Source organism: Heterodontus francisci, chromosome 17 (assembly GCF_036365525.1).
Source record: "Heterodontus francisci isolate sHetFra1 chromosome 17, sHetFra1.hap1, whole genome shotgun sequence".
NCBI lineage: Eukaryota > Metazoa > Chordata > Chondrichthyes > Heterodontiformes > Heterodontidae > Heterodontus > Heterodontus francisci.
The window spans coordinates 78,482,875-78,554,963 of record NC_090387.1 but is presented as its reverse complement, the minus strand read 5'-3'; the positions used below and the strand labels follow the sequence as shown (position 1 = coordinate 78,554,963).

Genomic DNA, 72,089 nt, shown 5'->3' with positions numbered 1-72,089 from the left:
GGTTATCCATTTTGGTTGGAAGAATAGAAAGGCAAATTACTATCTAAATGGAGACAAACTTCAGAGTGCTTCAGTGCAGAGGGATCTGGGTGTCCTTGTGCATGAATCGCAGAAAACTAGTATGCAGGTACAGCAGGTAATGAGGAAGGCAAATGGAATTTTGGCATTTATTGGTAAAGGAATAGAGTATAAAAGTAGGGAAGTGTTGCTGCAACTGTACAAGGCATTAGTGAGACCGCACCTGGAGTATTGCATACAGTTTTGGTCCCCTTACTTGAGAAAGGATGTAGTTGCATTGGAGGCAGTTCAGAGGAGGTTCACTAGATTGATTCCAGGGATGAGCGGTTTGTCTTATGAAGAGAGATTGGGCAGATTAGGCCTTTATTCTCTGGAGTTTAGAAGAATGAGAGGAGATCTAATTGAGGTATACAAGATGATTAAGGGGATTGACAAAGTAGACGCAGAGAGGATGTTTCCTCTTGTGGGGCAATCTAGAACGAGAGGTCATAGTTTTAGGATAAGGGGTAGCAGATTTAAAATAGAGATGAGGAGAAATTACTTCTCTCAGATTTTTAATTAGTAAAGGGTTGAAGGGTTATGGAGAACGAGCAGGAAAGTGGAATTGAGGCCGAGATGAGATCAGCCATGATCGTGGGGCTGAATTGCCTGCTCCTGCTCCTATCTTTACGTTCAAACAATGCTTGGAAGAAGCTCTGAAAGTAGCAATGGCACATAATTTACTCTGTGCCAATAACTCAATGTCTATCACCAAGAGTGGCTCGGTAGCAACACGACTGACCAAGCTGGCTGAGTCCTGAAGACCATATCTGCCTGACTGGGCCTGCAGCAGGTGGTGAGTGAGTGAACAAGAAGGGAAAAACCTACTTGCCCTCATCCTCATCATTCTACCCGTAGCAGATGCATCTGTCCATGATAGTATTGTTAGGAGTAACCACTTCGCAGTCTTGTGGAGACAAAGTCCTGTATTCACTCTGAGGATACCCTCCATCATGTGTGGCACTGCCACCGTGCTAAATGGGATAGATTCAGAACAGATCAAGCAGCACAAAACTGGGCATCCATGAGGTGCTGTGGGCCATCAGCAGCAGCAGAATTGTATTCAACCACAATCTGTAACCTCATGACCAGGCATATCCCCCACTCTACCATTACCATCAAGCCAGGAGACCAATCCTGGTTCAATGAAGAGTGCGAGAGGACATGGCAGGAGTGGCACCAGGCATACCTAAAAATGAGGTGCAAACCTGGTCGAGCTACAACACAGGACTACATGCATGCTGAACAGCATAAGAAGCATGCGATAGACTGAGCTGAGCGATCCCATAACCAATGGATCAGATCAAAGCTCTGCAGGCCTGCCACATCCAGTCATGAATGGTGGTGGGCAAATAAACAAGAGGCTCCATACACATCCCCATCTTTAATGATGGGGGAGCCCAGCACATCTCAATAATCTTTAGCCAGAAGTGTCGAGTGGATGATCCATCTTGGCCTCTTCCTGAGGTCCCCAGCATCACAGATGCCAGTCTGCAGCCAATTCAATTCACTCCACATAATTCCAAGAAACAGCTGAAGGCACTGGATACAGCAAAGGTTATGGGTCCTCACAACATTGTGACTGCAGTACTGAAGGCTTGTGCTGTAGAACTAGCTGTGCCCCTAGCCAAGCTGCTCCAGTACAGCAACAACACTGGCATCTACCCGACAATGTGGAAAATTGCTCAGTCTGTCCTGTCCACAAAAAGCAGGACAAAATTCAATCCGGCCAATTACTGCCCCATTAGTCTACTCTCAATCATCACCAAAATGATGGAAGGAGTCACTGACAGTACTATCAAGCAGCACTTACTCAGCGATAACCTGCTTACCAATGTTCAGTTTGGGTTCCACCAGGGCCACTCTGCTGTAGACCTCAATGCAGCCTTTGTCCAAACATGGACAAAAGAGCTGAATTCCAGAGGTAAGATGAGAGTGACTGCCCTTGATATCAAGGCAGCATTTGACCGAGTGTGGCATCAAGGCGCCCTAGCAAAACTGACATCAGTGGGAATCAGGTGTGTCACACTCATGAGGAGTGCAGCAATGAAAATGCAGAACCAAACTGAAGAGTTGTAAAAAAAAAAAAAAAATTGGAACAATTTTAAAGAGACTGGTACATGTGCTATCAATAAAATGGAGGACAAGACACATAACCCTCAGCATCTCTTGCACTCAAATCCATATCTGTGTCTACTAAGACTGAAAACCAATTAAGCCCCATCTACATAGAAATGCGCAGAGCAATTGCAGACGTCATCAATGTGTGCGAACATTTGCCAGCTTGCCAGTATGCATGCGCGTGCTGGCGTCACCACACAATGACATCATCGCCGTTTAATAGCCGCGATCACTGGCTCCATCCCCCCCAAATAATACCCCACTCCCTCTTGCCCTCCCGCTTCAATCACCGCTTTCAATTTCCCGCTCCATCCCGCCTTGCCGCTTCCCCCCTCAGCCACTCACTCCACGCCTCACCGCTTCCTCCCTCCCCCGACTTCTTGCTCCCAGCCTCATTGCTTCCTCCTTCAGCTGATCATTCCCCACTATGCCGCCTGAAGAAGGGGCGGGGAACAAGCCACTGAAGCAGCAAGGTGGGGAGCGAGTGGCCGAGGGGGGAGAAGCGGCGAGGGTGGCAGTGAGTGGCTGAGGGAAGGCAGCGGCAAGGCGGGGAGCGAGTGGCCGAGCGGGGAGAAGCGGCAAGCAGACGAGTGCAGAAGGGAGCGGCAAAGAGAAGCTCAGTGGCAGGAATAAGCGGGGTCCTGTTAGGGATGGGATGGAGGCAGCAAACGCAGCCACTGTGGGGATTTGGGTTTAAGACTGTGTTTGCTTTTTGTGACAAATTGGGCAGCGCCATCTTTATTACTGGCAGCTGACAGAGACGTCGCCGACAGTGACGTTTCAGTGGATGAGGCTGCATTTGCGCGTGTGCCAGTACTCCGCATTGTCAGCAAACACAGCCTTTAATAAAATCTGCAATAAATTGCTGAGATCAGTAAAAGTGACGTTGAAGCTGTCAGATTGTTATCAAAGCTCAAATGATTGACTAATGTTCTTTAGGGAAGAAAATCTGCCATCCTTGCATGGTCTTCCCTATATGAGACTCTAGTCTCAGAACCATGTGTTTGTGACTTAACTGCCCACGATGTCACTAGAGAGTCATTTAGCTGTATCAAACTGCTATAGTGGTTCATGTAGGTGGCCCACCACCTTGTTTGGGTAACCAGAGATGGGCAATAAATGCTAGTCTTGCCAGCGATGTGCCCACAATCTTTTTTTCTTTCAAGATCTGTTTTTGCTGGTTCTGGTTAAGGACACAGGGAGTACCCCATACTCTTCATCAAATAGTATCTTGCCATCCTTGACATCAACTGATCAGGCAGTTGGGGGACTGGTATAAGATTTGATGCAAGAGGTGGCACCCCTAACAGTGCAGCACTCCCTGACGACAGCATAGAGCAGGGTAACTTGAGTGGGTCTGGTGGATTGATGCAAGTCTGGCTAATTGGGTGAATAGCCAGAGGAGTATGAACACTTGGTGCTGGAAGAGGGGAAAATATCTACCTGTTGAAAGACCCAACTAATAGTGACTGTGCTTTCTATTCCAGGTTATGCAGGTGGTACGGGAGCAGATCACGCGGACATTGGCCTCCAAACCCACCTCCCTGGAGCTCTTCCGCAACAAGGTGAATGCTCTGAACTACAGTGAGATTCTTAAACTCCGGCAGACAGAGAGGATGCACCAAGAGGAGACCCTGGCGCCACCAGTCCTGTAAGACCTTAGCATATCTGTTGGATGTAATGTGAAGTGGCGTTTAGTAACCAGATTTGAACCGCTTGGGGTTCGGATTGGTCTTCCTCCATCCCAAATGCACAAGGATAAAGAAAACACTTCTCTAAACTTCGTTGGCATTTTCTGGCCTTATAATCCAGTCACGGTTGGGTTTGGGCACTGGTTGGTATCTGTGCGGGTGCAGCTTCACACAAAGGGTCTTTCAAACTGGCATCCTCAAGACTGAATGTCGAACACAATTTTTTTCAGTCACATTAGGAAGAGGAGGAGGCCATTCAGCCCCTTGAGCCTGTTCTATTTTATCTGATCATGGCTGACCTTGACCATCTTTGCCAATATCCCTTAATACCCATTTTTTTCTCTCTTTACACAGATCACATCATCCATGTCCCAGTGCCCATATTCCCTTATGGTCTTGTGGCAAGAACGTTCCTGACCTGTCACCCTCGTGATTTTAAGTCAATATTCCTCATGAGCCATGACAAGTAGCGACTACAGAAGAATCCAGAACATCAGTCAGCCATTTCATTCGACAGCTGTATAGTGAGATAGACAAAGCTTTTGCTACTCTGCAGAGTCCCTCAATTAACATTTGATTTTTTTTTTACATTATTCTGTGCTGATTTAGGGACCCTTAGCCATAGAGAGGAAAAAATTCAGGGTTCCAACTTCCCTTTACCCCTAGTGATCCCTGGTAGAAAATGTTTATATATAGGTGTAGGGTAAGAACAAAATCGAGTTTAACTCACACTTCAAGAATGGCCTCAATGCCTAGGATTATTAGAACAGCAGGCTGAACCCGTCCGAATTCCAAACAGTAGGTGTAAATGGGAATCAATGTGGTCCATTGGAATTCCTTATAGTGGGAGTGAATGGAAAGGGGTTTGGTTTAATGGAATTCCTTACAGTGGATGAATGGGAAGGGGTTTGGTCTATTTGAATTGTTCAAAATGGGAGTGAGTGGGAAGGCATTTGGGGACAAGACATCAATGTGCAATGGAGCAGGAGTTGAAAAGTTATTTCCTCGTACCCACAGCCAGCAGGGCAGGCTCCAGGTCACAGGTTACCACTGATGATAGGATATACACTTAGGGCAGGGTAAGCAAAATGGCTTTGTTAGTCCTTTCACAAGGATTCCAGCAATCCAGCTGCTTGGAATCCTGCACCTATTCACACAGGTGAAAGCAAACTATGAAATCTGGAACCCCAGCCTGTGAGACGTGTTGTAACCCCCACCAATTACTGCACTTAACATGGAGGACCGCTGTGTCCCTATCCCAATCCAAATTTAAATTTCAATTCAACAAAGAAAAACATTGAAGCAGCATTTATAAACAGTGTGAAAGTTAATTTTGTTTCATGGGTTTTGGAGGTAATTTCTGACTGTGTGTACATGCATGCTTGTGTTCATGTGTACATGTCTGTGTGTGCACGTGTGTTTGTGTGTGTTCTTACATGTTCTGATGAAGGGTCACTGACTTGAAACGTTAACTCTGCTTCCCTCTCCACAGATGCTGCCAGACCTGCTGAGTATTTCCAGCATTTCTTGTTTTTATTTCAGATTTCCAGCATCCGCAGCATTTTGCTTTTATTTTAGTTCTTACATGTGTGTTTGTGTGGTAGGGACTATTAACACACGTCTCTTCTGTCACCCAGGGAGTTGAGGGAGAGACTGAAGCCGGAGCTGATGGAACTGATCAAACAGCAACGTCTCAATCGCCTGTGTGACGGGACGCTCTTCCGCAAAATCAGCAGCCGGCGACGCCAAGGTAGATCCTCCAGAACTTTTTAAAATTCTTTCATGGGAATGCAGTGACTGGGGTACAGTTCCGCATGTACTGGAAACAGTTGGGTCCTTAGCGTCTCTGGGTTAGGGAGAGAGCAATTGTCTAAGGTTCCCACTATTGATGGTTGCCCATTGAGTCCTGTTGTCATGCACCTTATGTTGGAATAGCCCACAGGAAGGTACTGCCTACAATCACAAATGAAGAATAGATTCTAGGGTGAGGTGGCATGGAATTATACCAGTAAGAGGCAGTGACTTCTGGTCAGGAAGGGGGAAATTTGTGAGGGAGGAGTTGGACAAACTTAGAATAAAGTCACGCTGTGCTGTAAAGAGGCAGTACACACAGTTAATGTGTTGGAGAGGGGACCAACAACAACTTATTTTGAGATATTCCGAGTCTCACTCACAAACCAGTTTTCCATTTTAGATGCTGGTGCGGACAATAGTTTCTCAGGTGTGTGTAGCAAGAGCCAAGTTCGGGGCAGCATGGGTGGCTCAGCTGCATGGGCAGGAAGGAAGAACAGTAGAAGAAAAATAATGGTAGGGGATTCGATAGTTTGGGGAATAGACAGGTGTTTCTGCGGCCATAGATGTGAGTCCAGGATGGTATGTTGCCTCCCTGGTACTTGCCTCCCGGTCACGGATGTCACAGAATGGCTGCAGGACATTCTTAAGTGGGAGGGTGAACAGCCAAAGGTTGTGGTTCACCTTGGTACCAACGATATAGGTAGGAAGAGGGAGGAGGTCCTGATAGCAGATTTTAGGGAGCTAGATAAGAAGTTAAAAAGCAGGACCTCAGAGGCAATAATCTCCAGATTACGCCCAGTGTCACGCACTAGTGAGCATAGAAATAGGAGGTTAGAGTTGATGAATGCGTGGCTGGAGAGATGGTGCAGGAGGGAGGCCTTTAGATTCCTGGGGCATTGGGACCAGTTCTGGGGGAGGCAAGATCTGTACAAGCTGGACCGTTTGCACCTCAATCAGGCTGGGACCAATATTCTTGCTGGGAGGTTTGCTAGTGCCATTGGGCAGAGTTTTTAAACTAGTTTGGCAGGGGAATGGAGACCTGAGGGTAGACTCAGATGGAGCAAAATCAGAAATGGAAATGGAAGGCAGAAAATTAGTGTGTGAGTCTGGAAGGCAGAGGAAACAAAGGATAGAACATATTTTAAAAAGAGTTTGGCAGTGCTCAAGTATATATACTTCAATGCAAGGAGTATAGCAAATAAAGCAGACAAGCTGAGGGCACAGATAGAAATGTTGCAGTATGATATCATAGCTATTACAGAAACATGGCTTAAAGAGGGACAGGAATGGCAGCTCAATGTTCCTGGTTACAGAGATAGAGAGGGGATAAAGAGGGAGGGGGTGGCAGTTTTGATTAGAAAAACAATTAGAGCTGTGAGGAGGGATATGTTAAAGAATTATCAATTGAGGCCTTATAGATTGAGATAAGGAACAAAAATGGGGTAATCATGCTGTTGGGAGTGTACTATTGACCCCCAAACAGTCAGAGGGAGATAGAAGAGCAGATATGTAGGCAAATCTCTGAGAACTGCAAAAACAAAAGAGCAATAATAGTAGAGGATTTTAACTACCCCAATATTAACTAGGATGGTTTTAGTGTGAAAGGAATGGAGGGAACAGAATTCTTAAAATGCATTCAGGAGAGATTATTTGCCCAGTGAGGGCACGGTTGTGGACTTAGTTTTAGGTAATGAAACTGGGCAGGTAGAAGGAGTGGCAGTGGGAGAGCATTTTGGTGCTAGTGATTATAATTCAGTCAGTTTTAACATAATTATGGAAAAGGGCAGAGATGGAACAGGAGTTAGAGTTTTCAATTGGGGCAAGGCCAATTTTACTAAACTGAGGAATGATTTAGCAAAAATGGACTGGAAACAGCTACTTGAAGGTTAATCAGTGTCAGAGCAGTGGGAGGCATTCAAAGGGGAGATTCAAGAAGTTCAGAGTAAATATGATCTCAGAAAGCGAAAGAGTGGGACAGCCAAATTTAGAGCCCCCAGATGTCAAGGAGCTTACAGAGCAAGAAAAGGAAAGCTTATGTCAGACACCGAGAACTCAGTACTACAGAAAGCCAAGAGGAGTATAGAAAGTGGAGGGGTGAAATCAAAAAGGAAATTAGGAAAGAAAAGAGAGGGCATGAATGATTATTGACGAGCAAAATCAAGGAGAAACCAAAGATGTTTTATCAATACATTGAGAGTAAGAGAGTAACTAAGAAAAGAGTAGGACCCATAAAAGACCAAAAGGTAACCTACGTATGGAGGTGGAAGATGTGGGTATGGTTCTTAATGAATATTTTGTGTCTGTCTTCACAAAAGAGGGGGACAATGGGGACATTGTAGTGAAGGAGAAGGACTGTGAAATCTTGGATGTGATAAACATAGGGAGAGAAGTATTAAAGGGATTAACATTTTTGAAAGTGGATCAATCACCAGGGCCAGATGAAATGTCCCCCAGATGTTAAAAGAAGCCAGGGAGGAAATAGCGGAAGATTTGACTATAATTTTCCAGTCCTCACTGGATACAGGTGTGGTGCCGGAGGATTGGAGGTCTGCGAATGTTGTACCTTTGTTTAAAATAGGAGCGAGGGATAGTCCGAATAATTACAAGCCAGTCAGTCTAACTCAGTACTGGGCAAATTATTGGAATCAATTCTGAGAGACAGGATAAACTTTCACTTAGAAAGGCACAGATTAATCAAGGATAGTCAGCATGGATTTGTTAAGGGGAAGTCGTGTCTGATTAACTTGATTGACGTTTTTTGAGAAAACAACAAAGAAGATTGATGAGGGTAGTGCATTTGATGTGGTGTAAATCGATTTTAGCAAGGCTTTTGACAAGGTCCCACATGGCACACTGGTTAAAAAAATAAAAGCCCATGGGAATGTAGCAAATGATCCAAAATTGGCTCAGTGGCACTAAACAAAGGATAATTGTTGACGGGTGGTTTTGCGACTGCAAGGCTGTTTCCAGTAGGGTTCCGCAGGGCTCAGTACTGGGTCTCCTGCTTTTTGTGGTATATATTAATGATTTGGACGGAAATGTAGGGAGAATGTTCAAGATGTTTGCAGATAACGCAAAAATTGGCAGCATGGTTGATGGCGAGGAGGATATCTGTAGACTGCAGGAAGATGTCAATGGACTGGTTATGTGGGCAGAAAAGTGGCAAATGGAATTTAACCCAGAGAAGTGTGAGTTGATGCATTTGAGGAGGTCAAACACGGAAAAGGAATACACAATAAATAGGATACTGAGAGGTGTGAAGGAAGTGAGGGACCTTGGAGTGTATGTCCACAGATCCCCGAAGGCAGCAGGACAGGTCGATAACATGGTTAAGAAGGTAAATGGAATACTTTCCTGTATTAGCCAAGGTACAGAATGTAAGAGGCTACGCTGGGACTATATAAAACATTAGTTAGGCCACAACTTGAGTACTGTGTGCGGTTCTGTTCACCTCATTACAGAAAGGATGTAATTGCACTAGAGAGGGTACAGAGGAGATTTACGAGGATGTTGCCAGGACTGGAAAATTGCAACTATCAGGAAAGATTAGATAGGCTGGGGTTGTTCTCCTTGGAACAGAGAAGGCTGAGTGGAGATTTCATTGAGACGTATAAAATTGTAAAGGGACTGGTTAGAGTGGATGGGAAAGGCCTTTTTACCTTAGCAGGGGCATCACTGGTGAGGGGGCATAGATTTAGTGATTGGTAAAAAGATTAGAGGGGAGATGAGGAATGCTTTTTTCACCCAGAGGCTGGTGAGGTTCTGGAATTCACTGCCTGAAAGGGTGGTAGAGGCAGAAAACCTCATCTCATTTAAAAGGTGCCTGGATGTGCATCTGAAGTGCCGTAACCTGCAGGGCTACGGACCAAATACTGAAAAGTAGGATTAGGCTGGGTGGCTGTCTTTTTTCGGCCAGCGCCGACACAATGGACCAAGTAGTCTCTTTCTGTGATATAATGTTCTATGATTCTAAGTGAGGTAGAGAAGTGGAGAGGTGTAGGGAAGGATTTCCAGAGTTTAGGGCCTAGGCAGCTGAAGCTACAGCCACCTATGGTGGCACGATTAAAATCAGGGACGATCAAGAGGCCAACATTTGAGAATTGCAGATATCTCTGAGGGTTGTAGGGCTGAAGGAGATTTCAGAGATAGGGAGGGGTAAGGCCATGTAGGGATTTGAAAACAAGGATGAGGACTGAAATAAGCACATGTCACTGGTGATTCAAATGGTAGGTTTTGATGATTATGGTTTAGAATCATAGAAAGTTTAAGGCACAGAAAGAGGCCACTTGACCCATCGTGTCTGTGCTGGCTGTGCTGCCAGCATTTGGTCCGCAGCCCTACAGATTATGGCACTTGAGGTGCATTATCCAGACACCTTTCGAATGAGTTGAGGGTTTCTGTCTCAACTACCCTTTCAGGCAGTGAGTTCCAGACCCCCACCACCCTCTGGGTGAAAAGGTTTTTCTTCATCTCTCCTCTAATTTTTCTACCAATCACTTTAAATCTATGCCCCATCGTCACTGACCTCTCTGCTAAGGTGAATAGACCTTTTACCTCCACTCTATCCAGGCCCCTCAAAATTTTGTACATTTCAATCAGATCTCCCCTCAGCCTTCTCTGTTCCAAGGAGAACAACCCCAGCCTATCCAGTCTTTCCTCATAGCTGCATTTTCCCAGTCCTGGCAACATCCCCATACATCTCCTCTGTACCCTCTCTAGTGCAATTACATCCTTCTGTAATGAGGTGACCAGAACTGCACACACTAAAGTTGTGGCCTAACCAATGAGTTATACAGTTCCAGCATAACCTCCCTGCTCCTATATTCTATACCTCGGCTAATAAAGGAAAGGATTCCATATGCCTCCTTAACCACCTTATCGACCTGTCCTGCTACCTTCAGGGATCTGTGGACATTCAGTCCAAGGTCCGTCACTTCCTCTACACTTCTCAGTATTATCCCGCTTATTGTGTATTCTTTTGCCTTGTTTGACCTCCCCAAATGCATCAACTCGCACTTCTCCAGGTTGAATTCCATTTGCCACTTTTCTGCCCATCTGACCAGACCATCAATATGTTTCTGCAGCCGACAGCTATCCTCCTCGCTATCTACCACACGGCCAATATTTGTGTCATCTGAAAACTTCTTGATCATGCCCCCTACATTTACGTCCAAATCGTTAATATATACCACAAAAAGCAGAGGACCCAGTACTGAGCCCTGCGGAACACCACTGGAAACAGCCTTCCAATCACAAAACCACCCGTCAACAATTACCCTTTGTTTCCTGCCACTGAGCCAATTTTGTATCCACCTTGCTGCATTTCCCTGGATCCCATGGGATTTTATTTTTTTAGCCAGTCTGCCATGTGGGACTTTGTCAAAACTCTTGCTAAAATCCATGTAGACCACATCAACTGCACTACCCTCATCTATCTTCCTTGTTACTTCAAACAATTCGATCAAGTTGGTCAAACAGATCTTCCCTTATCAAATCCATGCTGACTATCCTTCCATTAACTTGTACCTTTCTAAGTGACAGTTTTTCCTGTCAATCAGAATTGATTCCAATAATTTGTCCACTACTGAGGTTAGACTGACTGGCCTGTAATTGTTCGGTCTTTCCTTCGCTCCCTTTTTAAATATTAGCAATTCTCCAATCCTCCGGCACCATACCTGTATCCAGTGAGGACTGTAAAATGATGGTCAGACCTTCTGCTATTTCCTCTCCTGCTTCCTTTAACAGCCTAGGGTACATTTCATCTGGCCTTGGTGATTTATCAACTTTCAAGGATGCTAATCCCATTAATACTTCCTCTTTCCCTATGTTTATCACATATAATACTTCACACGCCTCCTCCTTAACTACAATATCTGCATTCTCGCCCCCTTTTGTGAAGACAGGCGCAAAGTATTCATTAAGAACAATACCACATCTTCCGCCCCTACACATAGGTTACCTTTTTGGTCTTTTATTGGCCCTACTCTCTCCTTAGTTATTCTCTTACTCTTAATGTATTGATAAAACATCTTTGGGTTCACCTTGATTTTGCTTGCCAATATTCTTTCATGCACTCTCTTTGCTTTCCTAATTTCCTTTTTGATTTCACCCCTCCACTTTCTATACTCCTCTCGGCTTTCTGTAGTATTGAGTTCTCGGTGTCTGACATAAGCTTTCCTTTTCTGCCTTATCTTACCCTGTAAGCGCTTTGACATCCATGAGGCTCCAGATTTGGCCGTCTCACCCTTTTTCTTTGTGGGAACATGTTTATTCTGAACCCTTTGAAACTCCCCTTTTGAATGCCTCCCACTGCTCTGACACTGATTTACCCTCAAGTAGCTGTTTCCAGTCCACTTTTGCTAAATCACTCCTCAGTTTAGTAAGATTGGCCTTGTCCCAATTGAGAACTCTAACTCCTGTTCCATCTCTGCCCTTTTCCATAATTATATTTACACTGACTGAATTATGATCACTATCACCAAAATGCTCTTCCACTGCCACTCCTTCCACCTGCCCAGCTTCATTATCTAAAACTAAGTTTAAAACTGCGCCCTCTCTTGTTGGACTTGCTACAGACTGGGCAAAAAAGTTCTCCTGAATGCACCTCAAGAATTCTGCTCCCTCAATTCCTTTCACAATAGAACTATCCCAGTTGATATTGGCGTAGTTAAAATCCCCTATTATTACTGCCCTATTGTTCCTGCATTTCTCAGAGATTTGTCTACATATCTGCTCTTCTATCTCCCTCTGACTGTTTGGGAGTCTATAGTACACTCCCAGCAGTGTGATTGCCCCTTTTTATGTTCCTTAGCTCAAGCCATATGACCTCATTTGATGCACCTTCCAAAATATCATTCCTCCTCACAGCTGTAATAGCTTCCTTGACCAAAATTCCCACTCCCCCTCCTTTCTTATCCCCCTCCCTATTGTGTCTGAAAACCCTGTAACCAGGAAGGCTGAGCTGCCATTCTTGTCCGTCCTTAAGCCATGTTTCTGTAATAGCTATGATATCATACTGCCTCGTGTCTATCTGTGCCCTCAGCTTATCTGCTTTATTTGCTATATTCCTTGCATTGAAATAGATACTCTTGACCACTGCCAATTTCTTTTTTTTTTATTTTCTAACCTTTGTTTCCTCTGTCTTCCAGACTCACCATTAATTTTCTGCCTTCCATTTTCATTTCTGTTTTTGTCCCAGTTGAGTGTACCCTCAGGTCCCCACCCCCCTGCTAAACTAGTTTAAACCTTCCCCAACAGCACTAGCAAAACCCCCCGCAAGGAACTCAATCCCGGCTCTGTTCAGGTGCAACCCGTCCGGCCTGTCCAGGTCCCATCTCTCCCAGAGCCGGTCCCAATGTCCCAGGAATCTGAAGCCCTCCCTCCTGCACCATCTTTCCCGCCACGCATTCATCTGTTTTATCCTTCTATTTCTATACTCACTTGTGCGTGGCACTGGGAGTAATCTGGAGGTTACTACTTTTGAGGTCCTGCTTGCTCATTTCTTACCTCCCTAAATTCTGACTGTAAGACCACATCCCTCTTTCTACCTATGTCGTTGGTTCCGATGTGGACCACGACTGCTGGCTGTTCACCCTCCCCCTTCGGGATGCTCTGCCCGAGAGGTTTTATTTTGAGCGTTGATCCCCTCCCCACGAGGTGACATTTTGCTGTTGCTTGCCTTCAAGCTTTGACATGGCTCATGGTTGGGGTTAAAGGTCAGATGCATGACCTCCTGCAGAGAAGGCATTGTGGTAAAATTGACAGAGCAGTTTAAGCAGAGGAAATCTATTGTCTGCCAGCGCTGGGGGTGGGGAGGGGTACATTTTATAGCTGTTCACTGCTTCCGCTGACAGCATTTTATTGCTGTGAAGTGACTGCAATACAGATTCCTAGAGTACAATTAATATATGGCACTAACCCTCAAGGGGTGTGGGGGAGGGCTGGGGTCAGGGAGAGATCAATATTATTAAATTGAAAATCACAGCCTTGCTGTTTTGAAAGCTGTGGTGCCTCATTGGAAGTGTGTGTCATTGGGCCTTATCTGGAAACTGTTTAATTTCCGTCCTGGTGCCAATACGATCAGATTTAATTGGAATAGGCAGCCCTGTTATAAACAGGCTGTAAATCACCCTCTTTGAATCTCGCCCACAGCAGCTGCCACTGCACGCCAACCTGTATCGGCTTGAGGTGTTTGGCCATGAGGGGCTTTGATCCACAGCTGCCAATTAGTCAAAACACAATGAGCTTGGATGATTCTACATTGGCCTCAATGCCCAAGGCTTGATTGGGAGGGGTCATTCAGTTCAGTCAGGGGCCCTGCTGCACATTGGCTGGGAGCAGGATTGGCCAGAGAGATTTAGGGAGAGAATTGCAGAGCTAAAGTTATAACTAAGTTACACCTATCAGGAAAGGCTTTTTCCTCTCAAAGAGAGGGGTGACCTGCCACAAGTCTTTGGATCATGAAAGGGATTAATAGAGTAGATGTAGTGAAGCTGTTTCCACTCGTGGGTGAGATCAAAATTACAGGCCATGAATATGATAGTCATCAATAAATCCAACAGGAGATTCAGGAGAAACATCTTTACCCAGAGAGTGGTGAGAATGTGGAACTCGCTACCACAGGGAGTAGTTGAGGTGAATAGCATAGATGTATTTAAGGAATCACAGAATTGTTACAGCACAGAAGGAGGCCATTCAGCCCATTGTGTGCCTTCTCCCTGTAAACCTGCACATTCTTTCTTTTCATTTAACAGTCTAATTCTCTTTTGAATGCTTCAATTGAACCTGCCTCCATCACACTCTCAGGCAGCGCATTCCAGACCTTAACCACTCACTGCGTGAAAAAGTTTTTCCTCATGTCACTTTTACTTCTCTTACCAAATACTTTAAATCTGTGCCCTCTCGTTCTCACTCCTTTCATGAGTGGGAACAGATTTTCCCTATCTACTCTGTCCAGACCCCTCATGATTTTGAATACCTCTATCAAATCACCTCTCAGCGTTCTCTTCTTCAACGAAAACAGTCCTGACTTCTCCAATCTATCTTCACAAGTGAAATTCCTCATGCCTGGAACTATTCTCGTGAATGTTTTCTGTACTCTCTCCAATGCCCTCACGTCTTTCCTAAGGTGCAGCGCCGAGAACTGGATGCAATACTCCAGTTGAGGCCGAACTAGTGTCTTACAAAAGTTCAACATAACTTCCTTGCTCTTGCACTCTATGCCCCTATTAATAAAGCCCAGAATACTTTATGCTTTATTAACTGCTCTCTCAACCTGTCCTGCCACCTTCAATGACTTATGCACATAAACGCCCAGGTCCCTCTGCTCCTGCACCCCCTTTAGAATTGTACCCTTTATTTTATATTGTGTCTCCATGTTCTTCCTACCAAAATGAATGATTTCACATTTCTCTGCATTGAACTTCATCTGCCACCTGTCTGCCCATTCCACCAACATGTCTGTGTCTTTTTGAAGTTCTACACTATCCTCCTCACAGTTCACAATACTTCTAAGTTTCATATCATCTGCAAACTTTGAAATTGTGCCCTAGACATCAATCTCTAGGTCATTAATATATATCAGGAAAAGCAAGGGTCCCAGCACTGATCCCTGGGGAACTCCACTACAAACCTTTCTCCAGCACAAAACACATCCATTAACCACTACTCTTTGTTTCCTGTCACTCAGCCAATTTCGTATCCATGTTGCTACCGTCCCCTTTATTCCATGAGCTGTAACTTTGCTCAAATGTCTGTTGTGTGGCATTGTATCAAATGCCTTTTCAAAGTCCATACACACCACATCAACAGCATTGCCCTCATCAATGCTCTCTGTTATCGCCTCAAAAAACTCCAGCAAGTTAGTTAAACATGATTTTCTCTTAAGAAATACATGCTGGTGTTCTTTAATTAACCCACATTTGTCTATGTGACTATTAATTTTGTCCCGAATTATTCTTTCTAGATGTTTCCCCACCACTGAAGTTAAACTGACTGGCCTGTAGTTGCTGGACTCATCTTTACACCCTTTTTTGAACAAGGGTGTAAGGTTTGCAATTCGGCCGTCCTCTGTGTTACGACCAAGGTGGGAGGAGTGCACTGTCTTTTCTAGTCCCACTTCTCTGCATGTCACAACATATATTTGTTAAATGTTTACCCAGTTACCGATGCGATCAATCATATACTCTATTCTTTATCCCAGAATAAAATACACCAACCAGGTTTCTTTAATTATCAACAATATTAAAAGTTTATTATCAAATATGACTTATCCAGTAATGAAGCAAAGCATTAACACACAGATTGAAATATGAAAGTTCCCTTTTTAAATTCCCCACACACACACACACATGCTGAAAAAAAGCAGAAATTCTCTTTGCAGAGATCTGGTACAAAGACAAGACAAAAAAGAATACTTTGGCCAAATAGTTGATCATTCTTGAAGAAAAAAAGAGAAGATATGGAAGGAAGTCAGTTGTCCATTTTGGTCTGGAATCCTGGTATATGGAGATGGGTTACTGGGATCTTTTCAGAAGTAATTCGTTCTGGAGATGTTGAGAAATTGTCTGGTAGGCTTTCCAGGAGACACATAGCATTAGGAGTTTCAGCTGAAACATGCTTGAATCTCACAGGGTTTTTCCAAAGACTGGTGGAAAGTAGTATATCTGGACTTCCAGAAGGCATTTGATAAGGTGCCACACAAAAGGTTAATACACAAGGTAAGATCACATGGGGTTAGGGGCAGTTTATTAACTTGGATAGAGGATTGGCTAACCAACAGAAAACAGAGTCAGGATAAATGGGTCCTTTTCTGGTTGGCAAGAGCTAACTAGTGGGGTGCCACAAGGTTCAGTCCTCAGGCCCCAACTATTTACAATCTATATAAATGATTTGGATGCAGGGATAGAAGGCACTATAGCCAAATTTGCAGATGACACTAAAATAGGTGGGATAGCAAGTTGCAATAAAGAAATAAATTTACAAATGGATTTGGATAGATTAGGTGAATGGGCCAAAATCTGGCAGATGGAGTTTAACATGGATAAGTGTGAAGTTATCCATTTTGATCAGAAGAATAGAAAGGCAAAGTATTATCTAAATGGAGAGAAACATCAGAGTGCTTCGGTGCAGAGGGATCTGGGTGTCCTCGTGCATGAATCGCAGAAAACTAGTTTGCAGGTACAGCAGGTGATAAGGAAGGCAAATGGAATTTTGGCATTTATTGGTAAAGGAATAGAGTATAAAAGTAGGGAAGTGTTGCTGCAACTGTACAAGGCATTAGTGAGACCGCACCTGGAGTATAGTGTACAGTTTTGGTCCCCTTACTTGAGGAGGGATGTAGAACAAGAGGTCATAATTTTAGGATAAGGGGTAGCAAATTTAAAACAGAGATGAGGAGAAATTACTTCTCTCAAAGGGTCTGTGGAATTCACTACCCCATAGTGCAGTGGATGCCGGGACATTGAGTAAATTTAAGGAGGAGATAGACAGATTTTTAATTAGAAATGGGTTGAAGGGTTATGAAGAACGGGCAGGAAAGTGGAGTTGAGGTGAGAGGAGATCAGCCATGATCATATTGAATGGCGGAGCAGGCTCGAGGGGCTGAATTGCCTACTCCTGCTCCCTAGTACTTATGAAAGAGGAGCTGACACACTGGCCTTCACAGGGTCTCTTAGTGAGGTGCAGGCAAAATGAGCTGGGGTTTCTTTTTTCTTGACAGGCAAAACACCAACTGTCTTCAAAACAGTTCACACCCCAACTGAACCAGAACAATATCTCAGAAGTGAAACCACAACTAGAACGTTAACCTCCTGACCTCCATTAACCTTTATATATGGCTTCTCTATAAACATCTTCCCTAGGTCACCAAGGTTTCTATTGTTTATTGAGCTTAAAGCACATTTCCAGCAAAGGTAATTTTCAAACAACATCTCAGTGTCCTTTCAGTGAACTGTCAACAACAACAACAAAGTCCAGCATTTATAAAATCTTCAGCCTTCTAATGAGTCCATCTCCACAATTTAAATATGAGTCCCCACCAAAAAATAACAAAAAATAAAGAAGCACCTTCATAGCATCTGGCACCACCCCCGAGTCTAAGGAAGACTGAAAAATTATGGCCAGTGCCTCTGCGATTTCCACCCTCACTTCCCTCAGTATCCTTGGATGCATCTCATCCAGTCCTGGTGCTTTATCCACTTTAAGTTCAGACAGTCTATCTAATACGTTCTCCTTATCAATTTTAAACCCTTATAGTGTTTGAATTACCTCCGTTTTCACCATTGCCTGGGTTGCATCTTCTTCCTTGGTAAAGACAGATGCAAAGCATTCATTTAATACCGCAGCTATGCCCTCTGCCTCCATGCGTAAATCCCCTTTACGTTCCCTAATCGGCCTAACTCCTCCTTTTACCACCCTTTTATTATTTATATGTCTATAGAAAACTTTGGGAGTTCCTTTAATGCTAGCTGCCAGTCTCTTTTCATACTCTCTCTTTGCTTCTCTTATCTGCTTCTTCACTTCCCCTCTGGACCTTCTATATTCAGCCTGTTTCTCAATAGTATTGTCTACCTCGCATCCTAATCTCTACCTCTTTTGTCATCCAGGGATCTCTGCATTTGTTTACCCTACCTTTCCCCTTCGAGAGAACATACCTTGACTATGCCCATACTATCTATTCTTTGAAGCTTCATCTGCCATTTTCCTGCCAACATTCGACTCCAATTTATTTGCCCCAGCTCCATTCTTACCCCATTGAAGTTGGCTTTCCCCCAGTTAATTATTCTTACTCTGGATTGCTCTTTGTCCTTTTCCATAGTCAGCCTAAACCTTATGGTACAATGATTACTATCCCCTAAATGCTCTCCTACTGATACTTGATCAGCTTGGCCCACCTCATTCCCAAGAACCAGGTCGAGCAGTGCCTCCTTTCTCGTTGGACTAAAAACATCCTGCTGTAGAAAATTTTCCTGAACACACTAGGAACTCTTGCCTCTCGCTGCCCTTTACACTGCTATTATCTCAGTCTGTGTTTGGATGATTGAAGTCCCCCATTATAACTACCCTATCATTTTTGTACCTCTCTATAATTTCCTTTCAAATTTGTTCCTCCACGTCCTTCCCACCAGCTGGGGGCCTATAGACAACACCAAGCAATGTAACTGCACTTTGTTTTGTTCCTTGGCTCTAGCCAAATTGTTTCTGTCCTTGACCCCTCTGGGACATCCTTTTTCTCCAACACTGCAATGATCTCCTTAATCAATACAGCCACCCCTCCCCCTTTTCTTCCCTTTCCTATCGTTCTTGAACACCTTGTATCCAGGAATATTCAATACCCAGTCCTGCCCTTCTTTGAGCCAGGTCTCTGTTATAGCCACAACATCATATTTTCACATGGAAATCTGCGCCTATAACTCACCAATCTTACTAACAACACTCCGTGCATTCAAAACATGTACATAATCCTGATTTAGACTCTATTACTTACTCCCTTACTCTGACCCCACCTAAAAACTTGCTATTCTCTATTCTAGTGCTATCTATGTCTCCCAGTATTCTGTGCACCTTGGTATTCCTTTCTAATATTTCATCCTGGTCCCCACACGCCTGACAAATTAGTTTAAACCCTCCCCAATAGTACTAGCAAATCTCCCCACAAATCTGTCCCATCTCTGTTCAGGTGCAACCCGTCCGGCCTGTACAGGTCCCACCTGCTCCAGAATTGGTCCCAGTGTCCCAGGAATCTAAAGCCCTCCTTCCTGCACAATCTTTCCTGCCACACATTCATCTGCTTTATCCTCCTATTTCGATACTCACTTGTGCGTGGTACTGGGAGTAATCCGGAGATTACTATCTCTGAGGTCCTGTTTGCTAATTTCTTACCTAGCTCACTAAACTCTTTCTCTAGAACGACATCCCTCTTCCTTCCTATGTCATTGGTACCAATGTGGACCACGACTGGCTGTTCACCCTCTCCCCTCCTCCACTACCCCCCTCCCCTCTCCACCCCTCAGAGTGCTCTGTAGACTTTCAGTGACATCCTTGACCCTGGCACCAGACAGGCAACACACCATCCTGGATTCATGTCTGCAGCCAGAGAAACGCCTGTCTGTTCCCCTGACTATCGAATCTCCTATCACTATCGCTCTTCCAGTCTTGCTTGTCTCCCCCTGTGCAGATGAGCCACCCGTGGTGCCATGGCCTTGGCTCTGGCTGTACTCCCCAGATGAACCATCACTTTCCTCAGTATTCAGAACTGAATACCTGTTGGAGCGTGAGATGCATTCAGGGGTCTCCTGCACTACCTGCCTCTTTCTTCTTGACTGTCTGGCGGTCACCCATTCCTCTCTGCCTGTATACTCTTAAGCTGTGGAGTGACCACATCTATAAACATGCTATTCACAAAGCTCTCACCCTCACGGATGTGCCGCAGTGACGCCAGCTGCTGATCAAGTTCCACAACCCGGCGCTAAAGCTGCTGTAACTGACGATACCTCCTGCATGTATCGTTATCCATGACCTGAGATGCATCCTGGAGTTTCCACCTAGCACAGGATGTGCACTCCAGAGGTTGGAGCAGCCCTGCCATTCCTCTATCTATTAGATAGTAAACCCTGGTAATACAAATAAACCCTGCTGCTCACAATCTCAGCTATTACTAATATTAATAACCCTACCAATAGTAATAAAAACCTTACTACTGCTAATACTAAATTTTACCAATACTAATCTACCTTACCACTCTTAATATAGCCTACCAGTACTAAAGTGCTAACAATAGTAGTACTAACCTCACTAATGGTAATAAACCTTATTTAAAATTAAAAGATAAGACTGACCAGCTACCCGATTGTTACTTGTGATTAATACTTAATATTTTTATCGTTTTTAAACTCTCAGTTGCTTAAACTCTTTCCCTAAGCAGCAAATACTCACCAGCCAATCAACTCCCCGCTTTTCTGTAACGTTATGGTTTGATTTTTTTTTTCATTTTTTCAAACTCTGGCACGTAGAGATAGGTTCCTCACAGGTCCACTACTCCCGACTCTCTCCAGGTAAGTGGAAGGCCCCGAGCCTGGGTCTGGATTTATTCTCTCCCTCCCTAGTAGGTTCCTCGCAGGTCCGCTGCAGCCTCCACCGCTCCCGACTCTCTCCAGGGAAGCTTGATAAGTAGATGAGGGAGAAAGAAGGGTATGTTGATAGGGTGAGATGAAGCAGGGCTGGGAGAAGGTTTGTATGAAGCATTAATACTGGCACAGACTAGTTGGGCCGAATGGCCTGTTTCTATGTGCAGTAAATTCGATGTAGTGCAGGCTGGGCATTAAATGGACACTGAGTGGCAGCCAGTGTGAAATCAGGTCAGGGGTTACCTGCTCCGTTTTGGGTATCAAATGGGATGCTGACATTTCTCCAGCAGCGATCAGTAGCTCAAAGGATTGAAGTGAGGAGTCCAGCAAAGGGTTAACCTTTTACTGTGTTTAATCTGCCAGACAAGCTGTGGTACTGTCGCCTGTCACCCAATCACAAGGTGCTTCACTATGGAGATGTAGAAGAAGGAGGTGACAATCCAGCCATCGAGTGTCTGCAGGAGAAGAGTGCGTATTGCTCCCGGAATATTCCGGAAACTAAATTCAGTCTTTCGCTCTCCATTGACATGAATTGTGAAAAAGTTTATTTTAGTCGAGATGAACGGTTAGAATGTGGAACATGCTATAACACAGAATGGTTGAGGTGAATAGCATGGATTCCTTTAAGGGGAAGTTGATAAGTACATGAGGGAGAAAGGAACAGAAGAATATGCTAATCGGGTGAGATCAAGTAGTGGGTGGGAGGAGGCTTGTGTTGAGCATAAACACCAGCACAAACCAGTTAGGCTAAACAGCCTGTTTGTGCTGTAAAATCGATGCCGTTCTATGACGGTGACATGCTAAACAGTGCGAGACAGTAGTCGCTGCTTTCCAAAGTAATTCACTGAGTGACCTGCTTTGAGGTACTTTGACCAAATCTTTCATCCACTGTTTTTTCAATGATTGGAACAGACAAACGGACCATGCAAAAGTCACCCAGAGATTCAATCAAAGCACTTACATGGTGTTTTATCACCTCCCTCAAATATTTTGAAGCACTTAACATAAAATGAATCACTTTGAAGTGTTAGCGGTGCCTGGGCAGTAGGTAACGACACCATCTGGGCCTAGTCCTGCGTGTGATCCTGCCACCCTGGTGAGGCCTCTGTGAGCTCAAGAACACAAAGCAAGATTCTGGATTGAACCCAAACTGCAATTCAGAAATAGGGTGAATCATAGGGAGTTGAGAGGGCATTGTGCCTCACTTTAATGGTGCACAGGGAAAATTATTTGGCAGATTTTTACTTACAATTGGGTGGGGGCGGGGTGAGCCAGTAATCATTCTCATCAGTGTGACATCAAAGATATATAGGAGTAGGAGTAGGCCATTCAGCCCCTTGGGCCTGATTCAACTAGATCATGGATGATCAACTCCATTTTACCAGCCTTGGTTCCATATCCTTTACCTCACGCAAAGTTATCAATCTTAGTCTTGAAATTTCAAATTGACCCCCAGCCTCAACAGGTCTTTGGGGGAGAGAGTTCCAGATTTCCACTAATCTTTGTGTGAAGAAATGATTCCTCATATCACCCCTGAACAGCCTAGTTCTAATTTTAAGGTTATGCCCCTTTGTTCTGACTCTCCCACCAGAGAAATAGCTTCTCTCTATCTACCCTATCAAATCCTTCAATCGTCTCAATTAGATCACCCTTTAATCTTCTATACTCAAGAGGAATACAAACCTAGTCTATGCAGCCTGTACTCATAATGTAACTTTTTTAGCCCTGGCATCATTCTAGTGAATCTGTGCTGTACCCCCTCTAAGGCCAGTTTATCTTACTAAGGTGTGGTGCCAGAATTGAATGCAGATGTATCTAACCAGAGCTTTATACAGCTGTAACATAGCTTCCACCCTTTTGTATTCCATTAGCCTGTTACATTATTTTTTGCACATGTCCATTAGCTTTTAATGATTTCTGTTCCTGGATCCTTAAATGTCTGGCCGGGATTTTACCCTAGGTGGACGGGAGCCAGCCACCAACTGAAAAGTCGGTGGCGGACCCGCTTCCGCCTCGCCTGGGGATCTGACCCGTATTTTGCAGCTCGCCGGGCTTCGATTGCTCTGAAGTGGGACTTCCACCCGTTTGAGGTAGGAAGTCCCAGCCAATCAGCAGTCCGGCACCTCTTAGTCCCAGCAGTGTCACCGGGAGCGGTGGCCACTGCTGGGACTACAACCCAGCGTGAAGAGAAAATGTCGGGGAGCCTGGAGCACAGGAAAGTTTTGGTTGCCTCGTTGAGGGTAATCGATCAGGCCCCAGCGAGTCAAGGGTGGTCACTTGGAAGGAAGGGGGGCATGTTGGGTGTTGGGGGTGGTTGGGGTAGCGGGGGCGGCCCTCCATTGGGCACAGGGTGCCTGATCATGAGGACCCCTTCGGGACATTCAAGAGCCGCCTGTTTTTGTCAGGCAGCTTCTCTCGGGCCGTTTTTCGCCGCCACCGCCCTGCATAAAGTCGGGTAGGGCTCCTGGAGCCTCCCGCTCCATTTTACACCACCTCCCCTGCCACCATCCCACTCTTGGGGTGGCGTCAAATTCAGCCCTCTGTCTTCCACAGTTCATAGCCTCTCACCATTTAAAAAATACTCTCATCTGTCTTTCTTAGGCTCAAAGTGGATGACCTCACAATTTCCTACACTGAATTCCACACACCACAGTTTCACCCACTCACTTAATCCATCAATGTCCCTTTGTAACTTTCGACTCCTGTTGCCACTACTTTTTTTTGATTCATCCAGGGGATGTGGGCATTGCTGGCTAGGCCAGCATTTATTGCCCATCCCTAATTGCCAGCTAAATTAGTCTCAGCTCTCTATTCCTTCATCTAAATCATTGATATGTACAGTGAAAAGTTAAGACCCCAGTAGAGATCCCTGGGGGACACTACTAGTCACATCCTGCCATCTCCCAACCAATTCCTTACCCATGTCACAGTGGTGACATCACAGGGAGGTGACATCACAGATGCATGGCACTGTGGTAACATCACAGGGAGGTGACATCACAGATGCCTGGCACTGTGGTGACATCACAGGGAGGTGACGTCACAGATGCATGGCACTGTGGTGACATCACAGATGCATGGCACTGTGGTAACATCACAGGGAGGTGACATCACAGATGCATGGCACTGTGGTGACATTACAGGGAGGTGACGTCACAGATGCATGGCACTGTGGTGACATCACAGATGCGTGGCACTGTGGTGACATCACGGAGAGGTGACATCACAGATGCATGGCACTGTGGTGACATCACAGATGCATGGCGCTGTGGTGACATCACAGATGCATGGCACTGTGGTGACATCACAGATGCATGGCACTGTGGTGACATCACAGGGAGGTGACATCACAGATGCATGGCACTATGGTGACATATTTCAGGATTTTGCTGAAGTTGTTTTTGTGAAGATAGTGTCCTTTTAAATTATGTTCCGCCACCTGAGTAAACAATTTTCTACTCAGCGAGTTGTTGTGATCTGGAATGCACTGCCTGAAAGGGCGGTGGAAGCAGATTCAATAGTAACTTTCAAAAGGATATTAGAGTCATAGAGATTGATATTGGATAAACACTTGAAGGGAAAAAAAAATACAGGGCGGTCGGGAAAGAGCGGGGCAGTGGAATTAATTAGATAGCTCTATCAATGAGTTGGTTCAGGCAAGATGGGCCAAATGGCCAACTTCTGTGTTGTATCGCACTATAATTCTATGATCTGCACTGTTTTCATGCCACGTTCCAGCGAGAGTCCTGTAGCTCAGACACACACGAGATGAAATGTAAATTCACTGGGATAGGTGAACACGTCTAAGGCCTTAGTACATTTTCAGGGTGTTGACTATTGTATAAACGCTGAACTGTGCAGCAACTAATTAAACATTTCTGCCGTGCCTCCCTTACAGTTCCTGTAGCTGATATTAAGGCTCTGGTGACTGGGAAGGACTGTCCCCACATGAAGGAGAAGAGCACGCTGAAACAGAACCGGGTGAGTACAGGAGAGATTGATGCGGGTGGAGGGAACACAGGCATCAGAAAGGCCTGATGAAACATGACCCATCTCCCATCCCCTGGAATTACCACACCAACGGATTGGCAGCCTATGGGCCACCTGAATGTGGCAAACTGCATCAGAATGATGTCTCAAAATGGCTGCAGCCTCTGTGCTATCGGAATAAGTGACTGTGGGGCTCTGCTGTCCATCTAAGAGTTAATAAAATGGTTATGGTCAATTGTTGAATAGAAAGCTGTCGTGTCAGTAAGTAAGGAGCTGCATCGCAGTCTCTGACATCAGACGACACCCCACAAAACTGCTCAAACCGTGCTCCAGTCATCTGAGGTCAGGTGACACCCTCTCTCTCTCAAGGCCGAACCTCAACAATAACTTGCATTTATATAGCACCTCCACATCATAAAATGTCCCAAGGTACTTCACAGGAACCATTATCAAACCGAATCTGACACCAAGCCACACGAGGAAACGTTAGAACAGGAACAACTCAAAGGAGAGAGAGGCGGAGGGGTTTAGGGAGGGAATTGCAGAGCTTAGGGCCCAGGCAGCTGAAGGCACGGCCACCAATGGTGGAGCATTGGAAATTGGAGATGGACAAGAGGCCAGAACTGGAGAAGTGCAGATATCTCGGAGGGTTGCAGAGCTGGAGGAGGTTACAGAGACAGGGAGGGATGAGGTGATGGAGGGATCACAAGAATGTGAATTTTAAAATCAAAGTGGTGCCTCATAAAGCACTCAAACCCACCTGTTCCAATGCATTAATAAGTAGTGTCCCAGCAGCCTGGTAGATTATTGACAATCTGTCCTGTAACTGAAAACCTGAATATGCTGGACATACAGGTGTCAGTCAGCTACTGAAAGAGGAAGAAAAGGGGGTCAGACATGAAGTTTTGTTCTGCTTCATGCCACTAAAGATATCCTGGTTTTATTTTTTAATAAGAAGCATCACTTAGGCTGAGGTACTGTTTCTGTAGGAGTTCCTCAGGGTAGTGTCCTAGGCCCCAACCATCTTCAGCTGCTTCATCAATGACCTTCCTTCAATCATAATGTCAGTAGTGCGGATGTTCGTTGACGATTGCACAATGTTTAGTTCCATTCACAATTCCTCAGATACTGAAGCAGTCTGTGCCCACGTGAAGCAAGACCTGGACAACATTCAGGTTTGGGCTGATAAGGGGCAAGTCACATTCGTGCCACACAAGTGCCAGGCAATGAATATCTTCAACAAGAGAGAATCAATCTAGCCATCTGCCTTTGACATGTGTGAGTGTGATGGAATACTCTCCACTTGCCTGGATGGGTGCAGCTCCAACAACACTCAAGAAGCTCAACACCATCCAGGATAAAGCAGCCCACTTGATCAGCACCCCATTCACAAATATTCACTCTCTCCACCACCGACGCACAGTGGCAGCAGTGTGGACCATCTGCAAGGTACACTGCAGCAACGCACCAAACCTGCAAACTGGACTGCCTAGAAGGACAAGAGTAGCAGGCGCATGGGAACACCACCACCTGGAAGTTGCCTCCAAGTTACACACCATCCTGATCTGGAACTATATCGCCATTCCTTCACTGTCGCTGGGACAAAATCCTGGAACTCCCTTCCTAACAGCACTGTGGGAGCACCTTGACTACACGGTCTGCAGTGGTTCAAAAAGGAGACTCACCACAACCACCTCAAGGGCAATTAGGGATGGGCATCAAATGCCAGCTTTGCCAGCAATGCCCACATCCTCTGAAGATTTTTTAAAAATTGTGATAGGGAGACTTTCATTTATATAGCACCTTTCACGACTTCAGGACGTCCAAAAGTGCTTTACAGTCAATGGGGTACAATTTTTATAAGTTGATTGTTGTAATGTAGAAATGCAGCAGCCGATTTCTACACAAACAGCAAACGCGACAATGATGAAATTATCTATTTTTAGTGATATTGATTGAGGAGATAAATATTGGCCAGGACATGGGGGAGATCTTCCCTGGTCATCTTTGAAATAGGGTCATGGGATCACTTAAATCCAACAGTGCAGCACTCCCTTGGTACTGCAGAAGTGTCAACCTGGATTATGTGTTCAGGTCTCTGGAGTGGGATTTGAACCCACAACCTCCTGACTCAGAGGCAAGAAATCACCAGATCATCTGTTTTAGGTGCTGATTGAAGGATAAATATTGGCCAGGACACCGGGGAGAATCCCCCTGTTCCTTTTTGAATAGTGCCGTAAGATCACAGTCGAATATTTGGATTCCATGTCCAGCACTCCATACAATTGTATCTTGTGACTTACCAGATCAGCCCACTGATGGGATGTATGTGGGTGTTTGTTAGTGGGGATGTCAGGAAAGAAGGGCAGGGATGGGCATCATGGCTGGAGTCCAGATGTTTGTGTCACTGCTGATGAAAGTCAGTCAAACTGCTTAATTACACCTTCACACCATAGGACTAAGAAACTGGACTTAGATTTTTTTTTAAAACAGATTGCTCACATGCATTTTGAAGTTGGGAAATTAGCCTAGAAGCTCCATCACAAACTGATTCAAAAGTGGACGACCCTCAACATGGGCCTTATCAAATTCCTGGCCTATGGAGGCAGGCTTTTGCTGCTGCAGATCCTGAGCTGGCCACTAGAGTGAGGCAGAGAGCTGCACAATCTGCCTGACATTCCAGCTGAGGGAGCTTGCAACATTTGATATCTTCAGTGCAGACTTTCCCTGTATGTCTCACTGTTTTGATTCACCATCGCCTCAGATACACAGTCCCTATATCAGTTGATTTACGTCTGCCTCTTTATCCTGTCCCAAGTTTAATTTCTTGCCTTGTTTGTGACTCAATTTGCCAAAGCCTGTTTCACTCTGATTGGATGTTTGGCATAGGAATTGTTAGATGAAAAAAGACCACAGTCCATTTAGTTCTTCTTCCACCATCCTGATTATTGCATCTTCTTTGGCTTTTGCATTGTTGTCAGTGATTCACATCTACTGCTCATCTGTTGTAAGTCTTCAGGTGGGAATACAGTCCAATTCGAGCAAGGTATTGCCAGTTGCGATGGGGGCTGCGTAGGTCATCATTCACTGATGCAGGGGCTACTGCCACATGCTCCTTCCTGCAATGGTGCTTTACTGTGGCAATCTGAAGATGTAGTTCTTCGAATTTCTGTGCTCAGTGTGCCAAGTGCTTCAGTCATGTGCAGACTGTTCTCGGCTCTTTGTCAATCTGGCATGAAATGATGTCTCGCTTGCATGAGTCCTTGTGTCTTAGCTTTGGCCACCCAACAGGTCTACTGGTACCATCAAGCTCTCCATACACGGCACCTTTTGGTAGGCGACCATCAGCCATTCTAATGACATGGCCTAGCCATCATCATAGTCAATGTCACTTGAGCATAGCTATGATACTTTTTAAATTAGAAAGCTGCAGTACTTGTGTGTTGGGGACTCTATTGCTGCCAATCGATCCCAAGATCTTTCTCAAGCAACGCATATGAAATGAATTCAATCTGCACTCTTACTTCTGATATGTAGTTCAAGTTACAGCACCATACAGCAGCTTACTTAATATGCAGGCATTATAGATTCTTCGTCATGTGGCAATTGTGAGATTTGGGTTTTTCCAGGCTCTTGTCTGAAGCTGATATCTCCTCGTCAAACAGTCCTCCCTATACAAGCTGATATCTCCTTGTCAAACAGCCCTACCCATACAAGCTGATATCTCCTCGTCAAACAGCCCTACCCATACAAGCTGATATCTCCTCGTCAAACAGTCCTCCCCATACAAGCTGATATCTCCTCGTCAAACAGTCCTCCCCATACAAGCTGATATCTCCTTGTCAAACAGCCCTACCCATACAAGCTGATATCTCCTTGTCAAACAGCCCTACCCATACAAGCTGAAATCTCCTCGTCAAACAGTCCTCCCCATACAAGCTGATATCTCCTCGTCAAACAGCCCTCCCTATACAAGCTGATATCTCCTCGTCAAACAGCCCTCCCCATACAAGCTGATATCTCCTTGTCAAACAGCCCTCCACATACAAGCTGATATCTCCTCGTCAAACAGCCCTCCCTATACAAGCTGATATCTCCTTGTCAAACAGCCCTTCACATACAAGCTGATATCTCCTCGTCAAACAGCCCTACCCATACAAGCTGATATCTCCTCGTCAAACAGCCCTCCCCATACAAGCTGATATCTCCTCGTCAAACAGTCCTCCCTATACAAGCTGATATCTCCTCGTCAAACAGCCCTCCACATACAAGCTGATATCTCCTCGTCAAACAGTCCTCCCCATACAAGCTGATATCTCCTCGTCAAACAGTCCTCCCCATACAAGCTGATATCTCCTCGTCAAACAGCCCTCCACATACAAGCTGATATCTCCTTGTCAAACAGCCCTCCCCATACAAGCTGATATCTCCTCGTCAAACAGCCCTCCACATACAAGCTGATATCTCCTTGTCAAACAGCCCTCCACATACAAGCTGATATCTCCTCGTCAAACAGCCCTCCACATACAAGCTGATATCTCCTTGTCAAACAGCCCTTCACATACAAGCTGATATCTCCTCGTCAAACAGCCCTACCCATACAAGCTGATATCTCCTCGTCAAACAGCCCTCCACATACAAGCTGATATCTCCTCGTCAAACAGTCCTCCCTATACAAGCTGATATCTCCTCGTCAAACAGCCCTCCCTATACAAGCTGATATCTCCTTGTCAAACAGCCCTACCCATACACGCTGATATCTCCTCATTGAGCTTCATTTCACTTCAGCCGTTGAGCCCAGGTAGCAGAATATGTCCACTTTGTTCAATTCAGTGTTGTTTAGTTGTAATGCTGCTTCAGACTGACCACCTTGAGTCATTGTCACTGTCTTTTCTAGGCTGACCATGAATCCGAATTCCTCTACGGCATTGAGAAGCCACATCGAATTGGTTGCAGGCCGTCAGTCAATAAAAAAAAATAGAGTTGTTGACTAACCACAGCAATCATTCTCTATCAATTAGTTTAAAACAGACCCAGACCTAACATGAGGAAAACCCCAGTGGTGGAGAGCTTGGGAACCACAGGTCTAAAGCCACCTGTTTCGCCCGAAAATGCTACACTTACCATGTGTCATGTCTCAAATTACTCAGATACTGTATCCCAAAATGTTATTTTCTGAAAGGAATCTATCTAATTTACATTTCAATGAATCAACTCTAGCTGCTTTCACTGTCTCTCTAGGGAGTCTGTTCCATAGATTAACCGCTCACTCGCTGAAATATTGTTTCCACAGATGAGTTTTGAATTTACCCACTTCGAGCACAGGTCATGTCCTCTGGTTCTACTATTCTGGACAAGGTGAAATAGCTTGTCATATTCCACATTATCTAAAGTGCCTTTAGAAGCCTAAAACCAGCAATCATATCACCTCTCAACCTCTCTTCCAGTGAGAACATGCTCAATTTACATCATTGCGTTGCATAAGCCAATCCCTCTATTTCTCTCAAATCAATCTCTTTGTACTCTTCCATATCTTTTCAATAGCTACAACATCCTTTTTGGACAGTGGTGGCCAGGGCTGTACACTGTATTCTGTGACCTTTGACCAATGACCTTTAAACTGTTGTCCCCTCCCCTCTATTTTAGTGATATACCTCCCCAGTTCGTACCATGAGTCTCCACTGGAAAATCAGTGATGTGTCTGTCCCGATGCTGAGACTGCTATGAATTTCTGTCATCTTCTGTTCCTATTTTCCTTTGCCCCTTTTTTCTCGCTGTTTTCCTCTTTGATTTTGAAACTAACCTGAACTCCCTTTCTGTTCCTAGGAGGTGCTGGATCTGGCCTTCTCCGTCCTCTATGACGCAGAGGACTACTCGCTGAACTTTATAGCACCAACCAAATACGACGTGAGTGACAGTGGGAGTGGAAGGTCACCTATGATGTGGGAAGGGGAATCCAGTGACTAGTTGCTCTGACTAGGGCAGCAGTCTGTGACTCGAAAGCGCCAGTGCTTCCAGATTGCCATTGGTTAAAAAAAGACTAAACATATACTGCAGGAAAGATTCAGAAAAATTAAGTAAAGAATGAGGAGGACTGTAACATACTGCAGGAGGACATAGACTGGTAAAATGGGCAAACATATAGCAGATGAAATTTAACACCGAGAAATGTGAAATTCCATTTTGGTAGGAAAAATAGGAAAGGGAATGTAAATTAAATGTTCTTGCACCATCTTTCAAATTGTACCAGACTGACCTGTGGGTTCACATACACAAATTTTTGAAGTAGGCACGATAAAATTGTTGAAAAGCTTATGGGATCGTTGGCTTTATAAATAGAGACGTGGTGTACAAAAGCAAGGAAATTAGGCCCCAGATAGAGCATTGCACACAAATCTGGGCACCACACTTTAGGAAGGATGTCAAGGCTTTGGAGAGGGCGCAGAAGAGATTCGCTGGTACCAGGGATGAGGGACTTCGGTCACGTGGAGAGACTGGAGAAACTGGGATTAGAGCAGAGAAGATTAAGGGAAGATTTAGTAGAGGTATTCCAAATGATCTGGGGTTCTGATGGACGATATGAAAGAAAAGAAATGAAAGAACTTGCATTCATATAGCACCTTTCATGACCTCAGGACACCCCAAAGCACTTTACAATCAATGAAGGTATTTTGAAGTGTAGTCACTGTTGTAATGTAGAAAACACTATCGTGTTGTAATGAGGAGAAACTGTTTCCGTTGGCATGAGGGTTGATAACCAGAGGGCACAAATTTAAGATAATCGGCAAAAGGACCGGCGTGGGTGGAGGGTGCGGGGAATGAGGAGAACATTGTTTTTTACGCAGCGAGGTATCATGATCTGCAGGACATAGCCTGAAAGGGTGGTGAAAACAGATTCAAGAATAAATTCCAAAAGCAAATTTACAGGACGTGAGAAAAGAGCAAGGGAGTGGAAACAATTGAATAAGTAAGATGGGCTGAATGGTCTCCTGTGCTATATCATTCTATGAAGTTAGTCAGGTAATTGGTTAATCCCTATTCAGTTCTGAAATGTTCACCTGAACTTTCCTTTTTGGCTGTGTTTTTTTTTAAATGACAGTTTTATTTCTCTCTCTGCCCCAGTTCTGTCTTTGGACGGATGGCCTGAATGTCCTGCTGGGCAAGGAGCTGAATAGCGAGCAGACCAAGAGTGAGCTGGAGATCCTGCTCTCCATGGAGATCAAACTGCGGCTCCTGGACCTGGAGAACATCCCCATCCCGGATGCCGCTCCGCCGATCCCCAGCGCGCCCAGTAACTACAACTTCTGCTACGACTTCAGCCACGCTGAGCACTGACTCTATCAGGGTGGCAACATGGTGGAATCTGCCAGCACTTCCTCGGGTTTGGGTGGTGGTGGTGGGTGGTGTGAATGATGTGGGTTTTTTACAGTGCATATACAAAATAGGTTTTATACACAGGCAGTGACTCAAGTATTTTCATGTGCAATATTGTCAAAGAAAAATGGTACTCATGAGAGGAGGCTGCATTGCACACTTTAGCTGGCAACAGCCATAGCAACGGACAGCCAATGAGATGAGAGCCTGATGCACTGGGGAATTTCTGGGGGGAGGGTCGGCTCACAAGAACTAGTCAAACATCAGAAAATGACAAACGTTCAGAAAGTCAGGCGGCATCAGTGAAGAGAGGGAGTGAAGGTTGACGTCGGATGAGTGACCTTTTGCAGGGCTGGTGACCTTTCATCCACCAAAGGTCATTGACCTGCAATGTTAACCCTACATTTCTCTCTCCACAAATGCTCCAAGAGAGGGAAGGGAGATTGTGAAGCGGAGATCATTTGCTGCAGCATTCTTTAATTCTGGGCCAGTGTTGGGGTGGGGGTATGTGTTAGCAGATTACATTCACAGTGATCCTTGACCATTTATAGACCACCCCCACCCAACACTGCACCTATTTAACCATGGCTATCGACAGGCATTGTACTCCAAGTGTCCCTGGAGCTTTATCTAGGTATAGGTCCAGCTGCAGGCCATTGACTGAGCTGGCGTTCATTGTCTTAACGTCTCAGATTCTGCAGCAACAGAACACTGTAAGGAGGCAGGAGTATCTCCTACAGCAAGTGAAAGGGCCCCCTTTCTAATTTGCCTACCTGCTGGCATTGTGGGTTGGCCATTTGTGCCCTGCATTTTTCCCAGAGTGTGAAGTTGGGAGGTGGGGGTTGGGGAGGGCGGTCAGGTACGACTGTGGCTGAGGTGAAGGCATTGGGGGCCTCCTTCCTGGAACTGGTAGGTTAGGCCTCCGTCAAGCTCATATAGCTGATACACGCACATGGGATGAAATTTCCTGTGGGTGGGGAAGGTGGAAGCGGGAAGTTCCACCCATTTTGCCAGATGTTAATTTAGCAGCCAAAGTTTTCTGTGGATCTCATTAGCATACGGCAGAATGAGCCATGATAACTTTCAGGGGCAAAGCCAACTCACCGCAGTGAAAAGAATATCACGGTACAGACGGTGAGTGATGAACCAAATGTGAAGCCCTGACTTGCTGATGGCTGGATTACTCGGCTAAACAGTGAGGCTGAGGGGCATTATTTTTAGTGAGCTGTTAACTTGATGATTGAATATGGTCTCAAGCAAAGGTCGATGTTGATCTACTTGCTTGCTGCTATGACACTTTTGGTTTTGTGTCGGATGAGGGTCAATGACCGATTTTGAGCCAACCTTCAGCTTCCCCCTTGTGCCTAATGGTAGAGTCTGGGGTAGCAGCAAGCCAAGGAGGACAGAAGGGTCTGTGCTGAGTTAGTTGATCTCAACTGAGGCCTGGATCTGGGCTACAACAATTGGCCTCAATCAACCCTGAGCTATGGGTAGGGTGGGTGTAAAGGGGAACAAAACTAAGCTTCCAGTGAGAGGTGTGCATCCGAGGTACTTCAGTGAGAAAACCAAGTTTAACAGTGCTGTGCACATACTACAATGGTTCAAGAGGAAAACCCACCACCATCTCCTCATGGGAAATTATGGACGGACAATTAATGTCGGGCTTGCCACATCCCGAGAATGAATAACAAAAAAAAAAATTGGACTCAAATGTGATGCCCCACCCGGTCCAATACATTGTAGAACCAGCATGACAAAACCATAATCCCAGTATAAGTCAGCAAGGGAGAGGAAGGGGAAAAATCAGAAAGGAAAAGTATTCTTAAAGTGCACTGAGGAGAGCAGAACTTGGGCAAGTCTGCAAGAAAATATTTCCTTCGAGATTAGTTTTAATCTGCTCCTATATTTGTTAAAATGCACAATATGTTACATATTTAAGGTAGTGCCAACTCTCTAACATTTGTACAGAACTTTATCTTGTGAATTTTACTTAGCACTGTGACAATGGCGTGTAACATTTGTGCCACACAAGTGCCAGGCAATGACCATCTCAAACAAGGGAGAATCTAACCATCTCCCCTTGACATTCACTGGCATTATGATCACTGAATCCTCCACTATCAACATCCTGGGGGTTACCATTGACCAGAAACTGACCTGGAGTAGCCATATAAATACCGTGGCTGCAAGAGCAGGTCAGAGGCTAGGAATCCTGAGGCGAGTAACTCACCTCCTGACTCCCCAAAGCCTGTCCACCATCTACAAGGCACAAGTCAGGAGTGTGATGGAATACTGTCCACTTGCCTGGACGGGTGCAGCTCCAACAACACTCAAGAGGCTCGACACCATCAAGGACAAAGCAGCCCATTTGATTGACACCCCATTCACAAACATTCACTCCCTCCACCACCGATGCACAGTGGCAGCAGTGTGTGCCATCTACAAGATGCACTGCAGCAATGCACCAAGGCTCCTTAGACAGCACCTTCCAAACCCACGACCTCTACCACATAGAAGGACAAGGACAGCAAATGCACGGGAACACCACCACCTGCAATTTCCCCTCCAAGTCACACACCATCCTGACTTGGAACTATATCGTCGTTCCTTCACTGTCGCTGGGTCAAAATCCCGGAACTCCCTTCCTAACAGCACTGTGGGTGCACCTACCTCACATGGACTGCAGCGGTTCAAGAAGGCAGCTCACCACCACCTTCTTAAGGGCAATTAGGCATAGGCAATAAATGCTGGCCTGGCCAGCGACGCCCACATCCCATGAATGGATAAAAAAAAGGTGGGAGAGCAGTGGAAACATCCGAAACTAGCCCATAGCCATGTCTTAGCTGGTCCAGTATCAATACTTGGCCTGTTGCGATGGTGCCAGGGACCGACCATGGGGACGAGTTTCGTCAGCTCTGTCAGACCACTTAGGCTAAGATCGGAAATCTGCAATCTCTATTTCTACAGATCATGTTTGTAAATGAATCGAGCTTTTGATGGATTATTCAGCTGTCCAGGCCAGAAAGGCCCTGCACTCTGTCCCTGTGTCTGTGTTTACTTTGCTGGGTACACTCAGGCAGTGCAAGGGGCCCCAATTGGCCCCATTGTCCACTGAGCTGTGGAGAGGAGGCAGCGTTTAAGCTCCTGAATTGCTGTCTACTGAGAGGTTCATACGTGTGTGTGTGTGTGTGTGGATATTGGATGAAAACAAGATTGCACTCAACTCTGATGCCCTTCACAGTTGAGTAGCTGACTGAAGGGCTCCTTGGATGAGATACCAGCTGAACCGTTAACCCAGCAAGAGACGGTGCCTAAAATTGGAGGAGTAGGGGACCAGGAATTGGGAAGGTATGAACCATTTTGCTCATGGTACTGAAATGGAAGTTTGAGGCAGCTCCAAGGAGAAAGAACACTGTGCATTTTTTAAACAAAGCTGTGTGTAGCTCCCCTTATATTGTGGTTAGCTATTGCTATTGTCGATGGGTGATGACAAACTATTCAAAGACATAGCAAAGCCATGGTGTTCAGCACCCACTGAAACAAGGGGAACATAGGAACAGGAGTAACCCATTCAGTCCCTCGCGCCTGTTCCCAGTTGGAACATGCCTGATCTGTACCTTAACTCCATTTACCTGCCTTTTCTCCATATCCCTTGATACTCTAACCTAATGAGAATCTATGAATCTCAGTCTTGAATGGTCCAATTATCCCTCAGCATCCACAGCTTTTTGGGGTGCAGAGCAGTGAAAAGAGCTCCTGATTGCCACTAGCCTTGTGTGAAAAAGTGTTTCCTGATGTCACTCCTCAGTGGCTTGGCTGTAATGTTGAGATTATATCCCTTGTTCTTCAGAGGAACTAGTTTCTCAGTATCTACCCTATCAAATCCCTTTAATATTTTAAACACCTTGAGCAGATTACCCCTCAATCTTATATATTCATGGCAATATAAGTCAAGTTTATGCAACCTAGCCATGTAATTTAACCCTCTAAGCCCTGTTTTCATTCTGGTGAGCCTGCACTGTCGCACCTAAAGGGCTAATACCTGACTACATAAAATATTATGGGAAGGATCAAGTGTGGACTTATTTGTGGGACATGCTATATGTGCTGAATGGGCACCTGCTCTGAGTGCAAAGTGATGTAAAAAGAAAGACTTGTATTTTTATAGCATCATGCACAGTCTCAGGATGTCCAAAAGTGCTTGTAGCCAATGCAGACGTTTTGTATTGCAATCACTGTTGTAGGAAACGTGGCCCCCGATTTGCACACAGCAAACTCCCACAAACAGCGATGTGATAACTGAACAAATCATCTTTTTTAGTGATATTGGTTGAGAGAGAAATATTGGCCCCATTACCAGGGAGAACTCCCCTGCTCGTCTTCAAAATAGTGAAATAATGCTTTGGGATCTTTCACATCCACCTAAGAGGACTGACTGGGACTCCATTTAATGGTTCAATGGAAAGACAGCACCAAAAGTCCTGCACTGGAGTGTCAGCCTGGATTATGTGTTCAAAAAAGCAGAGAAGTAGGGCTAGCTGAGTAGCTCTTACAGAGTGCGGACATAGATACGATGGGCCAAATGGCCACCTTCTGTGTTGAAACCATGCTATGATTCTATAAGTCTCTGGAATGGGACAATAATCCACTTACCGCTCCTGGTGGGGGGTGGGTGCGTGGAGGGCGCTGCCCTCTGCAGTTGAATAGCCTGCTGACGCTCACTAGCTAAGTTGCCACAGGGAGAAGGGTTCAGTGGTCAAGTGCCCCCGGCAGCCCGTTGGAACTGTATCACAGCACAAGTCAGGGCTTACACTTGAGAGGCATGGAGGGTGAAGGGGGAAAAGGGAACTGTAAGAAAGTGATTGCGTTACCAGAAAAGGTGAGCTGAAAATGAAAAGCATCCCGTGCATATATGTGAGGAGATGTAGTCTCGCAGTGACAAGAGGCTGTTACCGTGGCTGGTCCCCACCATCAGCGAATTGTAACTGGTACAGTCACACTCTACAGCTGCAGACATACACTGGATCAAACTGGAGTAGTCGGTACTGGTTAATTTATTTACAATTACACTACTGCTTTGGGATTTTTGTAGTGCTTTTTTTGTACATATATATATAAAAAAGACTTAACATGTTTTGTAAAAAAAAGGTCTGCTTTTTCTGCTGTGGAAGGAGCAGCTGTCGACAGATTTTACACTGCATTAACCACCCAGCATTTGTTTCAATTCAGAATAAAATGCCGCTCTGCTACTGTGCTGCTTTTGTACGGATTTCACTCAGCATAATGTAGGGCATGGTATAAATCAGGAAATTAGAGGTGCATGTAACAAGGGTAATACACATCCAGATCATCAAGGCACAGCACAAGTTGCCCTGTGTCAGTTTCTGATCCTGGAGGCACCATTATTGGGGTACAGGCACTCTTCCCCAAGTGTGTAAATAAGGGTGTGTTGGCAGGTGAAATATCCAACTAAATATTGGGAAGACTAAAGCTGTTGCTTTCAGTCCCTGCCACCAACTACATCCCTGGCAAATGTGAGGCTGAGCCAGACTGGTCATAACCTTGATGTCTTTGAGCTCCAGATGAGCTTCCAGCAACATGTCTGTACCATCAATAAGACTGCCTACTTCCACCTCAATTACGTCGCCCGACTCCACCCCTGCCTCAGCTCATCTGCTGCTGAAACTCTCATCCAAGCCTTTGTTACCTTGAAACCTGGCAATTCCAATGGACTCCCATCTTCCACGCTCCATAAACCTGAGCTTATGCAAAACTCTGGCCCGTGTCCTAACTTGCACCAAGTCCCATTCACCCATCAGCCCTGTGCTCCTAGTTTAACAATATCTCGATTTTAAAATTCTCATATTTATTTTCCGATCTCTTTATGGCCTTGCCCCTATTTATAACTTCCTGCTACAACCCTCCGAGATAGCCGCACTCCTCCAATTCTGGTCTCTTGCACATCCCTGATTTTAATTGGTCCACTGTGTCATCTGTGCCTTTAGCTAAATCTCTCTGCCTCTCTTTCCTCCTTTGAGATGCTTTGTGAAACTTGCCTCTTTGACCAAGCTTTTAGTCACTTGTCCAGTATCTCCTTATGTGGTTCAGTCAAATTTTGTTCAATAACTGTCCTGTGAAGCTCCTAGGGCTGTTTTATTGGGGATGTTTTACTATGTTAAAGGTACTACTACATAAATGCCTGTTGTTGCTGTTGAACTGTGGAGGGAATCACTGGATATTCATACATGTGCACCTTCTGGTAATGGACAGGGGTTGGAAGCAGAAACCTGGATGTCTCGTTTCCCCCTAACCCAGAGGCCATTTGTAAAGCCCCCATTGTACGATCAACTAACTCAACACAGAGCAGCAGTTTTACAGAGATCTGCCTCTGAATAGTTTAATTACAGGCTTCTTTTAACTCAGCCACCAAGGGAATTGCAGCCCTCTTTCTGCAGTTAGTTTAGTTTTTAAAAATTCATTCATGGGATGTGGGCAAAACTTCATTGCCTAGTCCTAGTTGCTCTTGAGTAGGTGGTGGGTGGTACTCCCACAGTGCTGTTCGGTAGGATTCCAGGATTTTGACTCCGAGACAGAGAAGGAACGGTGATATAGCTCCAAGTCAGGATGGTGTGTGACTTGGAGGGGCACTTGCAGGTTGTGGAGTTCCCATACAACTGCTGCCTTTGTCTTTTGAGGTAGTGGAGGTTGTGGGTTTGGGAAGTGCTGTTAAATTTGTTACAAATACAGATATCAGGAAGGAGCAACAGCTAAGATGTGATATGGTGTTTTACAGCTGCATCTCATCCTTCTTAAGACAAGTCAAGATGCTGTGACAAAACAATGTAGATAATGAGCTTTAATTTAAACAATACATGTTTATTAAATTGTGTGACCCATGGGCAATCGGGGATTTAAAAGCAGCCCAGACTTTGAGTTCATTGCCTGACACAGTCAAGCCTTTTAAAAATAAATTTCAATTTCCCAAATGCGAGCACAAATGAAGCAAACCTTCAGTGGGATTCGAACATTAGATGCAACCCTTTTACAATTTAAATCGCAGGTAAGGTTACAATCTTGCACAGGACTGAACCCTGCCAAACATGGCTAACAGATTTGTAATATAAAGTGAAATATATACAGTAGTGAACCAAAGACACCTAGCAGCAGCAGGAGTTCACTCCCTGATATTAAATAGGATGTAAGTTTTAAACATTATTTTTAAACATTTAAACCAATGGTTGTATTTGGAAAACAGTTGATATTAAACCATTTTTTTCCCAACAGTAACTCCTGTGGGATGTAGTTCCTGGCTGACGATTGTCCTTCAATACTTCCCCATTCTCCCTTTAAGGCTAGTCAATCAGTCTGCTATTTGACAGCTTGTAGCATTACATAAAATCCCTTTCCTCACCCAACACCAAGGAACTGACTGTTTGGCAATCAGAACTCTGCCTAAATATTCCTGGTCTCTATACCCTGGGGTCAACTGTAACATCCAAACCCTGCCACCAGAGATCAAACACTGCAGAGGGCAGAAATTGAATCTTAAGACTATACAATTCAGATGCCCATTTCCTTTATCAACTGGGCAATGGTGGGGAGGGGGCCAAGAAATTAGCTTTAATCTCAAATGCCTTGAAGTGGGCTCGGCTGCTTATAGTTGAAAACTAACAGCAGCTTTTAGTAAGAGCCATCTGTCACAGCACTGAGTGCCTCTGACATATGGTCCAACAGGTCTGACTTCTCAGATACTGCAGTATGGGTAGGGTCAAATAAGACGGATACATACATAGCAATGGGGTTGGGGAGGGAGTGGGGCGCAATTCGGCTTCATGAGGATAATGAGAATCGAGGATCTGTTAAGTTCCTGTTTGGAAACCCAATGCAATATATAAAAGTTCAACAGGACATAGAACTGGTTTTCAAAAAATAAAACTCTATTGCTAAACTTGCTCACCTCTGCTGCAAACAGTGATGTGTATCAGAGTACAATGGTACAGTGCCACTTCTGCTGCAGACAGTGATGTGTGTCAGGGTACCAGGGTACAATGGTACAGTGCCACTTCTGCTGCAGACAGTGATGTGTATCAGAGTACAATGGTACAGTGCCACTTCTGCTGCAGACAGTGATGTGTGTCAGGGTACCAGGGTACAATGGTACAGTGCCACTTCTGCTGCAGACAGTGTTGTGTGTCAGGGTACAATGGTACAGTGCCACTTCTGCTGCAGACAGTGATGTGTGTCAGGGTACCAGGGTACAATGGTACAGTGCCACTTCTGCTGCAGACAGTGTTGTGTGTCAGGGTACAATGGTACAGTGCCACTTCTGCTGCAAACAGTGATGTGTATCAGAGTACAATGGTACAGTGCCACTTCTGCTGCAGACAGTGATGTGTGTCAGGGTACCAGGGTACAATGGTACAGTGCCACTTCTGCTGCAGACAGTGATGTGTATCAGAGTACAATGGTACAGTGCCACTTCTGCTGCAGACAGTGATGTGTGTCAGGGTACCAGGGTACAATGGTACAGTGCCACTTCTGCTGCAGACAGTGTTGTGTGTCAGGGTACAATGGTACAGTGCCACTTCTGCTGCAGACAGTGTTGTGTGTCAGGGTACAATGGTACAGTGCCACTTCTGCTGCAGACAGTGATGTGTGTCAGGGTACCAGGGTACAATGGTACAGTGCCACTTCTGCTGCAGACAGTGTTGTGTGTCAGGGTACAATGGTACAGTGCCACTTCTGCTGCAAACAGTGATGTGTATCAGAGTACAATGGTACAGTGCCACTTCTGCTGCAGACAGTGATGTGTGTCAGGGTACCAGGGTACAATGGTACAGTGCCACTTCTGCTGCAGACAGTGTTGTGTGTCAGGGTACAATGGTACAGTGCCACTTCTGCTGCAGACAGTGATGTGTGTCAGGGTACCAGGGTACAATGGTACAGTGCCACTTCTGCTGCAGACAGTGTTGTGTGTCAGGGTACAATGGTACAGTGCCACTTCTGCTGCAGACAGTGTTGTGTGTCAGGGTACAATGGTACAGTGCCACCTCTGCTGCAGACAGCGATATGTGTCAGGGTACAATGGTACAATGCCACCTCTGCTGCAGACAGTGATGTGTATCAGGGTACAATGGTACAATGCCACCTCTGCTGCAGACAGCGATGTATGTCAGGGTACAATGGTACAATGCCACCTCTGCTGCAGACAGCGATGTGTGTCAGGGTACAATGCCACCTCTGCTGCAGACAGCGATATGTGTCAGGGTACAATGGTACAATGCCACCTCTGCTGCAGACAGTGATGTGTATCAGGGTACAATGGTACAATGCCACCTCTGCTGCAGACAGCGATGTATGTCAGGATACAATGCCACCTCTGCTGCAGACAGCGATGTGTGTCAGGGTACAATGCCACCTCTGCTGCAGACAGCGATATGTGTCAGGGTACAATGCCACCTCTGCTGCAGACAGCGATATGTGTCAGGGTACAATGCCACCTCTGCTGCAGACAGTGATGTATGTCAGGGTACAATGGTACAATGCCACCTCTGCTGCAAACAGTGACATGTGTTAGGGTTGTGGTCCACCAGGAGCTGCAGCCCTCCAGCAGCCAGCGCCATTCTTCCAGCAAGAATTAAAAAAGGACAGAAGGCTATGGGTGAAGGAGTTGTCAGGAGCTGTGAAGTAAAGGATTTGGCAATGATTCTGAGGTCCGGTGTTTTCTATAAAGAATAAAGAGTTCTTGACTAGAGAGGTTGTATAACCCCTGCAGTGGGGAAGGGAACAATAGAGAATAAGGAAGAAAATGAAAAGTTAGGTATCCACCCCCCCGATCATTATCACGTGAATCCTGATGGCAGTGCACGTGCATATGTCAGGCAGCACCAGCATCGGGCTCCGCCAGAATACACTCTACAGTTGAGGAGCCTGCCGACATTCACCGTCAAAGTTGAAACGTGGAACCATATGCTTTACTGTAACCTGGTAAGAAAATCAATATATTCAGGGCGAATGGGAAGAAAATTGGAGAGTAAAGTAAGAAAATGTATCTGGGAGTGATTGCAATCACTTCTTTGTGCAATTAGAGAGATCACAGAGTATCTACACAGTAAAGGCTGGTCACAGTGTACACCTTCAGCACAGAAGAAAACCCCCAAGGTTTTAGTGCAACACACTGATTTCTAACACACTATGCTAGTGTTTATGTTTCACATGAGCCTCCTCCCACCAAATCCAAGTAATGCATGTTAAATTAACTGCAGCAATACATCAGCTGCATCAGAGGTATAAATTAAGAGCTGAATGCTGATCCATGTGTTATTAAATTTAAATTTTGCTCATGAGCCACAGCACTCAGTCAGTGTTTCAAAGCCCGGTTTCAACTGCAAAGGGATTATGTGCTGTGTCCTCCAGGTCCACATTTAACTCGTTATCCAGCCCTCGTTCAAAGAGTGAGAGACACGTCAGCTCTCCCAAGTATCTAGCCTTAATGCTGGTGAGCCTGGGATGAAACTGCTGGATTCGCTCGACGTCTGCGATAGTCAGCCCGCCACACATGGAGACGTCCAGACTCCTCAGCCACTTGCACTCCTGTGTGAGGACATCCAGCATCCTAGGGAAGAGAAACAGCATGATGGAAAAATTACAATCACAGGTATGAAATTACACTGAAATTTACAGCATCGAAACAAGCCTCAACTGGTCCATGCCAGTGTTTATGCTTCACACAAGCCTCCTCCCACCCTACTTCATCCAATTTTCAGCAAATCTAACTTTACTAACTTGATTGAGTTTTTTGAGGAAGTGACAAAGATGATTAATGAAGGGCAGTGGATGTTGTCTATATGGACTTCAGTAAAGCCTTTGACAAGATCCCTCATGGCAGACTGGTACAAAAGGTGAAGTCACACGGGATCAGAAGTGAGCTGGCAAGATGGACACAGAACTGGCTCGGTCATAGAAGACAGAGGGTAGCAGTGGAAGGGTGCTTTTCTGAATGGAGGGCTGTGACTAGTGGTGTTCCACAGGGATCAGTGCTGGGACCTTTGCTGTTTGTAGTATATATAAATGATTTGGTGGAAAATGTAGCTGGTCTGATTAGTAAGTTTGCGGACGACACAAAGGTTGGTGGAGTTGCGGATAGTGATGAGGATTGTCAGAGGATACAGCAGGATATGGATCGGTTGGAGACTTGGGCAGAGAAATGGCAGATGGAGTTTAATCCGGACAAATGTGAGGTAATGCATTTTGGAAGGTCTAATGCAGGTGGGAAGTATACAGTAAATGGCAGAACCCTTAGGAGTATTGACATGCAGAGAGATCTGGGCGTACAGGTCCACAGGTCACTGAAAATGGCAACGCAGGTGGATAAGGTAGTCAAGAAGGCATACGGCATGCTTTCCTTCATCGGTCGGGGCATAGAGTATAAAAATTGGCAAGTCATGCTGCAGCTGTACAGAACTTTAGTTAAGCCACACTTAAGCACAGTGGCGCAGTGCTTAGCACCGCAGCCTCACAGCTCCAGCGACCCGGGTTCAATTCTGGGTACTGCCTGTGTGGAGTTTGCAAGTTCTCCCTGCGTCTGCGTGGGTTTTCGCCGGGTACTCCGGTTTCCTCCCACCACCAAAAGACTTGCAGGTTGATAGGTAAATTGGCCATTATAAATTGCCCCTGGTATAGGTAGGTGGTAGGGGAATATAAGAACAGGTGGGGATGTGGTAAGAATATGGGATTAGTGTAGGATTAGTAGGATTAGGTGGTTGATGGTCGGCACAGACTCGGTGGGCCGAAGGGCCTGTTTCAGTGCTGTATCTCTAAAAAAAAAAAATATTGCGTACAATTCTGGTTGCCACACTACCAGAAGGACGTGGAGGCTTTGGAGAGGGTACAGAAGAGGTTTACCAGGATGTTGCCTGGTCTGGAGGGCATTAGCTATGAGGAGAGGTTGGATAAACTCGGATTGTTTTCACTGGAACGACGGGGGTGGAGGGGTGACATGATAGAGGTTTACAAAGATATGAGCGGCATGGACAGAGTGGATAGTCTGAAGCTTTTTCCCAGGGTGGAAGAGTCAGTTACTAGGGGACATAGGTTTAAGGTGCGAGGCGCAAAGTTTAGAGGGGATGTGCGAGGCAAGTTCTTTACACAGAGGGTGGTGAGTGCCTGGAACTTGCTGCCGGGGGAGGTGGTGGAAGCAGGTACGATAGCGACGTTTAAGAAGCATCTTGACAAATACATGAATAGGATGGGAATAGAGGGATACGGTCCCCGGAAGTGCAGAAGGTTTTAGTTTAGGCAGGCATCAAGATCGGCGCAGACTTGGAGGGCCGAATGGCCTGTTCCTGTGCTGTACTGTTCTTTGTTCTTCTTTAAATCCTTCTATTCCTTTCTCCCTCATATGCTTATCCTGCTTACCCTTAAATGCATCCCTGCCTGCCTCAACTACTCCACATAGTAGCAAGTTCTACAGTCTCCTCATTCTCAGTAGAGAAGTTTCTCCTGAATTCCTTACCTGATTTATTAGGCACTAACTTATATTTATGACCCGTAGTTTTGGACTGACCCACAAAGTGGAAACAGACAGATAAAAAACAATTTTGATTTCCACCTCCCCCCACACCGCCAAAAGGACAGACTCTCTCTGGTATTTAGTCCTAGCACCCTCCAATACCTCACCTGTGATCACTGCTTGTGCAGGAGCTTTCACTCACATTACAGATTATTTGGCCCATGGGTGAGAGGGAATAGAGTGAGACATCACAGCTGAGAACAATCCTGTCCTCATACGAGAAAGAGAGTTGCTGGTTTGGGATCAGTAGCAGGTACCAAGGATGATTTTTGCCTCCTTGACTTAATGACGCTGAGGCCAACTGTAGCACCCTCACCGCCACTGCAGCTGTTATCAGCGAACTTTGCACAGACTGGGAACGAACATGTGTCTTTCCTGAGTGGCAAGGAAGCCCTGCTCCGAAAGACATAGAAATTACAACTTTGAAGAAACAGACTGTTTTAATGAAAGAATAAAATACTTACATTTATATAGCACCTTTCACAGTCTCAGGATATCCCAAAGCACTTCACAGCCAATGATATGCATTACTGTTGCAATGTAGGAAGCACAGCAGCCAAACTGCACACAGCAAGCTCCCACAGAAAATGAGATAATGAGCAGATAATCTTTTTTAGTGATGAAGTTTGAGGGATAAAAGTGGATCAGAACACCTGGGAGAACCCCCCAGCTCCGCCTGCATCCGAGAGGTTTAACGTCTCATCCCAACAGCAGCACCTCCGACACTGCAGCACTCCCTCAATACTGTATTGGAAGTGTCAGCCTAGATTTTGTGTACAAGTCTCTGAAGTTGGACTTGAACCCACAACCTTCTGACTCAGAGGCGAGTATGCTAATCACTAGGCCACAGCTGCTCACTTTGTCCTATAAGCCCCATGGCCTTTGTACACTAGGTCATCTAGAATTCAGCATAACTGGAATCAAATCTCACTTTGGACAGGGCTGATTAACATACTTTTTTGTTGCTTTAAAGCAAGGTACTTACTGGTTGGTGATCTTATCGCAGCAAGAGATGTCGAGATGTGTCAGTCTCTTCATGTGGCTCGAAGCTGCAATCATCCCTTGGTCAGTCAATTGGCCACAGTGGCTGAGGGAAAGTCGCTCCAGGCTGCGGCAGTGCGCTGCGATGGAGACAACGCTCGCGTCTGTTATCTCGCGGACCATACTCAGCGATAAGGTCGTTAGCTCCTGAAAGCGGATTACCTATAGAAGCAATTCAAAAACAGCTCATGCCAGGCCAGATTAAATTCTTTCTTTTGGTTGAGGTTACACATCCTTCCACAAGTTATTCGCTCCCAACCTTTCACAGTGCATGCACTAACTGCAGGAGAGATGTATGTCCAGGTGCCTGCTTATGCCACTCTTGAGCTACTTGCTAAGTGCACAAAGGTTGCCTGGCAATTGTGATAAAATAGAAGTATTTTTGTATTTAGTGCAGGTCATGGTATGCATGTTAATCCGTCACTCTGTTCACCACACTACCCCAAAGCACTGCAACCTGCTTCTGCCAGAAATAAAAGGATCTGCACTCATTAAATAAATAAACTAAGGAATGCCAGCTGGTTTTGGATGAGATTAAGTGTAAAATAATGCATATTGAAAGCAAAAACAAAGAAGGCATTTACACAATAAAGCAAAGGTTTAAAGGAAAAGATCATTCTGAGACTGTATCAGGTTAATGTGAAGACATTAACACAAATCAAACCAAATATGGGGTGGATTTTAAAGGAATCGGGTTCTAAATCAATGGATTATGAGGATAGTGTGGGCAAAAAGGCAGTGAAGTGGATGATCAGCCATGATCATATTGAATGGTGGAGCAGGCTCAATGGACTGAATGGCCTACTCCTGCTCCTATGTTCCTAATCATATACAGGACAGCCACATTTAGAATACAGGCCACCTTACCCAACAACTGGTACAATGGACAAGGATCAGAGAAGAACAGGGGCGATTCTGACATTTCGCTCCAAATTACCAGAAAAGACTCTATAGGCTGATGGGACACACTAAAGCTTGGGGCAGCCACCACAAATGCTCAATGGGGAAGGCCACTGTGTAAGGCCCTCCCACTATAGTATACCAAGGGGATGGAAACCCTTGGTCTGTTTGCACCAGAGAATGTTTAATTTGGAATGTAAATGTTAATATAACCTGCAATGTTGTGAGGCACCCCATGTACCATATTGTAAGAAACTGATCTGTATTGCACTTTATGTAATGTCAAATTTGTACAGTTATGTAATGTATTTTTACAAATTTTATGAATAAAGTATATTTGTGGGAAAAAATTTTGGGACTCAGAACTGATATCAGTTTGGAGTTACGGGGAAATGCTGAGCTTTGATCTCTATAGTCCCTGTGGCACAGAAATCATATGTCATTCAGTCTTGTCTGTCTGTATCCTATGATTTAAAGGGCATGTACCAAATACTGTACAATAGTAAAACTCAAGACAGACTACAAATTATTTTATCCCACAGAATAGTGGGCTCATCGAATCGACTTGTAGCAAAATCAATGACTATTCTGCCAACTTGACTCCATCAAGAATGAGCTGGCCCTGCACCTGATTAGAATTAGGACATAAAATAGTAGAGAGCAGTCTAAATATTTAAAGGAACACAATGATGTAAGTGCTACTTGCACTATGGAAACATCTGGAAGGAGCTGAATAGCCAGAGAAAGTGCAAATGGATATTGGGGAGCTTTGTCAAACCCAAGCCAGGACTGTGCAGGCACCTTTCTGCAGATCAAGCAGGCAGGGTAGTATACAAGATAGGTCCCACTGCAAATGCTCTGAAAATATGCTAATTTGGAACCCTCCAAGTACTCAGTTTACTCGGTGAGCAGCCAAACCATTTTCACCACAAAATTCCCAAATTTTCTGTCCATGCTGACCTCATCCACAAGTTTACAACTGGCTTCTGCATAAAGAGTTTGAAAAAAAGAGGGGGTGAGGGTGGGGAAGGGAGAGGAAAAAAAAAAAAAATCAGGCATGTTTCCCAACCCTGGTAGCTATCCAGTTACTCAGTCAGGATTAGATACAGTAGCCTAGAGGTATGGATCAGCAACCCAGAGGTCAGTGATTCAAATCCCACTATTGCAGGTTGGGAAGTGGAATTCACAAAATCTGGTAACTTCCAGGCTTCCAGCAGAAAAATACTCTGAAAGCTTCCGGATCATCATTCAGGGAATATCCTTCAGCGAAGGGAATTTACCACCCCAACCCGGTCCGGCCCACATTTGACCCCAGTCTCCGACTATGTGGCTGTCTTGTAATGCCCCTTCAAGTGGCCTAGGAAACTATGCAGCAGTAAAAATGGTTTTTAAAAATTCTTTCGTGGAATGTGGGCGTTGCTGGCAAGGCCAGCATTTTGCCCCATCCCTCATTGCCCTTGAACTGAGTGGCTTGCTAGGACATTTCAGAAGGCAGTTAAGAGTCAACCACATTGCTGTGGGTCTGGAGCCACATGTAGGCCAGGTAAAGACAACAGATTTCCTTCCCTAAATGACATTAATGAACCAGATGGGTTTTTTAAAACAATCGATGATAGTTTCATAGCACCATTACTGAGAGTAGCTTTCAATCCCACATTTTTATTAATCAAATTTAAATTCCACCAGCTGCCGTGGTGGGATTTGAACCAGTGTCCACAGGGTATCAGCCTAGGCCTCTGGATTAAAACAAGAAATGCTGGATTCACTCAGCAGGTCTGGCAGCATCTGTGGAAAGAGAAGCAGAGTTAACGTTTCGGGTCAGTGACCCTTCTTCGGAACTGGCCTCTGGATTACTAGTTCAGTGCCATTACCACTACACCACCATCTCCCCTTAGAAAGCCCTAAGAAGCACCATCACCACAAGGACTGAAGTGGTTCAAGGAGAAGGCCCACCACCCCCTTCTCATGGTTACAAGGGATGGACAATAAAATTTAGCCTTGCCAGGACATTCACATCCTGAAAACAAATTGAGAGAGAGGGGACTGGCGCATATTGTTGCGTGCCCGTGCTGAATGTTATCTTAGATTTTTTCTTATTGGTAGAATCAGCATGTAAGGGGTTAGAATATCACATGCTATTTCTCAAAGGAAAACCCATCAGTTGAGTTCTAGGTGAGTTGGACTCAATATTCTTTATAAATATAAATTGATAAGGTTGAGCCTCGTTGAAATTGGGAGTTTTAGATCAAACAGTTCCTTTCAAATTTTATGTCTTTAGGAGTGCAGTAAAGAACTTTTTACTGTGCATTTAGCCCATGCAAGTTCTGACGAAAGGTCACAGACCTGAAACGCTAACCCTGCTTCTCTCTCCACAGATGCTGCCAGTCCTGAATATTTACAGCACCTTCAGTTTTTATTTCAGATTTCCAACTTCTGCGGTATTTTGCTTTTATTTAAGGGATTGGAACTAATTAGGTAGTTCTTTCAACAAGCTAGCATGGGTACAATGGACCAAATGGCCTTCTGTGTTGTAAGATTCCCTAATTTTATGCTTGGAAGTAATTATTATATTGTGTTTATATCAACTCTATTCCATTTTCCAGTGTATGGCCTACACAGTTGTACACTACATCCTCAACAGTGCCCTGCGTGGAGTACCCTGGTTATGCTGGTGTCTGTTAGTTTTGTGCATGCAGTCAGACGGAGTTCCTTAAGACATGTCAACGCACTGAGCGAAACTCCTTCTTTCTCCTTGGAGGCCTCCATGTCAGATTCGGTTATGATCCGGAGCTTTTCGTCCTGATAATTGGGAGGAGCAAAAATATCCATGTTACCAAAGGTTTGGCTCATTACTACCTTGGATAGGGAAAAGTAGTATTCAGTAGTATTAAGTTGATAGGGTCATTCTTCTACGTCTTTTCTAATCAGCACATTCAAACATGTTAAAATTACATATAATTACATAATATTTACAGCAGAGAAGCAGGCCATTCGGCCCAACAGGTTCATTCTCCACACAAGCCTCCTTCAACCCTACCCCACCTCGTCCTATCAACATTGCTTTCTCCTTCATGTGTTGATCTAACTTCCCCTTATCTGTGCTACTCACTTCAACCACTCCTTGTGGTCGCAAGTTTCACATCCTGACCACTATTATTACTTCTAATAATAAAATTCCCAAATCGATACACAATCCAGGGCACGCTAATCCTGAGAAATTCTGCAACCAGAAAAGATCGATTCTGTGACAGGTTTAACCAAGGTTGGAAGCACATCAAAGTTTAGTGGTGATGGTGAGCTGCTTTTCAGGGCGTAGATGTAGTTCATTTCAGGCACTGCTGACCTCTCCCCAATCCCCAAAAGTTATTACAGAGTTAGCTTTCATGAACTGTTACAGATTTGTTAGTTTTATGAATAAGTAGCAGTCCTAACTATTTCCCCAAAGCAGTGTTCAAAAAAATCATCACATTGATACTGAAGCTCAAAGCCCTTAACAAGAAGTGGTGAGCTTAAAGTTGGAAGACCTGTTCAATAAAGGAGTAGAAAAGGAACTCAACTGCCTTGGGTGTACAAACTGCTAGTTCAAAAGAAACACTGCACAATGATTATATTATCTTTACTGTGCATGGTAGAATTAAGTACCTATAACTTCCAACATTTAACTGTTTAAGAACATAAGAAATAGGAGTAGACCAGTCAGCCCCTCGAGCCTGCTCTGCCATTCAATATGATCATGGGTGATTTTCTGCCTCAACTCCACTTTCCTGCCCGCTCCCATATCCCTCAATTCCCTGACAGATCAAAAAAATCCACTGATCTCAGACCTGAATATATTTAACGATGGAGCAACCATAACCTTCTGGGGTGGACAATTCCAAAGATTCACAACCCCGCTGGTGAAGAATTTCCCCTCACCTCAGTCCTAAATGATTGATCCTTAACCTGAGGCTGTGCCCACCCCCATGCTCTGGATTCCCCAGCCAGGGGAAAAAATCTCTCAGTGTCTACCTTGTCAAGCCCCTTCAGAATCTTGTATGTTTCAATGAGATTACCTCTCATTCTTCTAAACTCAAGACAATGTCAGCCTCTCATCACAGGACAACCCTCACATCCCAGGAACTAATCTAGTGAACCTTCCCTGTACTGCCTCCACGGCGAGTATATTGATCCTTGGATATGGAGACCAAAACTGCACAAAGTGTGATCTCCTTGCAATAAAGGCCAACATGCCATTTGCCTTCCCAATTGCTTGCTGTACCTGAATGCTAACTTTCTGTGTTCCCTGTACGAGTGCATCCAAGTCTGTCTAAACATCAACATTCAAAAGTTTCATGCCTTTTAAAAAATATTCTACTTTTCTATTCTTACTATCAAAGTGAATAACCTCACACTTCTCCACATTACACTCCATCTGTCACCTTGGTGCCCACTCACTTAACTTGTCTTTGCAGCCTCTTTGCGTCCTCCTCACAGCTTACATTCCCATTTAACTTTATATCGTCAGCAAACTTAGATATATTACCCTTGGTCTCTTCGTCCAGGTCAATACAGATTAAAATAGCTGAGGCCCCAGCACTGCACCTTGCAGCACTCCACTAGTTACAACCTGCCAATTTGAAAACACCCCGTTTATCCCTACTCTCTGCTCCCTGTCCGTCAACCAATCCATCCATGAGCCCTTATCTGGCATATTAACCTTTGGTGTGGCACCTTATCAAATGCCTTTTGGAAATTCAGGTATACTACATATACTGGTTCCCATTTACCTGCTCTACTAGTTACAGCCTCAAAAAACTCTAAAATTTGCCAAACACTATGTCCCTTCCGTAAAACCATGTTGACTCTATCTGAACATACTCTTTGGCCTCCTTGTCTCGAGAGACAATGGGTAAGCGCCTGGAGGTGGTCAGTGGTGTGTGGAGCAGCACCTGGAGAGGCTATAAAGGCCAATTCTAGGGTGACAGGCTCTTCCACAGGTGCTGCAGAAAAATTTGTTTGTCGGGGCTGTTACACAGTTGGCTCTCCCCTTGCGCCTCTGTCTTTTTTCCAACTGCTAAGTCTCTTCAACTCGCCACACTTTAGCCCCGCCTTTATGGCTGCCCGCCAGCTCTGGCGAACGCTGAACATACTAAGTGCATTGTTAAGACTCCCTTAATAATAGATTCCAACATTCCAGATTCCATCCAAGAGTCAAGGCGACTCTTCAAAGTATTGATCATCAATTCAAATGCCTGATCGCTGGATTAAAATTGTTCCTGCTTAGCTTTCAGTTTTAAAAGAGGTCTTTCCTTGTTCCATGCAAGAAAGGAATATATTCAGAAGCAGGAGGAGCTTGAAAAGAAGGGGATGAAAATCAGAACATCTACAAACTGACAACGTCAGACAGAACACCTGGAAAGTCTGAAGCAAAGGGACAAGCAGATGCTTTTTGCACTAATATTCAAGAAGCAACCACTAGCCTCCAGCTTGCCAGACACAGCACAGCGCCTATCAAAGTTCTCACGTGAAGACTGGCTCTCACACCAAGGGGCCGCGGTAGGTTCACAAGCAACTAAAATCAGACCTCCTTCTTATCTAGCTGGCAGTCATTATTGGGTGCGTTAATTCCCAGCAGCCCCCTGTCCGTGATCTCCTTACACCAGCCGAGCCGCAGTGCTGTCAGGTTCCTGAGGTAGTTGGCGATGGTGTGGATGCTGATGTCAGTGATGTACACACAGGAAGTGAGGTCCAGCTCTCGCAGGCTCTCACCCAGGATCGTCGCCATTGAGAAAATACAGCTGTCCTATGGAATTAACCCAACACAAGAGTGAGCAACATTATAGAACTAACACCAGCGAGAGGTCAATGAGATTCACAATCACTGCTGAAAATTCGGCTTTTGATTAGAATTTAAACCTGCCATTTCAATACCTGAACTAAACGCACAATTCAGTTGTCCTTTTTGGAAAGAAGATGTTTCTAAGGTAGAAACTTGATGCACTCCAAGGTTAAATTGCTGGTCAATGCCAGTTATTTATTGCTTCAATGTCACTGGGCTGGGGTGGGGAAAAGTGGGAAATAGACCAGATTTGGACAGATATCACTGTTCCTTTATCACCGCTGGGTGAAAATCCAGAATTTTCTACCCAATGCCACCATAAAAGCACCATCACCATACAGTCATAGTTGCTAGCAGCCTTCAGAGGCCAATGAGGCACAAAAAAAATGCACCCACCTCCACTCCTGATGGAATTTGGTATCACAAAAAAAGGGCTGAAAACTCATGGCCAAATCGGCTCCCGTCCCATATTCCTCCCCCCTTTCCCTCCCCCAAACGATGATCACATAGATCCACTAACAGCTAGAAATTTCAGAGCCATTATTACATCATTCAGTACAGCACAAGTAGTGTTGCTGGAGTGACTTACTTTCACCATGGTGCAGCAGCTGAAATTGAGACTCACTAAACTAGATATGGCCTGTGGCGAGACTAACCCCTTGACCAGCTCAAAACCACTGACTTGATAACATTCGGACAAGTCAAGGGCCCGCAGGGTTGAGATGGTGGACAAGTTCTTCAACGCGTTGTCCGTCATGCGTCTGATCTTGCCCAGGAACAGATGTTCCAGGCACTGCAGACTCGAGGCGACGGCCACAACAGACTTGTCAGTCAGCTCGGCACAGCCGGTGAGGTCCAGGGTAGTGAGCCCTGGCTGGCACACGCAGATGGCACAGATTGCATCATCCGTTAAGTCTTTACAATGCTGAAGCACCAACCCCTCCAGGTGAAGCCCAGCCACATGGACCACTAACTGTATTGCCTCGCTCGTGATGCTGGTCCGGCTGAAATTTAAGCTCTTCAACGTGGTGACCTGTCTGTTTATAAAGCAGAGGATGTTGTTCAGCGACAGCACGACGGTGGAATTGCACGCATTTGTTCCTCGGTAGGGATCAAACTCGAAGGCGATGTGGCAGCCAGCAAGAGACAGCTTTTGGAGATTGGCAGTGCAATCAGTAAGTCGATTGAAGGTCAAGTCGGAGAGGTACCGTAGGTTGGAGAGATTAAGCTCACGGAGGTTCATCAGGGCTTCTGCCATCTTTGCTTTGCTCTCTTCCGTTGACAGTAAGGTGCCGGGCATGAAAAGGCTGTTGCAGCTGCTGATGTCAAGCCCCCACAGGTCAGGGCAGGACGGGACCAGAGTCATGAAGGAATTCTCAGTGATGTTGCTATCGCGCAGCGAGAGGTTCTTCAGATGCGGGGCCAGGTGGAGCGCAATGCTCTGTACAACCATCTTTGAAACTGCTGACCCATCGAGATTGCTTACAGCCACACAGGGAGTCTGTCTCCGCCCTAAATCTCTAATAGACTCGAGAGAATCATATGTTGCTTGGAGATTGTAGACAACATCTTTCTGTACAAAAAAAGCAAACAGTGCAGTCAGATAACACTTGTCTGCCAGTCTTTGATGAGTTCTACCCCCTACTAACAAAGGTAGCACTTCAAAATAGGTAATGCCAGGTACCTTATTTTCAAAAAGGAAAGACAGACTTGCATCTGTATAGTACTTTATATCCAGTGAGGTACCTTTGAAGTGTAATCACTTTTAATGTCAGAAACATGGCAGCCAATTTGCACACAGCAAGGTCCCATAAACAACAGTGATAATGACCAGTACTCCCTCAATACTGCAGTGTACTGTCACCCTATATTTTGTGCTCAAGTGGCGTTTGAGCTCACGACTTTCTGACTCAGGTGTGTATGCTACCAACCGAGCCAGGCAGGAAGGATTCATCGATCCCATATCTGTGATAAGTGAGGCACAAATTAGCTTTGGGTAATTAGGCAACAAGTGGCCTTATTGTGTGTATGTGAACATCAGGTAATGGCAGAGTCCAGCGTGCCTGCGATACCCTATGCTGTTGTTTAGCCGTCACTCACTGTCTAGCTTCTCACATGGCCATGAGTCATTGTGGCAGAGGGTAGCTGATACCTGTGGAACTGTACCATGGTAAAGAATGAACACCTTCAGGAGGTGAGGGAAAATAAACACAAAAAGTCTTATGTGCTGTCAAAAACAATACAGCCTAAAGAAGATGAAAACATTGCAACTAGCAGGCTAACCTGCAAAACAAATGCTGGTTGTTTCATGCCTAATTATTTGCAGTTCTTTGACATGTGAATTAACCAGCAACTTTCTCCATCAAGGGCAGTCTGCTGCTGTTGAGTTGCAGTGATTATCTCAGACTACCAATGGGGGAGGTGTTAAGCATCATTTGTTTTTATTATTCAATCTTGGGATGTGGGTCTCACTGACATACCTAATTGCCTTTGAGAAGGTGGTGGTGAGCTGCCTTCTTATACACAACTGAGCTAAACTCCGGATCATTCGTCCAGGCCTCTGGATTATTAGTCCATTAACATAGGGCTGGATTTTACAAGCCCTCTGAAGACAGGCTGGGAGGCGAGAGGCCTCATAAAATGGTGGCAGAAGCACCAGGTGGGGAGCCTGATGTCTTCCGTCCACCACAGGATATTCTCAGGGTGGGTGGCCAATTAAACCAATTAAGCGTCCAATTAAGGGCCATTTCCTGCCCCCACCGGGATCGGGAGGGACCGCCATCATGTGTGGAGACTGCCAGGTTCCCAGCAGGTTCCGGGGGGGGTGGGTGGTGACGAGGAGGCCTCCTTTATGGCCATTCCATGGCTCACGTAGGGGTCCCTGGTGGCAACAGCTGCTGGCAATTCCCACACACCCCATCACCACTGCTGAAGGGCGCACACGTCGCCTGATCACTGGGGTCTGCCTGCCTGGCCCCAACACATTAAATAAAACAAATTTACCTGGCCTTCAGGGCGCCTCAACATAAAGGTGCCCTCTTCTTCCTACAGCCTCAGCAGCAGCTACCTCTATCAGTGGTGGTGCTCTGGGAGGCAGGCTGCCGTCAGTAATTTTATTTTTTTATTATTAGAGATACAGCACTGAAACAGGCCCTTCGGCCCACCGAGTCTGTGCCGACCATCAACCACCCATTTATACTAATCCTACACTAATTCCATATTCCTACCACATCCCCACCTGTCCCTATATTTTCCCTACCATCTATCTATACTAGGGGCAATTTCTAATGGCCAATTTACCGATCAACTTGCAAGTCTTTGGCATGTGGGAGGAAACCGGAGCACCCGAAGGAAACCCACGCAGACACAGGGAGAACTTGCAAACTCCACACAGGCAGTACCCGGAATTGAACCCAGGTCGGTGGAGCTGTGAGGCTGCGGTGCTAACCACTGCGACGCCCGTAATATTGCCGCCCAGGATCCCATTGACCGTGCGGGGTCTGGTCCCGCTTTTGGTCCTGGCGGCACGAAATCCTGCCCTTTGATAAAATCCCGGCCATAATCACTATGCTACCGAACACAATGTGTGCAGGAAAATGCTAGTGGCAGTAATGTTGACCATGAAACTACCGTATTGTTGTAAGAACCCATCTGGTTTAACAATGTCGTTTAGGGGAAGAAATCTGCCGACATTACCCAGTCTGGCCTCTATTTGACTCTAGACCCACAATGTGGTTGACTCTTAACTGCCCTCTGAAATGGACTCTCAGTTTGTCCTTTCCAAGAATAATTAGAGATAGGCAATAAATCCTGGCTTTGCCAGCAACGGCCACATCCCATGAATGAATAAACACGACTCCAGTGATATCTGGAAGGCCTGTAATTCTGAAATATAAACAGAAAATGCTGGAAATGCTCAGCCAAGTCAGGCAGCATATGTGGAAAAAGAAAAAAGAAATATTTCAGGTCAGGTGATCTTTTGTTTGTAATTCTGCTGACTAATTCCCTTGTCTACTTTCATTAATATATGCTACCCACATAAGCAGCAACAGATGACCATTATGGGCAAAACAGCAGATAAAAAGACCATTATGGGCAAAACAGCAGATAAAAAGTATAAATGAAAAAGCCCAGTGAAATTTCCCAGCTAATCCTTGGCAATAATAGGGCTTGAAGGTATTTTCATGTTAAGTGTTCCTGGATGGAGAGCTCCCAGGAGCCTTGGCAACCGTAATGGTACTCTCCAGTGCAGCTCTAAGCCATACAAATCAAAGACTTCAGTTTCATACAGTGTTGAGTTCATTCGAGTTCCAATTTGTTCAGAACACTGCACTCCCACCTTGTCCCCAACATTGTCCCATCCTCCCATCCTGCCCCCGGCACCGTCCCACCCTCCTGCCAGCACCGTCCCACCCTGCCCATGTTTCGTTGGGTTCAGGTGCATCTGTAAATTCTCATCTCCATTTTCAACAACACTCTGTAGCCTACCTCACGCAGCCTCATCTTAGTATCACTCCACTCCTAACACCAGGTTACTCCTCATTCCTACTCCCTCTGCTCCACCACTGATACGCCTGCTCTTTCACACCTGCTCCCTGCAATTCCCGAAAGTAAAAGCAAAATACTACAGAAGCTGGAAATCTGAAATAAAAGCAAGAAATGCTGGAAATACTCAGCAGGTCAGGCAGCATCTGTGGAGAGAGAAGCAGAGTTAACATTTCAGGTCAGTGACCCTTCACCAGAAATGACCTGAAACGTTGACTCTGCTTCTCTCTCTACTGATGCTGCCAGACCTGCTGAGTATTTGCAGCATTTCTTGCTTTTATCCCTGCAATTCCCTTCTCTTTGACCACAGTCCCCATCTAGTTAATGTCTCTATTCCCACTCTCCGTTTGGAATCCTCTGATGGGCTTCCTCAACATTATGGGACATTTTCACATACGTGAGGAGTATTACTGGAATGGATGCTGGTGTTGAGTTATCTGATCACTGGTGAGGCAGCAGTGGGACTGATATAATTCTCCATATATTGTACCTGGGATAGGAAGGGGAAAGAAGAAAAAATAACAATATATCAGACGGCATTCTCAATCCTGATTGCTAGCCAATGACCCCTCCTGGGAACTGCACAAATGTAGATAACAGGTGAGGACAGGATCAGACCCATCTTGTTTGAATAGCCTGCCAACACTCAAGGTGACTTTGACGAGATATCCGTGGATAGCTGCTGCCAATGGAGCTGTAACCCAGAAAGAGTCGTAGCCCTTGGGAAGTTAAATTATATCTTTTTTTCTGAAAAGGAGTTACCTGGAGACTTCGGTCCAGAGAGGCAGTATACCAGGCTTTGTTCACTAGTGACGCCTCCTTCCTGTCAGATGTAGACAGGAAGTTCAGGATGTAGCAGATGACCTGTTAAACAGAAGAACATTGTAGCTTGGAGATTGGAGATTGTAGCTAATATAGAAAACATTAGATAGTGTGAGATTTGAAGGCATCGAACCCCAGTTAAAAACTATTTGATGAACCAGTTTTTATTTGGAGATGGAGAAAATGCAGCCACCGTTTTCACCACAGTGTCATGTCCAAACAACATGATTGACATACCTTTATCAATTTGCCTGCTATATCCGTGTGGCAAGCACATTTATAAATCAACATTCCTAGACATCAGAGTGGACATGTACGCCACTCTCATGGAGCAGCGAAGCCATATGGATCCAAAAGTCCTGGGTTCCATTCATGGTATGTGCTGTATTAACTGACCTGGGGATGGAGAGGAGATCTGTGCCCTCTGGTCATCAATCCTCCTGCCAGTTAACACTTCCATTAACACTTAGTTAAATGGCATAACCATCCTTCACTGCCTGCCCAAAGCAGCCCAGATTTCCAGTGATCTAATGAGTCGCCCTCTTCTGGAAAGCTCAGCCATGTGGACACCAGATGGGGACAGGATCGCATGCAGCCATGATCCACTCATATGGCAGTGGAACAATGCTCGCACTCACAAAGTATCAGCGCACAGGTGAAGAATGCCTGGAAAGCTGTCAATGTTCAAACAGTTGCCCAATGTAAGTTAGTGACTTCAGAAAAGTGCAGAAAACTGGAAAAAACAAAAGAATTTTTTTCATACAGATGTGGCTTTTTACTAAAGGATTTCCTGTCATTTATAAAAGAGGGCCAACAGCTGATTTTTCTCCCCATCCTCCCAGCCTACAAGTTATTTATCCACTGAAACCTGGCTTGTCCATTTTATTGATAATACTTGAAAAGGAAATAAATTGCAGCGCTGTGGGGAAGGAGCAGGGAGTAGGTCTAATTGGATAGCTCATTCAAAGCACCAGCAGAGGCATGGTGGACCGAATGGCCTCTCCTTCTGTACTGTAAGATTCTAAGTTAGTGTTGCGTTTTACCATTTTTACTTGGAATCATAGAATAGTTACAGCACAGAAGGAGGCTTTTGGCCTGTAGCGTCCGTGCCAGCTCTCTGAAAGAGCAACTCACTAGTCCCACTCACCCGCCTTTTCCCTGTAGCCCTGCAAATTTTTCTCTTCAGATAATTATTAAATTCTCTTTTGAAATTCATGTTTGAATCTGCCTCCACCACACTCTCAGGCAGTGCATTCCAGATCCTAATTATTCGCTGCGTACAAAAGGTCTTCCTCATGTCGCTGTTGCTTCTTTTGCCAATCACCTTAAATCAGTGTCCTCTGGTTCTTGACCTTTCTGCCAACGGGAACAGTTTCTCTCGACCTACTCTGTCCAGACCCCTCATGATTTTGAACACCTCTATCAAGTCTATTCACAGCCTTCTCTTCTCTAAGGAGCACAACCCAGCTTCTTCAATCTACTCATGTAACTGAAGCCCCTTATCCCTGGAACCATTCTTGTAGATCTTTTCTGCACTCTCTCTAATCCCTTCACAACCTTTCTAAAGCGTGGTGTGGTGCCCAAAATTGACACAATGCTCCAATTGAGGCCGAACCAGCATTTTATGAAGGTTCACAATAACCTTTTTGCTTTTGTACTCCAAACCCCTATTTATAAAACCCAGGATCCCGTATGCTTTATTAATTGCTTTCACAACCTGCCCTGCCGCCTTCAGTGATTTGTGCCCATGGACCCCAGGTCCCTCCTCTCCTGCATTGCTTTTAAAATTGTATCCTTTATTTTATATTGCTTCTCTCGCTCTTCCTGCCAAAATGTACCACTTCAGACTTCTCTGCATTAAATTTCATCCACCATGTGCCAGTCATTCCATCAGCCTGTCTATGTCCTCTTGAAGTCTATCACTATCCTCCTCACTGCTCACAATACTTCTAAGTTTTGTGTCATCTGCAAATTTTGAAATTATGCCCTGTACAGCCAAGTCTAGATCAAGAAAAGCTGTGATTCTAATACTGACCCCTGGGCAACCCCACTATACATCTTCCTCCAGTCCACAAAACAACCGTTCACCAATACTCTCCGTTTCCTGTTACTCTGCCAACTTCGTGTCCATGCTGCTAATCTCCCTTTTATTCCATGGGCTTTAACTTCATTTATTCTCCAGCTTCAGTGACTCAGACTATTTCTGCCAGCAAGGCCTCGATGCCCATGTTTCAGTGTGCCTTGATTTGCTCAGCTTCTGAGAAATCTGTAGCGAGCAACACAACAAGAAAGAAAAAGTTTGTTACTGCATTTAATCTGCTGCTGCATGTTGTGCCCTCATGTGATGAGCAGCAGGATAAACACTTCCATTGGAATTCCTATTGTTCCTGGGACACAGCCTAAGATGTCAACTGCCAAACAAATTTATAAACTAGTTAATAAACAGAAGTAATGATTTACTGCAGATTTAAATAGAAACAAGTCTTAATTAGCTCCACTTGGAAGATAGAAAATAATCATAAGAACTGCACTAAACTCCAATGCATACTGGACTTGGTTCAAGGTTTCCAAATATTCTTTACATGGCAGCTTGCTGTTGACTGTATACAGTCTCTCTGGCCTACCTGCACCTTCAGACACATTACCTAATTTGAACTGGACAGGCCAAGAAACTTGACCTGGAGAAAGGAAATTTAAATGTGTCTGAAACTCAAAGAGAACTGCCAATCAAACATATTTTCAGACACAACTCACAAGTTTGCCTGACCAGGCAAAACATCTAATTCTGGGGCAATGTGTGGCAAAAGAAGCTGGGGGCATGTTTTGATTTTTAAGCCGGTGTATGCTGTAATGAAATAAGGAAGCTAGTACTCAGATACATCACAGACAATCTTTCATTTTGAGTCACATCCGTCCATCACCATCTTCCTTGCCTATTTTATTGTTACTACTGTGGATATTATAAGGCTGTAGGAAAGACAGCCAGCAGTGTCAACCTTAGTTTAGCTTAGTTTAGAGATACAGCACTGAAACAGGCCCTTCGGCCCACCGAGTCTGTGCCGACTATCAACCACCCATTTATACTAATCCTACACTAATTCCACATTCCTACCATATCCCCACCTGTCCCTATATTTCCCTACCACCTACCTATACTAGGGGCAATTTATAATGGCCAATTAACCTGCAAGTCTTTGGCATGTGGGAGGAAACCGGAGCACCCGGAGGAAACCCACGCAGACACAGGGAGAACTTGCAAACTCCACACAGGCAGTACCCAGAATTGAACCCGGGTCGCTGGAGCTGGAAAGGGAGAGAAGGAACACCTGCTCTCAGAAGCCTGATACAGCGAAAGGCTGTGAAGACTTGAACCTGTTTTGAAAATTGAAGTTTACAGAGAAGTAAAAGCCCAACAGAATCACCAGGAATCACCTTATTCATGGACGTCCAGGTCGAAAGTGCTCGGAGAAGTGAGCAAAGAGGACATTGACTTTGAGAAAGGTCTGGGAGATCCAACCCAATCTTCTATCCATGCCAATATATTACCCCCTACACAATGAGCTTTTATTTTTTGCAATAACCCTTGATGTGGAACCTTATCAAATGCCTCCTGAAAATCTAAGTACAGTACATCCACCGGTTCCCCTTCATCCAAAGCGCATGTAACTTCCTCAAAGAACTCCAATAAATTGGTTAAACATGATTTCCCTTTCACAAAGCATGTTGACTCTGCCTGATTACCTTGAATTTTTCTAAGTGGCCTGCTATAACGTCTTTAATAATAGCATCCAACATTTTCCCTAAGACAGATGTTAAGCTAACTGGCCTATAGTTTCCTGCTTTCTGTCTCCTTCCCTTTTTGGATAAAGGACTTACATTTGCTATTTTCCAATCTAATGGAACCTTCCCCAAATCTAGGGAATTTTGAAAAATTAATACCAACGCATCAACTATCTCACTAGCCACTTCTTTTCAGACCCTAGGATGAAATCCATCAGGACCCGGGGATTTGTCAGCCCACAGCTCCAACAATTTGCTCAGTACCACTTCCCTGGTGATTGTAATTTTAACACTGGGCAGACTGTGCCTCCTCATGGTGACCAGGTCTTGTAGATTATCAAGGTGACAACTTCAGACAGATGCATTATCAGAGGATTGAGATGAGGAAGCTGAGATGCAGCCCAGGTTTCCCTGGTATTATCCAGCAACATTCAACCCCCTCTCCCCACAGGAAGGTGTAGGCAGTGCAGACATGTCCAAACTCATCCCTCCAAGGGGGCAATGAGCCTGCTCACATGTGCCAGCTTGACTCACATGTGGAAATCAGGCAAACCTAGCAGGAGGTAACACCTCTAGGCGAGTGGGAAGGGCAAAAGTTCACAAAACAAAACTCAGGGCAGTCGACAAGGTGCCATGTGTTGTAGGTCTTGTAATGCAGCATTTTATATCAGTCATGCTGTTTCAAAGACTGAACCAACACAAGTCACTAACCTACATTAAAAACAGCCTTTCATACATAAATCAACTGAGCTCGTGTCACGAGATTAAAGACGAGACAATCCCAGCACTGTTTACTGTACTCAGCATGGAGTTACTTTCTGCTGCACGATTAAGCCGACAGCACCAAATCTTTGTACCATAATAATGTTAGGGAGCAGGGGACAGCTTTCCAACACATCAGGACAATGTAAAGTGAAATCCTATCACACTACTTTAATACCACGGTTATATTTTTAAAATTTGTTCCTAGGATATGGATGAAGTTGGCAAGCCCACTTGCCCTGAGGTAGTGGTTAGCCCTCCCTAGAACTGCTAACTGCTGTGTGTGGGTGGCGATGGTACTTCCACAATCGTATGCCAGGTTTCCATTCACCCACTGTAGATTCCACTAACACTGGCTATCAGTGCGTGCATCAGGTTTCCATTCACCCACTGCAGACTCCTCTAAGATTGGGCTGCCCCAGGTTCATGGACTCCGCACCACCAGCCACACCAATGCCTCTACAGTCTTGAGCGTCCCTTTTTGCATCCAGTATCTAGGTAGAACACAACAGACAATCCCTTGCCCTGGATGCATGCTACTGGAATATATAATAGGCCACCAGCTAAGTCCTCAGACTTCAAAAGAACTGAATCGGCACTCATATCAGTCAGAGCAGCTGGCTCTAAGCCAACAGACAGCTGAATTAAATAAAAGAGGTAAATGAACAGTATAAAATAGTGAATTATACACCACACTTCCCACCATGTGTAAAATGTTAAAGGTGCCACTCATTTTCATTGAAACAGAAACTCGTTTCTTACACTGCGAAACATGCTGCTGTTTCAAACCTAGCTCCTCTGCTGGCTGGAACTGTTAAGTACAGAACCATTCTCCAGGCTGGACGACTGAAAATTGGCTGTTTCGTGGCATAAAAATCATTCCAGATCTACATTCAACATCCTCTGAAGACATACTGAAACAAAAGGCGATGGTGAACTACATCTCAGATGTATTAGATCAGCAGTCCTGGATTAGCAATTACTTGGAATGGCTGTCACTCAAATGCAATTGCTACCCGCAGCGAAGTATGGAAGACATCTCCTGGCCTGACAGTCTACAGTTTGAAGTATCAAGCTGGGCAAATTGAACAGAATAAAACATGACCAATAAGGTGTTATAAAGTAGCAATGCATCTAAATTGACCACTTTTGCATACCAGATTGTAAAGTAAATAGCCTTTATTGCGCATAAAACAGCTAGCTGTAACAAATCTTAATCATCTATGACCTGTTTTAACCCATGATCTTTCTAGTAATAAGTAAAAAAAAAAAAATCAACACAGACAAAAGCACATTGTTTTTTGGGTCACAATCACTCACCAATTATCTGGACACATGGGATATAAATTCCATCCAGTGGAATCTCCAAATGCATATTCTATACTGGTCTTTCATAATAAACAGACATTGTTATATTCCTTGGCAGTTCAGGGAGTTTATCTGGTGAGCAGTAAGCTGCACACAGGATGGTCCCAGTTTCAATTCCTAGTTAGCTGCAGTTGGGGTGATGCCATTAAGCCTCAATGCTTCAGAGTTCGGAAGTGAAAAGCAACCAGGATTCCTACTCTGGTTCAAACCTGGTCAACCATGGTGGAAGTGCACGCTTGGACATAGAGAAAGCAGAGGACTGGCTAAGGGTTGCCAAATATCCTACCAGCTGTGGCTCAGTTGGTAGCACACACGCCTCTGAATCAGAGTCGAGGGTTCAAGTTCCCCCCGCACCACCCCAGAAATCTAAGCACAAAATCTGGGCTGGCACTTCAGTGCAGTACTGAGGGAGTGCTGCACTGTCAGAGGTGCCGTGGTTCAGATGACACGTTAAACATCAGCCTTCTCAGCTGGATGTAAAAGATCACACTGCACTATTTTGAAAAGGCGCGGGGACGTTCTCCATGTCCTGGCCATCGTTTATTTATCCCTCAACCAACTTCACTAAAATTATCTGGTTATTATATCAATGGTTGCCACATTTCCTACAACACTTCAAAAAGTATATCATTGGCTATAAAGTATTTTGGGACGTCCTGAGGTTGTGAAAGGCACTATAGAAACGCAAGTCTTTCTTTCTATTAGCATTCACCATCAATGCTCATAAGTGAATAATGATCCTTGGGATCAGGAGCAGACAAGGAGAGAGGAAAGTTCGCCAGAAACACCTTTTTAAAAGAAAGAGTGACACAGGGGGGCGGCGGGTGGTTATATGTTGGCAAAGTGTTTTCCCTTTACTTACAAACATGTGTCATTGGCCTCACATAAATGCCTTTGCCATGAAAAACACTGAGTTCTTCAAAACTGTTTCCCTTTAAAAAAGGAACAGCCACAGGCAACAACAGCCCCTTTTTTAAACGGCTAGCTTAGATCCTGTAAAGTTATTTACTGCCCAAGCCAAAACTTCTCATGTTTAAACTTGAAACTTTGAAAACAAAGGGTTTTGTACAAACTGTACACAATAATGCACAGAAGCAGGAATATAACCAGTGGAATAAGACACCAAAGGCTGAACATACCAATAGGTCACTCGGCCCCTCGAGCTTGCTCCGCCATTCTACAAGATCATGGCTTATCTGATTATAACCTTGACTCCACGTTCCTTTCTAACCCCAATAACCTTTCGCCCCTTGCTTATCAAGAAGCTATCTACCTCTGCCTTAAAAATATTCTGCTTCCACCGCCTTTTGAGGAAGAGAGTTCCAAAGACTCACGACCCTCTGAGAGAAAGAATCGCTCCTCATCTCTGTCTTAAATGGGCGACCCCTTATTTTTAAACAGTGACCCCTAGCTCTCGATTTGCCCACAGGAGGAAATATCCTTTCCACATCCACCCTGTCAAGATCCTTCAGGATCTTGTATGTTTCAATCAAGTTGCCTCTTACTCTTCTAAATTCCAGCAGATACAAGCCTAGCCTGTCCAACCTTTCCTCATAAGACAACAAGCCCATTCCAGGTATTAGTCTAGTAAACCTTCTCTGAACTGCTTCCAACACATTTACACCCTTCCTAAAATAAGGAGACCAATACTGTCCACAGTACTCCAGATGTGGTCTCACTAATGCCCTGTAGAACTGAAGCATAACCTCCCAACTTTTGTATTCAATTCTCCTCACAATAAATGATAACTTTCTATTAGCTTTCCTAATTACTTGCTGAACCTGCTTACTAACTGTTTGCGATTCAAACACCAGGACACCCAGATCCTTGTGCATCTCAGAGCTCTGCAATCTCTCACCAGTTAGATAACTTGCTTCTTTTATATTCTTACTGCCAAAATGGACAATTTCACATTTTCCCACCCGTTACTACAGTACTGCTGATTTCTCTCATTTTTTCATTATTTTCAACACAATTGGTATTCTGTCTTGGCCCCTTTCACCTTGATTAAAATACAATAAAAGAATGATACAGCACAGAAAGAGGCCACTTGGCCCATCCTGCCTATGCCAGCTCTTTGTAAGAGTTAACCAATTAAACACACACCCTCCTTTTTCCCCATATCTCTGTAAAAAAAAAAGTCCTATGTCACCTCTGGTTCTTTTGTCAATTATATGTAATCTGTGTCCTTTGATTACCAATCCTCCTGCCAGTGGCAACATGTTCTCCTTATTTATTCAATGAAAGCCCTTCGTTAAACTGAAAAATACAGGCTCCTGTAAAGAAACTGATCAATTTTAAAATTTCAACAACTTGCATTTATATAGCACCTTCACTGTAGTAAGACTAACCAACGCACTTCACAGATCATGGAGGGATTTGAAAACAAGGATGAGAATTTTAAAATCGAGGTATAGGAGCTGGGAGCCAAAGCAGGCGACTGAGGAAAAGGGTGATGGGTGAGTGGGACTAGATGTGAGTTAGTATATGAGCAGGACAGCTTTGGATAAACGTAAATTTAGAGGGTGCGAGATGGGAGGCCAGCCAGGAAAGCATTGGAATAGTCATGTTTAGAAGCAAAGGCATGGATGACACAAAGTTGTAAGACAAGTCCAATTAAAAGCTCAATGAAATGGCCTTACCTCTACAGGTAAATTTGGTGCCTCAGTCTCCATGGTTCCACTCGGTCATACCATGTTACAGCATTTGGTCCCAAGTTCAGCACAAACCTCCTTCTGTATAATAAAAAGCCAGTTAGTCCACAATTGAACAGCATAACAGGAACTGCCCTGGCCTGTACGTCCGCTGAAACTACTCTTGTACTCCTACAAGTGTTGTCACAAAATTTGCCTGGTCCTGATATACTAGAGAAAAGGAATAACAAAACCCATATTTAAGATAATGTTGTCTGCTATTTTTTAATTCATTGTCTCAAGTTGCTCCCATCCCTGTCACCTTCAACAGCAGACCTGTATTTCACACAAATGTTAAGACTGCTCAAAACAGGCACACACAAGCTGGGAACATAATCGACATTTGCACAATTGGCAACTTTCTTTTTTCCACTATTCAGACGAATATAATATGGAAATTTCACACACCCAGCCCTAAATGTTAAGTGTCAATGGTGCTTGCTATGAACCAAACTTTTCTACTAGACACAGATCAAGGGATGGGTACCTCACCTTCGATTATCCCTACTTCCTCACACTCTATTTGAACTTCAGTCAAAATTCTTCTCTAAGTCAGGGTAGGGTTTCACCCTTGCTGCACTTCCACCTGTGTGTTTTACTGTGAGCAATCTTTTTGCATTGTGACCACTTTCTGCTCCTTCTATGATCTGTGCCCATGCATTCACACCAAACCCAGCATCAAGTCACTGTACTCAGCTGTGGAAGCAATACCCTGTTTCTAGATCATACAGATATCCTGACAGCCCATTAGCTCTATTACTCCCTTCTGGTCAATCTGTGACATAACTGCAGCTTCAAGGTATTAATATTCCTCTCTCAATGAGTGTCAGAAAGTCATAGATATTCAGAGGGATATATTGTCTTTTCTCTCTCTCTCTGACGCTACCACTTACACCATCTCACTCTTCCCCCCCCCCCACCCACCACCTTGGCTTTGATTGTACTTACCACTCAAGCCTTATCGCTATTACTCTATTTCATTCATTCACACTATCACTCTATTCCTGGTTTCCAATCCCTAACACCAACTCCCTATTTATTTCTATTTCACTCTTTCCTTCCTCACTCCTTCTCTCTGTCAGTACTCTTAATGTAACCAGCACACTCTCTCTCATCCATTAACTGTCTCTCCTCCTCCAGCCACTTGGCGTAACCAAGGTGATGACAGTCACGTGGGGAGGATGGCAGCGCCTGCGCTCTCCTGCTACCAGGGAGCGGGCTGAAACCGGGCGGCCATGTTGCTAATGGAGCGCATGCGTACAGTGCTACAGACGAAGGAACGGGGCGGCCATATTGGTAAAGGGCGAACACTGCTAAGCTTGGGAGAGAAGTCTCTCTGATTCCTGAAGGCCTCTTTCTCTGCTTTTATTATAAATAACTCCTGGCACACATCCCCACTGTTAGATGTCAGTTATTGCAAGGTTCTATCCCTGAGGGTCACAGTCTCAGAATAAGGGCTTGATCGGGCATTTAGGATCGGGATGATGAAAAATCTTTTTTCTCAGAGGGTTGTGAATGTTTGGAATTCTCTACCCCTGAGAGCTTTGGATGCTCAGTCGTTGAGTATATTCAAGACAGAGATCAATAACTTTTTGAGTACTAAGGGAATCAAGGGATATGGTGATAGGGCGTGAACATGGAGTTCAGATATACCATGATTCAATGTGGAGCAGGCTCGAATGGCCAAATGGCCTACTCCAGATCTTATTTCTTATGTTCTTATCTATTCCCTGAGGCCTGCTGGGTAAATGCATGGTGAAATAAAAACAGAAAATGCTAGAAATACTCATCAGCTCAGGCAGCATCTGATGGGAGAGAAACAGAGTTAACACTTCAGGTTGATGACATTTCGTTGGAACTGGATAAAGTTAGAGCTACAACACATTTTAAGCCAAAACAGAGGTAGGGAAAGTGGGGGAGGGGGAAGGAACAAATTGGAAGGTCTGTGATAGAGTTGAAGGCAGGAGAGATTAAATGACAAAAGGGTTGACAGTACAAGACAAAAAGAGATGGTAATGGGACAAGTAGAGAAACAAAAGAAGGGTCTAGACAAGGTATAAATGGGAATAGCAGAATCATTAACAACAGCTGCCATCCAAAAAAATGGGGCAAAGGTTTTGATCTGAAATTGTTGAACTCAGTGTTAAGTCCGGAAGGCTGTGAAGTCGTTAATTGAAAGATGAGGTGGTTCTTCAAGTTATATTGAGCTTCATTGAGCCACCATGCTCACTTCTTTGGCCAGGAATCCTCCCCTGCACAGCAGACTCTTTCTTCCATTTTCAGATTATTCGTTTCAGCTGACCGCTCCCTCTGGCCTCGTACCCTCTCTTCATTTTTTCATTGAGAGCTGCTGGTGCATCATCGGCCATCTCAGTTTCTCTGCTCCCCTTACTCATTCTAAACTATCTCCCTCTGAACTTGTAGCACTCCATTCTCTCAGGTCTAAACCTGACATTGTCATTAAACCTGCTGACAAAGGGTAGTGCTGTTGTTATTTGGCAAACCAACACCTTCCTAGCAGAGGCTGAACACCAACTCTCTGACACCTCCTCCTACCTCCTCTGGACCATGACGCCACCACTGAATATCAAACCATCGTTTCCAAGACAGTCACTGAACTCATTTCCTCTAGAGATCTTGGCTCCATGACCTCCAACCTCTTGCTCCCCCGAATCTGAACAGTCCGCTTCTACCTCCTTCCCAAGATCCACAGAGGAAGAGTTAAAAAAAAGCATATTATCTAAATGGTGAGAGATTGTAGAGCTCTGAGATGCAGAGGGATCTGGGTGTCCTAGTGCATGAATCACAAAAGGTTAGTATGCAGGTACAGCACGTAATTAGGAAAGTTAATAGAATGTTATCATTTATCACAAGAGGAATTGAATACAAAAGCAGGGAGGTTACTCTTCGGATATACAAGACATTAGTGAGACCACATCTGGAGTGCTGTGTACAGTATTGGTCTCCTAATTTAAGGAAGGATGTAAATGTGTTGGAGGCAGTACAGAGAAGGTTTACTAGACTAATACCTGGAATGGGCGGGCTGTCTTACGAGGAAAGATTGGACAGGCTAGGCTTATATCCGCGGAATTTAGAAGAGTAAGAGGCAACCTGATTGAAACATATAAGATCCTGAGGGGTCTTGACAGGGTGGATGTGGAAAGGATGTTTCACCTTGTGGGAGAATCTCAAACTAGGGGTCACTGTTTAAAAATAAGGGGTCGCCCATTTAAGACAGAGATGAGGAGACATTTTTTCTCTCAGAATTGTCATGAGTCTTTGGAATTCTCTTCCTTAAAAGGCTGTGGAAGCAGAGTCTTTGAATATTTTTAAGGCAGAGGTAGATAGATTCTTGATAAGCCAAGAGGTGGAAGGTTATCAGGGGTAGGTGGAAATGTGGAGTAAACAGTTCAGTCATAAACTTATTGAATGGCAGAGCAGGCTTGAGGGGCCGCTTGGCCTACTCCTGCTCCTAATTTGTATGTTCGTGTAGGACTGTTCTGGTAAACCAATCATTCCAACCTGTTCCTGCCACACAGAACTGATTCCTTCCTATCTTGCCTCTATATTTTCTTCCCTTACCCAATCTCTTCCCACCTACATCCATGACTCTTCCGACACCCTCTGCCACATTAATATTTTCCACTTTCCTGGCCTTGATTATCTCCTTTTCAGCATGGACATTCACTCCCTCGACACCTCCACTGCCTACCAGGACAGTCTGAGGGCTCTCCGCTTTCTCCTCGAACAAAGGTCCAAACAGACCCCATCAACCACAAGCTGAACTTGTTCTCACATTGAACAACATTCCCTTTGACTCCACACACTTCCTCCAAATCAAAGGTGTTGCTATGTGTACCTGCATGGGTCCTAGCTATGGCTGCCTTTTTCATGGGATATGTGAACAATTCTTTGTTCTAGTCCTAATCAGCAGTGGCTCTATCTATAGCACTCTTGCCTCTGAATTACAACATACTGGATTCAAGTCCCACTCCAGGACTTGAGTGTAAAAATCAAGGCTGATGCTCCAATGCACTACAGAGGGTGTGTTGTACTATTGGAGGTGTTGTCTTTCAAATGAGACATTAAACTGAGGTCTCATTTGCTTGTGTGGATGGATGTAGAAGATGCTCTGGCATTATTTTGAAGAAGAGCAGGTGAGGTACCCTGGTCAATATTTATTCCTCAAAAACAGATTATCTGGTCATTATCACATACTGCTTGTGGGAGCTTGCTGTGCGCATATTGGTTGCTGTGTTTCATACATTACAACAGTGACTAAACTTCAAAAAATACTTCATTGGCTGTAAAGTGCTTTGAGATGTCTGGGGGTCATGAAAGGTGCTATATAAATGCAAGTCCTTCTTTTCTTTTTCCTCTCCCTCACCTCTTTTTCTAGTACACTGATGACTACATCAGTGCCATTTCCTGGACTTGCCCTGAACTGGAAAATATAACAAACTTTGCTTCCAATTTTCACCCCCACTGCCCCCGCCCTCCCCCATCCACCCCCCCTCCCACACACCCCGCCTTCATGTAGTTCATCTGTGACTCTTCCCTTCACTTTCTCCACTTCTCTGTGTTTATTTCAGGGGATAGGCTATCAACCAATATTTACTATAAGCTCATTGACTCCCACAGCTACCTTGACTGCACATGCTCCCACCTCACTTCCTGTAAGTGCTCTATTCCATTCTCTCAGTTTCTCCATTTCCATTACATCTGTTCAGACATTACCACCTTCCATATCAGTGATTCCGATATGTCTTCCTTTTTCCTCAACCAAGGATTCTCCTCCACTGTGGTTGACAGAGCCCTTTACTGTGTCTGTGTCCAGTCCCCTGCCATTTAATTCTCCTCCCCTCGCCCACTCTGACCTCTCTGCCTCAGCCTCCTGCAGTGTTCCAATGAAGCTCAACATAAGCTCGAGGAACAGCAGAACATCTTTCAATTAGACACTTTCCAGACTCTACATCGAGTTCAGCTATTTTAGATCATAACCTCTGCCCCCATTGTTTTGGACAACAAGTAATGATTCTGCTATTGCTATTTACACCTCCTCTAGACCCAGCTTTTGTTCCTTTACTTGTCCCATTGCCACCCCCTTTTGCCTTGCAGCATCATCACTTTTGCCAGTTAATCTCTCCTGCCATCCACCCTATCACAGGCCTTCCCTTTTGTTCTTTCCTCCCCTCTTTCCCTGCCTCTGTACTTGCTTAAAACCTGTTACATCTCTAACTTTTTCCTGTTCTGATGAAAGGTTATCAGCCTGAAAGGTTAACTTGTTTCTCTCTCCTGACCTGCTGAGTATTTCCAACATTTTCTATTTTTTAGTCTAGATTTTCACATCTGTAGTAGTTTGCTTCTGTAAATGCGTAGTGAGGTGTGGTGATGCTTTGATCTGTGATGATATATCTGGGAAGGCCTAATAATCAGCCTTAGTAGACCTGGGATAGGGAGAAGAAAAGATGTCCGATGTTCTCCCTCCTAATCCCGCTCCATTGATCCCTGTTGGTAAATGCACAAGGGAAGACAGGGCCAGAGTGTGATACATGTCACAGTTCAATAATCCTACTAATCCTACTTGCATGAGAAGACTAGCCATTTGAGTTGGGTATGGGCTGCTCCCGCATATTT

At 44.9% G+C, this 72,089-nt stretch overlaps 2 protein-coding genes across 9 annotated transcripts in view; one reads left to right on the top strand and one right to left on the bottom strand.

Moving 5' to 3' along the window:
• The window catches only part of elmo3 (engulfment and cell motility 3), a 201,421-nt gene extending 162,017 nt beyond the window's left edge, over positions 1-39,404 (top strand). For 7 of the 8 annotated variants that reach the window (XM_068049746.1, XM_068049743.1, XM_068049745.1 and 4 more), the window contains 6 exons: positions 3,666-3,829; positions 5,507-5,619; positions 21,152-21,256; positions 24,687-24,769; positions 30,605-30,685; positions 31,901-39,404. In XM_068049746.1, coding sequence (XP_067905847.1) covers positions 3,666-3,829; positions 5,507-5,619; positions 21,152-21,256; positions 24,687-24,769; positions 30,605-30,685; positions 31,901-32,113 — 759 coding nt within the window. In that variant the 3' untranslated portion in view covers positions 32,114-39,404. The remainder of the gene's footprint in view (positions 1-3,665; positions 3,830-5,506; positions 5,620-21,151; positions 21,257-24,686; positions 24,770-30,604; positions 30,686-31,900) is intronic. The other variant, XM_068049748.1, reaches the window with a different exon arrangement.
• Positions 39,405-41,805: 2,401 nt separating this feature from the next.
• fbxl9 (F-box and leucine rich repeat protein) lies at positions 41,806-67,533 on the bottom strand. The gene is made up of 8 exons (XM_068049959.1): positions 67,401-67,533; positions 66,402-66,494; positions 57,790-57,891; positions 53,072-54,055; positions 52,228-52,446; positions 49,323-49,463; positions 45,709-45,926; positions 41,806-42,767 (listed from the first exon to the last, which is right to left on the bottom strand). The coding sequence occupies exons 2-8, from the start codon at positions 66,432-66,434 to the stop codon at positions 42,521-42,523; spliced, it is 1,944 nt and encodes a 647-aa protein (XP_067906060.1). The 5' UTR covers positions 66,435-66,494; positions 67,401-67,533; the 3' UTR covers positions 41,806-42,520.
• Positions 67,534-72,089: the final 4,556 nt, after the last annotated feature.

Coding starts and splice junctions, on each gene's coding strand:
- fbxl9 (XM_068049959.1), bottom strand. CDS start 66,434: ATGGAGACTGAGGCACCAAATTTACCTGTAGAG. Junction 54,056..57,789: donor CTCTGGACCGAAGTCTCCAG/GTAACTCCTTTT, acceptor TTTTTTGTACAG/AAAGATGTTGTCTACAATCT. Junction 45,927..49,322: donor CAGACACCAGCATAACCAGG/GTACTCCACGCA, acceptor TTGCTTCTATAG/GTAATCCGCTTTCAGGAGCT.